Source organism: Triturus cristatus, chromosome 11, assembly GCF_964204655.1.
Source record: "Triturus cristatus chromosome 11, aTriCri1.1, whole genome shotgun sequence".
Classification (NCBI taxonomy): Eukaryota; Metazoa; Chordata; class Amphibia; order Caudata; family Salamandridae; genus Triturus; species Triturus cristatus.
The window spans coordinates 245,477,365-245,549,453 of record NC_140594.1 but is presented as its reverse complement, the minus strand read 5'-3'; positions in this window follow the sequence as shown (position 1 = coordinate 245,549,453).

Genomic DNA, 72,089 nt, shown 5'->3' with positions numbered 1-72,089 from the left:
GCACAAAAGACAGAGTAGGAGGTGTCATCGGCATCACCTGGCTACCCGTTGTACTGCCAGCCAGACAGAAGTCCTGCTGCGCATCACGCCCACGTGTGACCAGAACTTGTTGTGCATCTGCCTCCTGCCTGACATCTGAAGAAGATGGCCCCAAAGAAAGGTACCAGGTCCAGTACCAAGAAAGTTGCCGGTGAGAAGAAGGAACAGAAAAAGGAAGTGCCATTAACCACGACTGGTGGTGTGCCGGCCAATGTTTTTTTTGGCACCAAAGCGTTGTCCTGGAACCAAGCTGGGAGCAGCACAGCGGTCCAACCCCACCAACCTAGGCCCAAGGGCTTTAGTGTCGCAGAGGTAGCCAGTCTACTAACGAGCAGCGATGTTGAAGAAATGTCATTACCGCAAAGTAGTACACAATCAAGTTCAACGCAGGCGCAAACTCAGCAGATCAGTGTCAAGCCGCCGCAACCAGAACAGCAGCAGCCGCCACAACCAGAACAGCAGCAGCCGCCGCAACCAGAACAGCAGCAGCCGCCGCAACCAGAACAGCAGCAGCCGCAACCAGAACAGCAGCAGCCGCCGCAACCAGAACAGCAGCAGCCGCCGCTACCAGAACAGCAGCAGCCGCCGCAACAGCCCACCCTAGTAGTTGTTGCTCCTGACGTAGGGGCATTTCAGGAAATCGAGCTTCCTGCAGACAAAGTGGAGCGAAGTCAAACCACTGTTTCAGAAGATCAATTGTCTTCCAGACCACCAGCAAGGAAAAGGAGGCTTAATCCATCATCTTCTTCTTCAAGCCCCGCTTCTGATGATCGTGATGACACTTGGGTCCCACCAGCTCGGTCTGAGAGTGAAGTACGCCACAAGACATTGCTTCTGAAAAGGAAGGTCCCAGAAAAACTTAGAGTTATGGAGGTAGATGTAGAAGAGGGGGGTGATGATGTTGATGAAGACGAGCCAGTCATCACGCACATTACTCCCGCCCCAAAGGGATTGGAGACCGACATTCTCACCCTATCCAGAAAGGCTGCTACTGAGCGGGATGTAGCACGGATCTCACCAACACAGGTTACACCACCACTACCTCCAGCTGTCATATTTTCCAAGGCCCGGCAGGGACCTACATCCAGCTCAACCATCTCAGTAGGAAGTGGTAGTAAAAGTCACAGTGTAGGTGGACAGGGTCACATATTTTCAAGCACCCCCTCAAGTTCATCTGGTGTTGAAAGTGGCACATCCAGCAGTGCCAGAAAGTTCTCCTCCCCAGTTTGGGACTTCTTTTCTGTTAGCGCCAAGGAGGAGAACGTTGCTATATGCGCAATTTGTCGGCAAGGTGTTCGGCGTGGTAAGCTTGGTACAAACTATGGTACCGGAGGACAAGCAAGTCATCTAAAAATACACCACAATATCGTGTGGGAGGATCACCTACGCAAGTTAAAAGAAAGTAGAAAAACTAAACCCTTTGAAGTTGGTCAGGAATCAGGGAGCGATATTATTGTGGTGGCAGGTGAAGAACAGGGAGGCATTTCTAGCCCTGTCTCCAGTAGTGCAGTCACTGCAGTGGTAACGCCCACATCCTCCTCAGTAACATCAGAGTGGCACCGCAGTAAGAGCCATACTCAGAGTGTGGGTGAGACACCAAGGCGACCGGCGAGTACCTCAATGAGACAATCTGTGTCGTTGAGCCTTAGTGGGTTAATGAAAACAGCACCACTAAGGAAAGTAAGCCAGCCTACCATTGACAGCATGTTTAGGTTGGAGGGGCAGTTCCAACGCAACCACCCAACGGCACGATTGTACAATGCGAAGCTGGCTAAAATGTTAGCGCTGGACCTTCTTCCTTTTTCATTTGTGGAAGGGGTGGGTTTCCTTGAATTTGTGTCTGTCATCTGCCCGAAATGGAAAGTTCCCAGCCGGTCCTATTTCGCAAGAATTGCTGTTCCGGCACTACATCATGATGTGCTGGAATTGGTTGGTCATGGTTTGCGGCAGAGTGCTGTGCACAATATCCACCTGACAACAGACATGTGGAGCAGTTGCCAAGCCACAGATTACTTGTGCATCATTTGTACACAAGTTGGTCGCACACTGCTCGTCACACCAGCAAGTTGCCCCAAAGGACTGTGGTAAATGTAGTGGCGACGGCGGGTATGCCTATGCCACGATGTGTAAGGAGAACAGTATGTGTTGCATTTAGCCATCCCTGGACACGTGTTTCGAGGTAGTTGCCTCTCGTCAGCAGGGAGCAGGACAGTGTAAAGGGGTGCCGTGTGGACTGCCAAAATGTAATTAAAAACAGGTCAAGTACCTCCCATGGCGCGCAGGTGCAGATCCAAGGCTCGTCAGCCCGTTAGCTCAAGGGAGCCGTAATAATTTGTACACAAGTTGGTCGCACACTGCTCGTCACACCAGCAAGTTGCCCCAAAGGACTGTGGTAAATGTTGTGGCGACGGCGGGTATGCCTATGCCACGATGTGTAAGGAGAACAGTATGTGTTGCATTTAGCCATCCCTGGACACGTGTTTCGAGGTAGTTGCCTCTCGTCAGCAGGGAGCAGGACAGTGTAAAGGGGTGCCGTGTGGACTGCCAAAATGTAATTAAAAACAGGTCAAGTACCTCTCATGGCGCGCAGGTGCAGATCCAAGGCTCGTCAGCCCGTTAGCTCAAGGGAGCCGTAATAATTTGTACACAAGTTGGTCGCACACTGCTCGTCACACCAGCAAGTTGCCCCAAAGGACTGTGGTAAATGTACTGGCGACGGCGGGTATGCCTATGCCACGATGTGTAAGGAGAACAGTATGTGTTGCATTTAGCCATCCCTGGACACGTGTTTCGAGGTAGTTGCCTCTCGTCAGCAGGGAGCAGGACAGTGTAAAGGGGTGCCGTGTGGACTGCCAAAATGTAATTAAAAACAGGTCAAGTACCTCTCATGGCGCGCAGGTGCAGATCCAAGGCTCGTCAGCCCGTTAGCTCAAGGGAGCCGTAATAATTTGTACACAAGTTGGTTGCACACTGCTCGTCACACCAGCAAGTTGCCCCAAAGGACTGTGGTAAATGTAGTGGCGACGGCGGGTATGCCTATGCCACGATGTGTAAGGAGAACAGTATGTGTTGCATTTAGCCATCCCTGGACACGTGTTTCGAGGTAGTTGCCGCTCGTCAGCAGGGAGCAGGACAGTGTAAAGGGGTGCCGTGTGGACTGCCAAAATGTAATTAAAAACAGGTCAAGTACCTCTCATGGCGCGCAGGTGCAGATCCAAGGCTCGTCAGCCCGTTAGCTCAAGGGAGCCGTAATAATTTGTACACAAGTTGGTCGCACACTGCTCGTCACACCAGCAAGTTGCCCAAAAGGACTGTGGTAAATGTAGTGGCGACGGCGGGTATGCCTATGCCACGATGTGTAAGGAGAACAGTATGTGTTGCATTTAGCCATCCCTGGACACGTGTTTCGAGGTAGTTGCCTCTCGTCAGCAGGGAGCAGGACAGTGTAAAGGGGTGCCGTGTGGACTGCCAAAATGTAATTAAAAACAGGTCAAGTACCTCTCATGGCGCGCAGGTGCAGATCCAAGGCTCGTCAGCCCGTTAGCTCAAGGGAGCCGTAATAATTTGTACACAAGTTGGTCGCACACTGCTCGTCACACCAGCAAGTTGCCCCAAAGGACTGTGGTAAATGTAGTGGCGACGGCGGGTATGCCTATGCCACAATGTGTAAGGAGAACAGTATGTGTTGTATTTAGCCATCCCTGGACACGTGTTTCGAGGTAGTTGCCTCTCGTCAGCAGGGAGCAGGACAGTGTAAAGGGGTGCCGTGTGGACTGCCAAAATGTAATTAAAAACAGGTCAAGTACCTCTCATGGCGCGCAGGTGCAGATCCAAGGCTCGTCAGCCCGTTAGCTCAAGGGAGCCGTAATAATTTGTACACAAGTTGGTTGCACACTGCTCGTCACACCAGCAAGTTGCCCCAAAGGACTGTGGTAAATGTAGTGGCGACGGCGGGTATGCCTATGCCACGATGTGTAAGGAGAACAGTATGTGTTGCATTTAGCCATCCCTGCACACGTGTTTCGAGGTAGTTGCCTCTCGTCAGCAGGGAGCAGGACAGTGTAAAGGGGTGCCGTGTGGACTGCCAAAATGTAATTAAAAACAGGTCAAGTACCTCTCATGGCGCGCAGGTGCAGATCCAAGGCTCGTCAGCCCGTTAGCTCAAGGGAGCCGTAATAATTTGTACACAAGTTGGTCGCACACTGCTCGTCACACCAGCAAGCTGCCCCAAAGGACTGTGGTAAATGTAGTGGCGACGGCGGGTATGCCTATGCCACGATGTGTAAGGAGAACAGTATGTGTTGCATTTAGCCATCCCTGGACACGTGTTTCGAGGTAGTTGCCTCTCGTCAGCAGGGAGCAGGACAGTGTAAAGGGGTGCCGTGTGGACTGCCAAAATGTAATTAAAAACAGGTCAAGTACCTCTCATGGCGCGCAGGTGCAGATCCAAGGCTCGTCAGCCCGTTAGCTCAAGGGAGCCGTAATAATTTGTACACAAGTTGGTCGCACACTGCTCGTCACACCAGCAAGTTGCCCCAAAGGACTGTGGTAAATGTAGTGGCAACGGCGGGTATGCCTATGCCACGATGTGTAAGGAGAACAGTATGTGTTGCATTTAGCCATCCCTGGACACGTGTTTCGAGGTAGTTGCCTCTCGTCAGCAGGGAGCAGGACAGTGTAAAGGGGTGCCGTGTGGACTGCCAAAATGTAATTAAAAACAGGTCAAGTACCTCTCATGGTGCGCAGGTGCAGATCCAAGGCTCGTCAGCCCGTTAGCTCAAGGGAGCCGTAATAATTTGTACACAAGTTGGTTGCACACTGCTCGTCACACCAGCAAGTTGCCCCAAAGGACTGTGGTAAATGTAGTGGCGACGGCGGGTATGCCTATGCCACGATGTGTAAGGAGAACAGTATGTGTTGCATTTAGCCATCCCTGGACACGTGTTTCGAGGTAGTTGCCTCTCGTCAGCAGGGAGCAGGACAGTGTAAAGGGGTGCCGTGTGGACTGCCAAAATGTAATTAAAAACAGGTCAAGTACCTCTCATGGCGCGCAGGTGCAGATCCAAGGCTCGTCAGCCCGTTAGCTCAAGGGAGCCGTAATAATTTGTACACAAGTTGGTCGCACACTGCTCGTCACACCAGCAAGTTGCCCCAAAGGACTGTGGTAAATGTACTGGCGACGGCGGGTATGCCTATGCCACGATGTGTAAGGAGAACAGTATGTGTTGCATTTAGCCATCCCTGGACACGTGTTTCGAGGTAGTTGCCTCTCGTCAGCAGGGAGCAGGACAGTGTAAAGGGGTGCCGTGTGGACTGCCAAAATGTAATTAAAAACAGGTCAAGTACCTCTCATGGCGCGCAGGTGCAGATCCAAGGCTCGTCAGCCCGTTAGCTCAAGGGAGCCGTAATAATTTTTACACAAGTTGGTCGCACACTGCTCGTCACACCAGCAAGTTGCCCCAAAGGACTGTGGTAAATGTAGTGGCGACGGCGGGTATGCCTATGCCACGATGTGTAAGGAGAACAGTATGTGTTGCATTTAGCCATCCCTGGACACGTGTTTCGAGGTAGTTGCCTCTCGTCAGCAGGGAGCAGGACAGTGTAAAGGGGTGCCGTGTGGACTGCCAAAATGTAATTAAAAACAGGTCAAGTACCTCTCATGGCGCGCAGGTGCAGATCCAAGGCTCGTCAGCCCGTTAGCTCAAGGGAGCCGTAATAATTTGTACACAAGTTGGTCGCACACTGCTCGTCACACCAGCAAGTTGCCCAAAAGGACTGTGGTAAATGTAGTGGCGACGGCGGGTATGCCTATGCCACGATGTGTAAGGAGAACAGTATGTGTTGCATTTAGCCATCCCTGGACACGTGTTTCGAGGTAGTTGCCTCTCGTCAGCAGGGAGCAGGACAGTGTAAAGGGGTGCCGTGTGGACTGCCAAAATGTAATTAAAAACAGGTCAAGTACCTCTCATGGCGCGCAGGTGCAGATCCAAGGCTCGTCAGCCCGTTAGCTCAAGGGAGCCGTAATAATTTGTACACAAGTTGGTCGCACACTGCTCGTCACACCAGCAAGTTGCCCCAAAGGACTGTGGTAAATGTAGTGGCGACGGCGGGTATGCCTATGCCACGATGTGTAAGGAGAACAGTATGTGTTGTATTTAGCCATCCCTGGACACGTGTTTTGAGGTAGTTGCCTCTCGTCAGCAGGGAGCAGGACAGTGTAAAGGGGTGCCGTGTGGACTGCCAAAATGTAATTAAAAACAGGTCAAGTACCTCTCATGGCGCGCAGGTGCAGATCCAAGGCTCGTCAGCCCGTTAGCTCAAGGGAGCCGTAATAATTTGTACACAAGTTGGTTGCACACTGCTCGTCACACCAGCAAGTTGCCCCAAAGGACTGTGGTAAATGTAGTGGCGACGGCGGGTATGCCTATGCCACGATGTGTAAGGAGAACAGTATGTGTTGCATTTAGCCATCCCTGGACACGTGTTTCGAGGTAGTTGCCTCTCGTCAGCAGGGAGCAGGACAGTGTAAAGGGGTGCCGTGTGGACTGCCAAAATGTAATTAAAAACAGGTCAAGTACCTCTCATGGCGCGCAGGTGCAGATCCAAGGCTCGTCAGCCCGTTAGCTCAAGGGAGCCGTAATAATTTGTACACAAGTTGGTCGCACACTGCTCGTCACACCAGCAAGCTGCCCCAAAGGACTGTGGTAAATGTAGTGGCGACGGCGGGTATGCCTATGCCACGATGTGTAAGGAGAACAGTATGTGTTGCATTTAGCCATCCCTGGACACGTGTTTCGAGGTAGTTGCCTCTCGTCAGCAGGGAGCAGGACAGTGTAAAGGGGTGCCGTGTGGACTGCCAAAATGTAATTAAAAACAGGTCAAGTACCTCTCATGGCGCGCAGGTGCAGATCCAAGGCTCGTCAGCCCGTTAGCTCAAGGGAGCCGTAATAATTTGTACACAAGTTGGTCGCACACTGCTCGTCACACCAGCAAGTTGCCCCAAAGGACTGTGGTAAATGTAGTGGCAACGGCGGGTATGCCTATGCCACGATGTGTAAGGAGAACAGTATGTGTTGCATTTAGCCATCCCTGGACACGTGTTTCGAGGTAGTTGCCTCTCGTCAGCAGGGAGCAGGACAGTGTAAAGGGGTGCCGTGTGGACTGCCAAAATGTAATTAAAAACAGGTCAAGTACCTCTCATGGCGCGCAGGTGCAGATCCAAGGCTCGTCAGCCCGTTAGCTCAAGGGAGCCGTAATAATTTGTACACAAGTTGGTCGCACACTGCTCGTCACACCAGCAAGTTGCCCCAAAGGACTGTGGTAAATGTAGTGGCGACGGCGGGTATGCCTATGCCACAATGTGTAAGGAGAACAGTATGTGTTGTATTTAGCCATCCCTGGACACGTGTTTCGAGGTAGTTGCCTCTCGTCAGCAGGGAGCAGGACAGTGTAAAGGGGTGCCGTGTGGACTGCCAAAATGTAATTAAAAACAGGTCAAGTACCTCTCATGGCGCGCAGGTGCAGATCCAAGGCTCGTCAGCCCGTTAGCTCAAGGGAGCCGTAATAATTTGTACACAAGTTGGTTGCACACTGCTCGTCACACCAGCAAGTTGCCCCAAAGGACTGTGGTAAATGTAGTGGCGACGGCGGGTATGCCTATGCCACGATGTGTAAGGAGAACAGTATGTGTTGCATTTAGCCATCCCTGCACACGTGTTTCGAGGTAGTTGCCTCTCGTCAGCAGGGAGCAGGACAGTGTAAAGGGGTGCCGTGTGGACTGCCAAAATGTAATTAAAAACAGGTCAAGTACCTCTCATGGCGCGCAGGTGCAGATCCAAGGCTCGTCAGCCCGTTAGCTCAAGGGAGCCGTAATAATTTGTACACAAGTTGGTCGCACACTGCTCGTCACACCAGCAAGCTGCCCCAAAGGACTGTGGTAAATGTAGTGGCGACGGCGGGTATGCCTATGCCACGATGTGTAAGGAGAACAGTATGTGTTGCATTTAGCCATCCCTGGACACGTGTTTCGAGGTAGTTGCCTCTCGTCAGCAGGGAGCAGGACAGTGTAAAGGGGTGCCGTGTGGACTGCCAAAATGTAATTAAAAACAGGTCAAGTACCTCTCATGGCGCGCAGGTGCAGATCCAAGGCTCGTCAGCCCGTTAGCTCAAGGGAGCCGTAATAATTTGTACACAAGTTGGTCGCACACTGCTCGTCACACCAGCAAGTTGCCCCAAAGGACTCTGGTAAATGTAGTGGCAACGGCGGGTATGCCTATGCCACGATGTGTAAGGAGAACAGTATGTGTTGCATTTAGCCATCCCTGGACACGTGTTTCGAGGTAGTTGCCTCTCGTCAGCAGGGAGCAGGACAGTGTAAAGGGGTGCCGTGTGGACTGCCAAAATGTAATTAAAAACAGGTCAAGTACCTCTCATGGTGCGCAGGTGCAGATCCAAGGCTCGTCAGCCCGTTAGCTCAAGGGAGCCGTAATAATTTGTACACAAGTTGGTTGCACACTGCTCGTCACACCAGCAAGTTGCCCCAAAGGACTGTGGTAAATGTAGTGGCGACGGCGGGTATGCCTATGCCACGATGTGTAAGGAGAACAGTATGTGTTGCATTTAGCCATCCCTGGACACGTGTTTCGAGGTAGTTGCCTCTCGTCAGCAGGGAGCAGGACAGTGTAAAGGGGTGCCGTGTGGACTGCCAAAATGTAATTAAAAACAGGTCAAGTACCTCTCATGGCGCGCAGGTGCAGATCCAAGGCTCGTCAGCCCGTTAGCTCAAGGTAGCCGTAATAATTTGTACACAAGTTGGTCGCACACTGCTCGTCACACCAGCAAGTTGCCCCAAAGGACTGTGGTAAATGTACTGGCGACGGCGGGTATGCCTATGCCACGATGTGTAAGGAGAACAGTATGTGTTGCATTTAGCCATCCCTGGACACGTGTTTCGAGGTAGTTGCCTCTCGTCAGCAGGGAGCAGGACAGTGTAAAGGGGTGCCGTGTGGACTACCAAAATGTAATTAAAAACAGGTCAAGTACCTCTCATGGCGCGCAGGTGCAGATCCAAGGCTCGTCAGCCCGTTAGCTCAAGGGAGCCGTAATAATTTTTACACAAGTTGGTCGCACACTGCTCGTCACACCAGCAAGTTGCCCCAAAGGACTGTGGTAAATGTAGTGGCGACGGCGGGTATGCCTATGCCACGATGTGTAAGGAGAACAGTATGTGTTGCATTTAGCCATCCCTGGACACGTGTTTCGAGGTAGTTGCCTCTCGTCAGCAGGGAGCAGGACAGTGTAAAGGGGTGCCGTGTGGACTGCCAAAATGTAATTAAAAACAGGTCAAGTACCTCTCATGGCGCGCAGGTGCAGATCCAAGGCTCGTCAGCCCGTTAGCTCAAGGGAGCCGTAATAATTTGTACACAAGTTGGTCGCACACTGCTCGTCACACCAGCAAGTTGCCCAAAAGGACTGTGGTAAATGTAGTGGCGACGGCGGGTATGCCTATGCCACGATGTGTAAGGAGAACAGTATGTGTTGCATTTAGCCATCCCTGGACACGTGTTTCGAGGTAGTTGCCTCTCGTCAGCAGGGAGCAGGACAGTGTAAAGGGGTGCCGTGTGGACTGCCAAAATGTAATTAAAAACAGGTCAAGTACCTCTCATGGCGCGCAGGTGCAGATCCAAGGCTCGTCAGCCCGTTAGCTCAAGGGAGCCGTAATAATTTGTACACAAGTTGGTCGCACACTGCTCGTCACACCAGCAAGTTGCCCCAAAGGACTGTGGTAAATGTAGTGGCGACGGCGGGTATGCCTATGCCACGATGTGTAAGGAGAACAGTATGTGTTGTATTTAGCCATCCCTGGACACGTGTTTTGAGGTAGTTGCCTCTCGTCAGCAGGGAGCAGGACAGTGTAAAGGGGTGCCGTGTGGACTGCCAAAATGTAATTAAAAACAGGTCAAGTACCTCTCATGGCGCGCAGGTGCAGATCCAAGGCTCGTCAGCCCGTTAGCTCAAGGGAGCCGTAATAATTTGTACACAAGTTGGTTGCACACTGCTCGTCACACCAGCAAGTTGCCCCAAAGGACTGTGGTAAATGTAGTGGCGACGGCGGGTATGCCTATGCCACGATGTGTAAGGAGAACAGTATGTGTTGCATTTAGCCATCCCTGGACACGTGTTTCGAGGTAGTTGCCTCTCGTCAGCAGGGAGCAGGACAGTGTAAAGGGGTGCCGTGTGGACTGCCAAAATGTAATTAAAAACAGGTCAAGTACCTCTCATGGCGCGCAGGTGCAGATCCAAGGCTCGTCAGCCCGTTAGCTCAAGGGAGCCGTAATAATTTGTACACAAGTTGGTCGCACACTGCTCGTCACACCAGCAAGCTGCCCCAAAGGACTGTGGTAAATGTAGTGGCGACGGCGGGTATGCCTATGCCACGATGTGTAAGGAGAACAGTATGTGTTGCATTTAGCCATCCCTGGACACGTGTTTCGAGGTAGTTGCCTCTCGTCAGCAGGGAGCAGGACAGTGTAAAGGGGTGCCGTGTGGACTGCCAAAATGTAATTAAAAACAGGTCAAGTACCTCTCATGGCGCGCAGGTGCAGATCCAAGGCTCGTCAGCCCGTTAGCTCAAGGGAGCCGTAATAATTTGTACACAAGTTGGTCGCACACTGCTCGTCACACCAGCAAGTTGCCCCAAAGGACTGTGGTAAATGTAGTGGCAACGGCGGGTATGCCTATGCCACGATGTGTAAGGAGAACAGTATGTGTTGCATTTAGCCATCCCTGGACACGTGTTTCGAGGTAGTTGCCTCTCGTCAGCAGGGAGCAGGACAGTGTAAAGGGGTGCCGTGTGGACTGCCAAAATGTAATTAAAAACAGGTCAAGTACCTCTCATGGTGCGCAGGTGCAGATCCAAGGCTCGTCAGCCCGTTAGCTCAAGGGAGCCGTAATAATTTGTACACAAGTTGGTCGCACACTGCTCGTCACACCAGCAAGTTGCCCCAAAGGACTGTGGTAAATGTAGTGGCGACGGCGGGTATGCCTATGCCACGATGTGTAAGGAGAACAGTATGTGTTGCATTTAGCCATCCCTGGACACGTGTTTCGAGGTAGTTGCCTCTCGTCAGCAGGGAGCAGGACAGTGTAAAGGGGTGCCGTGTGGACTGCCAAAATGTAATTAAAAACAGGTCAAGTACCTCTCATGGCGCGCAGGTGCAGATCCAAGGCTCGTCAGCCTGTTAGCTCAAGGGAGCCGTAATAATTTGTACACAAGTTGGTCGCACACTGCTCGTCACACCAGCAAGTTGCCCAAAAGGACTGTGGTAAATGTAGTGGCGACGGCGGGTATGCCTATGCCATGATGTGTAAGGAGAACAGTATGTGTTGCATTTAGCCATCCCTGGACACGTGTTTCGAGGTAGTTGCCTCTCGTCAGCAGGGAGCAGGACAGTGTAAAGGGGTGCCGTGTGGACTGCCAAAATGTAATTAAAAACAGGTCAAGTACCTCTCATGGCGCGCAGGTGCAGATCCAAGGCTCGTCAGCCCGTTAGCTCAAGGGAGCCGTAATAATTTGTACACAAGTTGGTCGCACACTGCTCGTCACACCAGCAAGTTGCCCCAAAGGACTGTGGTAAATGTAGTGGCGACGGCGGGTATGCCTATGCCACGATGTGTAAGGAGAACAGTATGTGTTGTATTTAGCCATCCCTGGACACGTGTTTCGAGGTAGTTGCCTCTCGTCAGCAGGGAGCAGGACAGTGTAAAGGGGTGCCGTGTGGACTGCCAAAATGTAATTAAAAACAGGTCAAGTACCTCTCATGGCGCGCAGGTGCAGATCCAAGGCTCGTCAGCCCGTTAGCTCAAGGGAGCCGTAATAATTTGTACACAAGTTGGTTGCACACTGCTCGTCACACCAGGAAGTTGCCCCAAAGGACTGTGGTAAATGTAGTGGCGATGGCGGGTATGCCTATGCCACGATGTGTAAGGAGAACAGTATGTGTTGCATTTAGCCATCCCTGGACACGTGTTTCGAGGTAGTTGCCTCTCGTCAGCAGGGAGCAGGACAGTGTAAAGGGGTGCCGTGTGGACTGCCAAAATGTAATTAAAAACAGGTCAAGTACCTCTCATGGCGCGCAGGTGCAGATCCAAGGCTCGTCCGCCCGTTAGCTCAAGGGAGCCGTAATAATTTGCACACAAGTTGGTCGCACACTGCTCGTCACACCAGCAAGCTGCCCCAAAGGACTGTGGTAAATGTAGTGGCGACGGCGGGTATGCCTATGCCACGATGTGTAAGGAGAACAGTATGTGTTGCATTTAGCCATCCCTGGACACGTGTTTCGAGGTAGTTGCCTCTCGTCAGCAGGGAGCAGGACAGTGTAAAGGGGTGCCGTGTGGACTGCCAAAATGTAATTAAAAACAGGTCAAGTACCTCTCATGGCGCGCAGGTGCAGATCCAAGGCTCGTCAGCCCGTTAGCTCAAGGGAGCCGTAATAATTTGTACACAAGTTGGTCGCACACTGCTCGTCACACCAGCAAGTTGCCCCAAAGGACTGTGGTAAATGTAGTGGCAACGGCGGGTATGCCTATGCCACGATGTGTAAGGAGAACAGTATGTGTTGCATTTAGCCATCCCTGGACACGTGTTTCGAGGTAGTTGCCTCTCGTCAGCAGGGAGCAGGACAGTGTAAAGGGGTGCCGTGTGGACTGCCAAAATGTAATTAAAAACAGGTCAAGTACCTCTCATGGTGCGCAGGTGCAGATCCAAGGCTCGTCAGCCCGTTAGCTCAAGGGAGCCGTAATAATTTGTGCACAAGTTGGTCGCACACTACTCGTCACACCAGCAAGTTGCCCCCAAGGACTGTGGTAAATGTAGTGGCGACGGCGGGTATGCCTATGCCACGATGTGTAAGGAGAACAGTATGTGTTGCATTTAGCCATCCCTGGACACGTGTTTCGAGGTAGTTGCCTCTCGTCAGCAGGGAGCAGGACAGTGTAAAGGGGTGCCATGTGGACTGCCAAAATGTAATTAAAAACAGGTCAAGTACCTCTCATGGCGCGCAGGTGCAGATCCAAGGCTCGTCAGCCCGTTAGCTCAAGGGAGCCGTAATAATTTGTACACAAGTTGGTCGCACACTGCTCGTCACACCAGCAAGTTGCCCCAAAGGACTGTGGTAAATGTAGTGGCGACGGCGGGTATGCCTATGCCACGATGTGTAAGGAGAACAGTATGTGTTGCATTTAGCCATCCCTGGACACGTGTTTCGAGGTAGTTGCCTCTCGTCAGCAGGGAGCAGGACAGTGTAAAGGGGTGCCGTGTGGACTGCCAAAATGTAATTAAAAACAGGTCAAGTACCTCTCATGGCGCGCAGGTGCAGATCCAAGGCTCGTCAGCCCGTTAGCTCAAGGGAGCCGTAATAATTTGTACACAAGTTGGTCGCACACTGCTCGTCACACCAGCAAGTTGCCCCAAAGGACTGTGGTAAATGTAGTGGCGACGGCGGGTATGCCTATGCCACGATGTGTAAGGAGAACAGTATGTGTTGCATTTAGCCATCCCTGGACACGTGTTTCGAGGTAGTTGCCTCTCGTCAGCAGGGAGCAGGACGAGAGGCTCCCTTGAGCCGGTGGAGTCGACGGACTCATGGTTACGCACCTGCGCGCTAAGAGAGGTACTAGACCTGATTATGTTTTTAGCAGCTTACACAGCAACCCCACTCTCATTTTCCTACTCCCTGCTGACGAGAGGCAACTACCTCGAAACACGTGTCCAGGGATGGCACACGCCACGCATACTTGCACGCACTCTTGAGCATAGGTGTATCCGTCGACGCTGACCTTCAGGGACCATTTTCATTGGGGGAACACGACTGGTAGGTGTAGCAGTGTGCGACCAATCTGATGTAACTTTATATTCAGGCTCCCTTGAGCCGGTGGAGTCGACGGACTCATGGTTACGCACCTGCGCGCTAAGAGAGGTACTAGACCTGATTATGTTTTTAGCAGCTTACACAGCAACCCCACTCTCATTTTCCTACTCCCTGCTGACGAGAGGCAACTACCTCGAAACACGTGTCCAGGGATGGCACACGCCACGCATACTTGCACGCACTCTTGAGCATAGGTGTATCCGCGACGCTGACCTTCAGGGACCATTTTCATTGGGGGAACACGACTGGTAGGTGTAGCAGTGTGCGACCAATCTGATCTAACTTTATATTCAGGCTCCCTTGAGCCGGTGGAGTCGACGGACTCATGGTTACGCACCTGCGCGCTAAGAGAGGTACTAGACCTGATTATGTTTTTAGCAGCTTACTCTGCAACCCCACTCTCATTTTCCTACTCCCTGCTGACGAGAGGCAACTACCTCGAAACACGTGTCCAGGGATGGCACACGCCACGCATACTTGCACGCACTCTTGAGCATAGGTGTATCCGCCGACGCTGACCTTCAGGGACCATTTTCATTGGGGGAACACGACTGGTAGGTGTAGCAGTGTGCGACCAATCTGATGTAACTTTATATTCAGGCTCCCTTGAGCCGGTGGAGTCGACGGACTCATGGTTACGCACCTGCGCGCTAAGAGAGGTACTAGACCTGATTATGTTTTTAGCAGCTTACACAGCAACCCCACTCTCATTTTCCTACTCCCTGCTGACGAGAGGCAACTACCTCGAAACACGTGTCCAGGGATGGCACACGCCACGCATACTTGCACGCACTCTTGAGCATAGGTGTATCCGCCGACGCTGACCTTCAGGGACCATTTTCATTGGGGGAACACGACTGGTAGGTGTAGCAGTGTGCGACCAATCTGATGTAACTTTATATTCAGGCTCCCTTGAGCCGGTGGAGTCGACGGACTCATGGTTACGCACCTGCGCGCTAAGAGAGGTACTAGACCTGATTATGTTTTTAGCAGCTTACACAGCAACCCCACTCTCATTTTCCTACTCCCTGCTGACGAGAGGCAACTACCTCGAAACACGTGTCCAGGGATGGCACACGCCACGCATACTTGCACGCACTCTTGAGCATAGGTGTATCCGCCGACGCTGACCTTCAGGGACCATTTTCATTGGGGGAACACGACTGGTAGGTGTAGCAGTGTGCGACCAATCTGATGTAACTTTATATTCAGGCTCCCTTGAGCCGGTGGAGTCGACGGACTCATGGTTACGCACCTGTGCGCTAAGAGAGGTACTAGACCTGATTATGTTTTTAGCAGCTTACACAGCAACCCCACTCTCATTTTCCTACTCCCTGCTGACAAGAGGCAACTACCTCGAAACACGTGTCCAGGGATGTCACACGCCACGCATACTTGCACGCACTCTTGAGCATAGGTGTATCCGCCGACGCTGACCTTCAGGGACCATTTTCATTGGGGGAACACGACTGGTAGGTGTAGCAGTGTGCGACCAATCTGATGTAACTTTATATTCAGGCTCCCTTGAGCCGGTGGAGTCGACGGACTCATGGTTACGCACCTGCGCGCTAAGAGAGGTACTAGACCTGATTATGTTTTTAGCAGCTTACACAGCAACCCCACTCTCCTTTTCCTACTCCCTGCTGACGAGAGGCAACTACCTCGAAACACGTGTCCAGGGATGGCACACGCCACGCATACTTGCACGCACTCTTGAGCATAGGTGTATCCGCCGACGCTGACCTTCAGGGACCATTTTCATTGGGGGAACACGACTGGTAGGTGTAGCAGTGTGCGACCAATCTGATGTAACTTTATATTCAGGCTCCCTTGAGCCGGTGGAGTCGACGGACTCATGGTTACGCACCTGCGCGCTAAGAGAGGTACTAGACCTGATTATGTTTTTAGCAGCTTACACAGCAACCCCACTCTCATTTTCCTACTCCCTGCTGACGAGAGGCAACTACCTCGAAACACGTGTCCAGGGATGGCACACGCCACGCATACTTGCACGCACTCTTGAGCATAGGTGTATCCGCCGACGCTGACCTTCAGGGACCATTTTCATTGGGGGAACACGACTGGTAGGTGTAGCAGTGTGCGACCAATCTGATGTAACTTTATATTCAGGCTCCCTTGAGCCGGTGGAGTCGACGGACTCATGGTTACGCACCTGCGCGCTAAGAGAGGTACTAGACCTGATTATGTTTTTAGCAGCTTACACAGCAACCCCCCTCTCATTTTCCTACTCCCTGCTGACGAGAGGCAACTACCTCGAAACACGTGTCCAGGGATGGCACACGCCACGCATACTTGCACGCACTCTTGAGCATAGGTGTATCCGCCGACGCTGACCTTCAGGGACCATTTTCATTGGGGGAACACGACTGGTAGGTGTAGCAGTGTGCGACCAATCTGATGTAACATTACATGTGCATCACTGCACACTAGGCCTGGGCTAAAATTCCGTTCCACTCGCGGAAATTGCGATAATTTGATATTTTCGCGTTCTGCGGAGAGCGCGAAAATGTCAAAATTTCCGCAATCCGCATTTTACCAGAAATTTTTTGCTTGCTAGCGCTGTAAAATAATACATTCTCGCGTGCGCGCGATCTCCTTACCTGAATCCCCGCTTTCGCCGACAAGTTTTCCCGATACCGTCGCGTTCTCCACGAGATGTTGGATTGTTGGTAGCCATTTGCGCGACAGTTCGCGCCCGCAGTAACGTCATTCGTCGCGTGATCACATCTTTCTTCTCGCGATCATGCACCGCGAGACAAGTGAAAACAAGATGGCTGCGCCCGCGAGCAACCGCATGGGTAAGTTGGCGAGCCGCGACCACGCAGAAAATACCGCGAACGGGCGGGAAAAAAACTTCCGCATCTTCGCGATATTTCCGCGTGTTTGCGGAGATTTTTAACATTTTCGCGATAATTTGTGAAAGTGAATTTCGCAAATTCCGCCCACCCCTACTGCGCACTGGATCTCTTTTGTGGGGGTTAGAGATCAACTATCTGCACGAGGTGTTGTTGACACAGCTGCGATTTTTGAAGGTACTCGGAAACATGCAACTGTAGCCATGTTCGCCATGGAGAAATCTCATACGGCTGAAAACATTTTAGAAGAGTTTCGCACCAAGGTTTTGGAATGGCTGCGGCCCAGAGGGCTTGGTATTGGCTTTGTTGCCACAGACAATGGCAGTAATGTACTGAAGGCCATGGAACTTGGTTCCTATTTCAGGGTTCCGTGTTTGGCACACTGCATAAACATTATAGTGCAAGACTTTCTGAAAAAAGAACCCATAGTAAGCAATTTACTGGCCATCTGCCGAAGAATATGCACTCATTTCAGCCATTCTTTTAAAGCTCGGAAGCAGCTGAGGATCATCCAACGTGAACTTAGGATGCCAGTCAAGGCACTCATCCAAGAGGTGGCAACACGTTGGAACTCAACGTATTACATGCTTGATCGTCTGTACGAACAGCACAGGTCACTCAATGAATATGTCTGGTACAGAAGCAGTGATGCTAGTGTTAAAGGCATGACCCTTCAGAGGGAGCAATGGACCCTAATTCAATGCCTGACTGAGATGCTGTCTCCTTTTGAGGTCTTCACACGTGAAGTCAGCAAGGAGGACTGTACAATGGGCCAAGCTATCCCATTGTTGCAAATGCTAGAGCATGAGCTGAATAATGTGTCTGAATCCTACAAAGGTGTAGAGGACAGAAGGCAAGCCCATGACTTGGTGGAGAGCTTATCCAGGCGCTTATCAGAAAATGTAAGGATACAAAATAAAATTTTGTCACAAGAACATTACATTCGTGCCACAATTCTGGATCCACGTGCAAAATTAGGACTATTCCTTTCTTTTTCTGACAATGATGTTGCCCGCTACAAAAGTTGTATAGCTGAAGCAGCCATCAAGTTTGAAAACAAAGGGCTGCTAATTAAAAGCCCGCCACATCAACCCACAACAAGTACTGATACTGAAGCAGGCCATGCAGAATCAAGTGCAACTTCGTCGGCTGAGGGCAGTGCGGTTGGCTCACAATCGCAACACTCACCATCACCATCGACTACAAAAACAATACCTGGATCATTCGGCCGAGTACAATCATTATCAGATTGGTATGTAAAGATGGGCCTTAAGCACAGTGCTGATGCACAGAAAAAACAGCACAAAAGCTTACCAGCATCAACCCTGAACATTGAGCGGATGGTCCAGGCCTATCTGGACGACCCAACAGAGGTGTACGTTGATCAAAACCCAGTGCAGTATTGGTATAGGAAAAGGTCTGATTGGCCACAGCTCAGCAGGCTGGTGATAAGCTATCTGGCTTGCCCTGTCGCAAGTGTCTCTTCCGAACGTGTTTTCAGTGCTGCTGGTTCTATTGTAACCTTGAGAAGGACCAGTCTATCTCCCAAAAACGTGGAGAGGTTAACAATGATCAAAATGAATCAGCACTTCATACCACCGAATTACACAATGCATGAATCAACAGAGGAAGATGAGGACAGCGGCTCAGGTGACGGAAGTATTGTGTCAGATGATTACCTACTACTGGAAGATCCCCCAGAGTTTGAGGACGAGCTATACTTCCCTGACAATTAGGCTCGCACTTACTGTCTTCCTCCCTTTTTCCCCCCTTTGTTTGTGTCTGTCGTTCCGGTTATAAACTTGTGAATCGCAACAAATGCATTATCACCGTCTTCTACTCTTCTAATCTAAGATACAAGTTTCAGGTGTCTGCCATTTGACACTACAGTCCTCAGAATCCAGCTCCTCCGCTCGATCATACTGCATCTCCTGGTCAATTCCATTTCCCTCATGAATGATGATTGGATGATGGTAACAACAAATTCAAACTTTCCTCGTCCTTCCAAAACAAGTGGACCATGAATCTGATGACTTCTATAGCTATCCTCCTTCAGAGCCGAGAGAGACTGGCCATTAACTGAAAATAAGATGCAACAGGTAATGATTGATGCCATGCATTGGCCGCAGAATGGCAGACTGAATGATGTAGATTTTGTTGTGTGTGTTGCGCATGAATTGATGTAATTGTGCACTGCCACTAATCAACTTTCTACAGAACACACTAATTTCCCCTTCTTGCAAACAAGAAATGTGTACTTCTCCTGCATCTTGGTGATACATTGCTTTTAATTCAATACAGGAAGGCGACTCACTCAATCTGCGCAATGCAAATGACTGTGACTTAACAGCACCGTCCATCATGATGATGGCGAAAGAGACGGCCTGCAGCGTTAACGAGATGAGATGCAACAGGTAATGATTGATGCCATGCATTGGCCGCAGAATGGCAGACTGAATGATGTAGATTTTGTTGTGTGTGTTGCGCATGGATTGATGTAATTGTGCACTGCCACTAATCAACTTTCTACAGAACACACTAATTTTCCCCTTCTTGCAAACAAGAAATGTGTACTTCTCCTGCATCTTGGTGATACATTGCTTTTAATTCAATACAGGAAGGGGACTCACTCAATCTGCGCAATGCAAATGACTGTGACTTAACAGCACCGTCCATCATGATGATGGCGAAAGAGACGGCCTGCAGCGTTAACGAGATGAGATGCAACAGGTAATGATTGATGCCATGCATTGGCCGCAGAATGGCAGACTGAATGATGTAGATTTTGTTGTGTGTGTTGCGCATGAATTGATGTAATTGTGCACTGCCACTAATCAACTTTCTACAGAACACACTAATTTTCCCCTTCTTGCAAACAAGAAATGTGTACTTCTCCTGCATCTTGGTGATACATTGCTTTTAATTCAATACAGGAAGGGGACTCACTCAATCTGCGCAATGCAAATGACTGTGACTTAACAGCACCGTCCATCATGATGATGGCGAAAGAGACGGCCCGTTAACTTAAGATGAGAAGGAACAGGTAATGAATGATGACAATTAATGGCATGCATTGGACACCTGACTCTGAGCTATTGGTCTTTGTGTTTGCGTTGTTTGTTGTGCACAAAGTGATGTCAAAGTGTACTAGTAGTAATCTATCTTTCTGTACACAATAAAGAATGACTCAAGTCAGTAATATTTATATTTCTACTCTGGGTGATTCATAAAAATTATACTTATACTGCAGGCCGATCTTCAGTCAGTAAAAGTATCAGAGATGATGATGAAGTCAGGAGGAGGATGTTTCAGGAGTGGCATAAAACGGAAAAGCCTAAAGGTAAACACGTCAACAACAACCACAGCAGACCCAAATGTCTGTGTAGAAGTTGAATAGAGTGTAGCGGTGGGATGACTGCAGTGCATTGATTTTACTAACTTTATCTGTAAAATGCTATGTTTGGAATGGATAATATGCTTTGCGTTTGTCCAACTCTTTGAGAGAAAAAAAAGGACTCTAAAGTGATAACGTAGGATGTGCTAATGTTAAGCACTGTGGGCCTGATCTCTCCTGTTACTGTTGAAGGTCAATGCTGGAAACAGACTAGAGTAGAGATGATGCATATGCATACATGCCACCTCGGAAAGTGTTCTTGTTGCACTACACCATCACTTGTGCATTTGTTTTCACTTTCTTTCTCAATATCCCCTTTGGTTTTCAATCTAAAATTACAGGCCGGGCCTTGGCCAAAACTTTGTAAAACATTACAATGCATATTAATTACCTTACCAATCAATCACCTTTTTTTTCCAGCCGGGCAGTGGCGAGTGGCGAGGCGACACACCCAAGATTGATGGACGAGAGGAGCAAGAGGAATGCCGAGATGCAAAAAACCAGTCCACATTTTTGACCAGGTTAAGACAGTAACAGTATCCACTTTTAACTTCTTTTAAATAATTTGATTAATATCTTTTATACAATCTTTACAACAGTGTGTTCTTGGAGTTGTTATTATCAATCATCATTTCATTTGCTCTGTGTTTACGATTCTTCACTACCAATATTTAAAATTTCTATTTGCTATCTGTTAAAGTATTAAGGCCGGAACAGAACAAGAAATAGAAGTGTATGTAATCCGGGTCTCATCATCATGCATGCATTGCCTTTTTCTCCCTTAACGTATGGAATGGATATGGTATGGTAGTCTTCAATGATTGTCGTTTGTTTGTCTATGTATGCATACTGTTTTTCTATGTCAAACCTTTCCCAAAATCCCCCTTCCCATCCATTCAACAAACCCTAACCCTCTTCCCCGGGCTGTGTGACTTATTGTCGAGGTGTAACTAAATTAAATGTACACCAATACTTAATCACACACTTGCTGGGGCGGATGTGGTGAAAGCAACACTACCTCAATTTCAATGCAGAGCGATGATCTTCTTCTGCTTGCCCACCCATGAGTAGGATTTTTCAGAGGTTATTTTATTTAACAAAGGAACATATACCTCAGCATGAATTGCCGGCATTGATTGGATTTGTTTGTTGTCATTCCTCATATACAGCACTAACTGTTAGACTGTAGGCATAGTCAAGTGACTCGAGTCGACAAAACTATAGTTTGTAACTCTGTCTAGTAGGCTATCCTCATAATAACCACCATTCAGTTTTTTTGTCAATTATTTGAGCATATAATTGTTGCTCGGTAAATTCTGTAATGTACTTCATTCAACTACTCCTCTAACAGTCTCTCAAAGGCGATTGACTATCTCCTTTTCTTTTTTTGGAAATGCTGCCACTCTGCCAGTGTATACTACTACTACTATACTACCACCACCCCAATCATGGCATGTATGAAAAAGGAAACCATCTTCACCATGCAGCCAGTGCTGTGCCACAGTTGGACATAAACATCAAGCACCGGTAAGAGGGAAGTTTGGGGGAGGCAGAATTAATAATGGACATATTGTCAATAATTTCATTTTCAAACACCACTCCAAAGAATGCATAGACTAGAGGACAGACTGAGAGTACTAGAAGGACCAGTCAATGAGTGAGGTGTGTCGCATCTCTCTGTTTGTGTCTTATACAGTCAGCAAATTATTGAAATCAAACACAGGCTATGGGCGGCCATGCACCAGCAAGGAAACAGTGTGATGTAAAACAGTTACCCCACCTACAAAACATTAACAACATTGCATGTAACATAGAAAAATATATTTAATTTACCCTAACAAATAAACTAAACCCACAAAAGCTGACCCACCCACCTCCCTAACCCCAACCACTGTCCACAGTAGAAAAAAGTCAAACGCCAAACGAGTAAAGAACAGGAATTAAAAAAGGGGCAGTGACAGGGACTAACTGGTGGGGCGGGACTGGAGGAGGACACGCATCTGGCGCATCTCGTCCTCTAAATGGGCGACGCGGCATCTAAGGCCGCGGCAGTTGCAGCCACAGTGGGGGGGGGCAACGGAGATGACACGGTGGCGGCGGGCAGCCGCCAGGCGGTGGCGCCGTAACGCTGGAGGGCGGTGGCTAGGGCCCGGGGCACTGGAGGAGGCTTCAATAGCTGCTGCAGTCTCCTCCTCCTCCTCGGCTAGGACCACCAGCCGCCGGTATTCATGCTGGATTGCCTCCAGCTTCCGGCGCCGTGCCTTGGCGGCCAACTCCTTCCGGTTGAGTTTCTGAGTTGCTGTGTATCAAAAAGAAAAAAACAAGACAATTGTAAAATATAGTCTTAATAAAACAGTAGGACAAGGTAATTATTTATACACATAGTGGCATGGTAGAGTAGCACTATAAACTGCTAAAAAGGGTGGGGGTCCCGTGGGGACAATTAATTAGGATGATGCGCCCGGCACAGTGGCGGGCGCACCCTTTTTTTTAAAATTTAAATTCTGGTTGGCTTTGCTGAAAGCAATGCTAAAATGTTGTGCTGCTTTTCCAAGCACAACATGACAGGCCCCGCACGGAGCCTGTCACGTTTTGCTTTGAAAGTCGGGGGGGTACCATAGCATCGGTAGGTACCCTCCATGGGGGCCCCCAAGCATACTCTGCAATGTGTGCATGCCTTTCCGTGGCGGACGGCAATGCCGCCACGCAAAGGCATTCCAAAATGCAGATTATATGGCTGGCGGTGTGGTGAGAGAGACACCACCGCCATATTGAACCCTATTCCGCCTGGACATGTCTGAATATTTTCTACAGGGATGGCGGGAGGTTTGCCCCTGCGGTGACGGCAGTGAATTCCAGCCGGCCCGGCGGGGGCAATACGCCCACCATCCTAATGGGGGCCCTAAGTCACAACTGTACAGTATACATATACATACAGTACACCCTTGCAGTGAGTGTGCTGTCAAGTTCAACAATAGTTAAAGATTATGAATCTAACTTACCACCGCCTGCCACTGGTGCTGCCACTCCCCCTACCGCTCCGTTGCTATCTGCAACTGCCGCATCCTCGCCCTCGGCGTCGCCTTCGCTGGCCCCAGCAATGGTGGTCGGTAGTGCGCCTAGAAAACATTACACATTTATTAGGCGTCATATACACCTCCCCCCTATTGATCAGTAGCAAGGTTGAAAAATGAGTTAATACTAACATACATCACTAGTACAAATCAGGTAGTAGTAGAGTAGACACTAATAGTTATATGATCATTGTAGCCTTTGCTTGATTAGCCCTAGCCATGCACATGTGACGTTACCTTTACCTTGCAGCTTCTTAAGACACCTTTGAGCCCACATGACCTGCCTCACACTGCTACTGTCTAGTCTACGCGCTGCGTACAAGCGGTCAACAAACATTAACAAGCCACTTTTTTAGGAAGAACTGGTGTACTACTGTTACTGTTAGTCCATATTGCTTATCCATAGATGCTACACTTTTTGGCACGGCTGAGAAATGTTTGCAAGTTGCAATATACTAACGCACACCATTTATTTTTTCGCATTACAGACGCAAGATTCCCTTCTACGAACCAGAGCTTCTGAACGATGCACCAATTACCAGTACTAGGTTCTTTTGAGGTGAGGGGTCCATTCACTCACATCTTCATTTATAAATGTATATAAACTAAATTGTTATGGGATGGTGGTGCTGCCTTCCACCACTGTTCAGTTATCATGATTTAATTCCCAACTGTATAAGTGTAACAATGTATATTGTTTTAATGTTATTGATTTGCCGGTTGGTGCTGCTAAGAAAACAGTGTACAGACCTTCTCAAATTGAAATAAACATTTTAAACTTACATAGAATTTGTGGTATTTGGTGTGGAGTGGACTAAGTTACACGAGTGAGCAAATTAAAGTAAGGGTGTGCATGTGAATTGCTTCCACGACAGAGGTTGGGTGTGTTATGTTCTGGGTTGTCTACTTGTTGGGTATCTTGGGGGGAGGGTTCCGAGACCTAATAGGTATGACAAGACAGTACTATAGTCAAGCAGTGGAATTGTGGTGGGTGCGGAATTTCTGATTGAGGTGTGCAAGGAAGGTCCAACCTACCATCACCAACATCCTATTTTCTGGTGCAAATGTATGTGCAAGATCCCTACAACAGTGGAATGTCCTATAGGGTATCATATCAAAATATTAAGAAATCTGGTAGGGCTGTTGCTGTGAATTTTCAAAGCCTCAACATCAATAAGAGTAAAAGTAGTACAAGACAACGACCCAACGGATTGTACGAGCTACTGGTGAATATGAGTTTTATATTACAACCTTTCACAAAGAGTGGCACTGGCCAACTGGGCAAGACTAGCTACTACAGTACAGACAGATTGATAGGATGTAGTAGTACTCAGAGTCATCATAGCGGAGGCAGGGATAAGATTTTTGAAACCGTACAGATCGAAGGATAATTGGTGGTAAAAAAATAGCATTTGGAAACACACTATAGTTCGGGAGAAATGGGTCAGTAAAAGTTATGGAATAAGAAATATTATTAAAAACAAGAAGACTTACTGGGGCCAGCAGAGGAGCCCTCAGCGGTGTCCTCCTGGTGGTGTTCCTGTCCCGCCGACTGCCCAGTCCCTGTCGGTCTGCCCCTGGGTGCTGATGGACAGGAAAGATATAAGAAAGAGACAAACATTGATGGATGGTGTCAAACAAATGCAATATTTTTCAATAACGGTCAAAAAACACTTATGTAAACAACAATTGCAATAACTACATTGACCGATCTCATCTGGTCAACATGTAATATCGGGGGATTCGCAGTTCGACTACTTAACTTACTATTTATCAACAGTAATCCAGTCTTCCATTGTGATTAAAGAAAACTAAGTTACAACTAAGCCTAAGTAGTAGTACAACGTACCACCCAACCTAGCCCACCTATTCCAGGCATGCCAATTGTACATTAAGTATGCATTTCCACTGTATTCCTCAACAATGCGTATGGTCCAATCATGGAGGACACATGAACATGACTACATTTTTTGTATACACCAAATTTTGGTTTGATTGATGCTGATCTGCTACTGCTAAGTAACTGCTAAGCCTACCTCCACTCATTGAACAAACTAGAAAAGGTTCTAAAGACTGCCGTACTAGCAGCACGTCACGTAACTGAGTGAGGGGGGGCATCACGCATACCACTAACCAATTAGAAGGTCCTTATAAAGTACCTAAACCTAAGTATCAATCCGCCCCTATCTATTAGTGACAGGACAAAGTAAGGAGTGGACGTGAGTCACTGTAGCATTACGTAACTTAATTTCTCTAAAATAAACTCGTAAAGAATCACGCTAAGCAAGCGCAAACGCAAAGCTGCAAACAAGTAAGATTAGTAGTAGCGCAGAAGAGCACCTGTGTCATAATCACAGAAGACTTTTAAACGTTTTTAACCTGGAATGTATTGTAAGCAGCAACATTCTAGCTGGTTGGCAGGAAAAAAAGATATTCGCAATATATAACATAGAGCAGAAGAACAGACACAAAGTTGTAATAATTAAATAGGTACTCACCAAGCCCCGGGACCTCCACTCCTAGCAGGTCCAGCGGGTCCTGCTCACGGTCCAGGATGTCGGACCACCAGTGCGTCAGCTGTGCCTGGGTGCGCCGGACCCCAGAGATGCGCGACACTGCCCGGCGCACCTTCCCCCACAGCTGCCGACGCTCCCGGAGGCCGTACCCGGACCCAGGCCTGCCACCTGCTGCCAGGGTTGAGGGGAGGTGGCGCTGCACAAAGAAAATGAGTGCAGCCAACTCCACCTCCCCAAATAAGGCCCGTGCCTGCACCCCTTGTGGGCGCCGCCTTCCACATGGAAGGCGGTCGCGGCTCTGGCTGCGGCGAGCCCTACCCTTTGACATGGTTCTGGGGATGAGAGACGGGGTGGGAAAGAAAAGGTAATAAAATTAAAAAAGTAAGTAAAGGAAATAAATAGGCAATAGAAAGAGTGAAAAAGTAGCTAAAAAACAAAAAAAAAGTAGACAAAAACCAAAAATATAGAAGCAGGAAAATAGTTAGAGAAATAATAAGTAATAAAGATCCAAAAAAAGTGGCTATAAACAAAGGATTGAAAAGATTTAGGGAGGATTGAAAATCAGGCCCCAGAACCATGCAATAGAGTGAAAAACAAGATGGCCGCGCCCATTGCGACCACGTGCGCAAGTTCGCGCGATATTTTCTCCCCGAGCAAGCAAAAAGCAACGCGATCAAGTAAAAGCGGTCGCGAACAGGAAATATCGACTGCGAACAGGCGCGAACATGCATTGCGCGACCCGGAACAGGAAGTAAGCATCGCGAGAGGGCGTGACAAGTGAAAACAAGATGGCCGCGCCCGTGAGCAACCGCATGGGTAAGTTGGCGACCCGCGATCACGCAAAAAATACCGCGAACAGGCGGCAAAAAACTTCCGCGTCTTCGCGATATTTCCGGCGTGTTTGCGGAGATTTTCTGCATTTTCGCGATAATTTGCGGAAGTTAATTTCGCAAATTCCGCCCACCCCTATTCCAAACAAACTTCAGTATGCAGCTCTTTATGTGGGGACAGGCATATCCCTATTCAGTTGCAAGTGTCAGCTCCTCCCACCACTCTAGCTCAGGAAGACCCATCAGCCTGGTGATATTCCATCAGGATATGCAGGGCACACCTCAGCTCCCTTTGTGTGTGACTGTCTAGAGTGAATTCACAAAGTGCAACTGTCATTCAATCCAGATGTGTATTCTAGAGACCGGTACAGAATGGTCAAAGTAAGGAAATTCCAACTTTCTAAAAGTGGCATTTTCAGACTTGCAATTTAAAACTAACTTCACTAAAAGATGTGTATTTAAATTGTGGATCCAGAGACACCAAAATACAATTTTCTATCTGCTCCCAATTGGAAGATACACTTGTAAAGTTTTACAATGCAGCTCTAATGCTAACCTATGGGAGAGATAGGCCTTGTTGTAGTGAAATACGAATTTAGCAGTTTTTTACTACCAGGACATGCAGAACTTAAAAGCCTTTCAAAAACACTGCACCCTGCCGGTGCAGCTCATTAGGGCCTACCTTAGGGGTGCCTCACATGTACCAAGAGGGAAGGTTTGGGCCTGGCACGTAGATGAACTTGCCAGGTTGAAATGGCAGTTTAAAACTGCACATACAGGATCTACAGTGGCAGGCCTGAGACATGTTTGAAGGGCTATTCATGTGAGTGGCACAATCAGTGCTGCAGGCCCACTAGTAGCATTTGATTTACAGGTCCTCGGTACATGTAGTACACTGTACTAGGGACTTATCAGTAAAGCAAATATGTCAATCATGGAGAAACCAAATCTCATTATATTTTAGACACAGAGCATATGCACTTTAGTACTGGTCGGCATGGCAAAGTGCCCAGAGTCCTAAAACCAGCAAAAGCAAAGTTCAAACAAAGGAGGAAGAAAGCAAAAAGTCTGGGGGTAACCCCGCAAAAAGGGCCATTTCCAACAAATGATAAATTAAATGCTCATCTGTGTAATGTTTCATATCTATTGTTAGTGTGTAAAATCTAATACTTGATGGTATAGACAGGTGGACTGATGTCTCTTTCTCTATTTCACCCTTTCTATTAAGTGGGATAAGAGACAAAGAGCCAGAGCTTGGGACATGGGGCTGACAATGAAGATGTCAGCTGCTGGGTGGGCATGAAAGCACAACCATTAGTACTATGGAGGATGAGGAAGTAGAAGGAGGGGAAGGAGTAGGAGGAGTTTTAGAAATGGAATTTCTGGTTGCCTAGGGCATGCGCCTAAACCAGGCAGAAACCACCACTCTAGTCAGGGCAAGGGAGTTGCACACTGAAGATAACCCCTGCTCACCCCCTTGTAGCTTGGCAGAGCAGTCAGGCTTATCCCAGAGACAATGTGTAAAGTGTTTGTGCAACACAATCACACAGCAGCAACACACTAGTCACACCACAAAAGAAACTCCATGCGAGGTTATTTAAAAATAGCCTTTGTGTTATCCATAAAACACATTAGAACATAGTTGCATATACACACTGAGCCACCTGGCACTTGGTATGGCTTTACAGGGATTATATACACTGCAGGGCCAAATCGGGCCACTGCCATAACCATCATCATTCGCAGTTAGTGAAGACAACCAGTAACTACTGGTAAGGGTACACTTAGCATAAACATATTAGGCATGCACATCATAGGATTGCCTAGTATAGCATATTATGCAAAACATAATCACCAGTAGAGCAGTGCATCATTTCCACCACACATCATGCCCCTCTTAGGCATAACCATAACTCAGAATATGCCACCCTATCCCTGGGAGCTCACTGGCCTTCAACACATTTACGGCACTGAAGCACTGGCCCCTTCTGTCCCAATCGGCAGTCCCAGCGCTTCTGCGCTTACCACCTGGACTGCGTGGTAATGTTGTGGAGGTTCCTTCCCACTTGGGGACTACTAAAACTCTTCTTCTTCCTTAGGGAGGAGTGGGGGCCTCTGTCGAGGTTACCCTGAGCTATCAAGGCCCACAACAAGGCCTCTGCCCCAAAAGTAGGGCTGTGGGGCCAAAGGTCACTCCGGCAGCAGCCCACTACCACCCGGGGCTGCTGCGACCCTGTATGGTGACACCGACTTGGCTCCTCACCTAGCTTCTCCTTTCCTTACAGGCCAGGAGAGGGGGAGCGCTGCTTCCCCCAAGTACCGAGCATTCAAGAGGTTCCTGAATCGGAAGAACCGGATGCTGCTACCAGCAACCATACGGCGCTGCTGCGTCGTTGGAGAAGAATATGCCTAGGGTGCCTCGCTTCCTCACTGACAGGGAGTCCCCTTTCTCCATGATCCTAGGAGCCCGTGAGGCTCCGACGGGATCTCCTTTGTGGGACTCCGCCCACAACCAGGCACAGCTTCTTCCTGGCTTTCTCTCTGGGGGAAGTGCCGCACACATAGTCAGGCTGGTTTTGCCTGTCTTCCGGTGACCACGGAGCAAAATCTGCGTCAATTTCGGCTCCGCACTGCCACAACTTTCTGCCTCAAAAAGGGGAGAATGCCCACCACACTTGTCGGGGGGGGCATCGGCACACACACCGGCTGCGCCCCCTTCTCCAAGCACCTTGATGCTCCTCATTCGCTCAAGGCCATAAGGACAGAGCGCTACGCCTGTCTCCAGCAGGGAGACCGAGAGAGGCGACGTGAAGTGCTCCCAAGCACTGAGGAGTCCCCAGGAGCTAAAATATAGGCACAGGCAGGCCAGCACGCAGGGCACCATTGCAGAGGGCACTTCTTCAGTTACCGAGCAGGCAGCAGGTATTTCCCAGCAGCGGTTCAACCTGGCAGTCCAGCAGTCCACCGGCCACAAGTTCCAAGTAAGCTCCATGAAGAAGAGGTCACAGCCCCAAATACTTATAGTGTCCCAAGTCTTTGTTCTGCCCTGGCACAGGGCTCTGAACACAGTCCAAACCAATTCTGGGGGACACTTGACAAGTGCACAACACTCCCCATTGTCCGTGTAGGCTCTGGCCCCAGACACACCACAGAGGGTGGAGCTGGCATTGTGGAAGGCAGACACAGCTCTATTAAGGTTCAGGTGCTACTCATCCCCCTACTTCAAATGCAGATTGGGCCTATTCAGCCTAGCGCTGGCTCGCCCAGACCCTCTGGAGCCACTGCACCTCCCCAGCTCCTGTCACTCCAAGGCCTGACAGTCAATGCACAACAGGCAGGCACAAAGACACATAGCACACAGAAATACCTCCTTCTAAAAGTGGCATTTCTAAAATAGTTATATTAAATCTGTGCAGCATTTATCACCACTATACCAAACATACCAAACTTGATCACGCTACTCCTCTCATGTAAGAAATTACCACTGAAGCACATATCATGGTATCCCCATTGCATTCCTATGAGAGGGCAGCCTCACAGCAGTGAGAAACCAAATAGGCTGTTTGTCACTACCAGGACATGCCACACAGTTAAGGCACAGTGGCGGTCCGTGGAGGGAGTTCGGCGGGGCGGTGAGGCGGGGCGGGGGAGGGGCAGGGTGGGTAAATGTAAACACTGGAATATGGATGAACGGAGGTAAGTACACATTTAAATAAATAAAACGGATTTCGTTGCGCGCGCTGCATCGCATTTAGCGATGCAGCGCGCACAAAGGAATTCATTTTATTTATTTAAATGTGTACTTACCTCCGTTCATCCATATTTCGGTGTTTACATTTCCCCACCCTGCCCCTCCCCCAGCCTGCCTCACTGCTGCACCGAACTCCCTCCATGGACTGCTACTGTTAAGGCACATGTCCTTCCTTTTACCTACACCGCACCCTGCCCAGAAGGCTTGCTAGGGCCTTCCTTAGGGGTGATTGATATGTAGTAAAAGGGGAGTCACAGATGTGGCAACCACTTTATGTGCCACATCACAGCGGCAGTAAAACTGTGCGTGCAGGCCTTGCAATGGCAGTGGCCTGAGACACGTTTGAAAGGCTACATTGGTGGGTGGTGTAAGTAGCCTTGCAAGTCCACCAGTAGCATTTAATGTACTGCCCCGGGTGTATGAGATACCTCTGTACAAGGGACTGATAGGTAAATTAAATACGCCAAACAGGTGTAGACCAATCTTACCAAGTTAACCATAGAGAGCACATGCACTTTAACACTGAACAGCAGTGATAAAGTGCCCAGGGTCCAAACCACCAACAACAGGTCAGAAAAAATTAGAGGAAGGCAAAAGGTTCTGGGTTGACCCTGCAAAAAGGGCTGAGTCCAACATGGAGGAATACTGCTCTGAAGAGGATAAGGAGGAGACCCAGATGTGCTCCCATTCATCCACAAAGCCTCTCAAGGTTAAGGATACACGGGAGAGAGAAGCAGTGGGCCCAGACACCAATACATGCCAGGATACCAGTGAAGAAGGGGGCATCTGAGAACAGCCTCTGGGGTCTGAAATTCAGGCTTTCCTACCATCACAGCCTGACACACCTTTCCCATTCCTCTTCTGTTGCAGCAAGAGTCTGCCCAATTCCCTATAAACAGTGGAGGATACATTTTGCCACAGATATGAATGAACTCTCACATGTTTCATCTCTTCTTCCCAATCCATCATGTACCAGGAGCCATTCCAGGAGATGATGAGACAGGTGGTGTATGGCAAGATTCCTTGTTTAAGGCTGTGGAGAAAAGGCTTAAATGATCAAGAAAGGGTTCAGGGCCATGATACACAGGCTTCTTACCTTTGGGAGATGATCTGTCCAAACTTGGTCCTACACCTGTGTCTGTTACCCCTAAAGAGGGGTCCAATGCTTTAGAATTGCCAGCACCCGGGTTGGTGATATCTTTCAATCAGGAGTTAAACAAATTAAATAATGATTTGGATTTCCAGGAATTTCTTCCCACAACCCAGCACATCCAAAACAGCACATTATCTGACTTGGAGTATTGCCTTTAGTTTTCCTTTGGATGTCTGTTGAATTTGGATCTCTTTTTAATGTTTGGACATTCATCACTTGAGCTTTCTTTTGATCATTTGTGTTTAGATATTTCTGACATTAAATTGTGCACTTTTTTGTGGTTGAGAGGTTTTACTGGATTTCCCATATCACTCCAAGATGATGATCAATCCCTTGAGTCAGGTAGATTTTTTAATGAATATTTTTTGGACTCCCCATAGACCTCCTATACCCCACATCCAAACTTCCTTGTCCTAATCTCCTCCCATCTCTCGTAGATGTTTTTAGATGAATCTTAAATTTTGACTCATTTAAACTTTGCATTAAGTCTTCTCTGTGTGTATCCTGTGAGGCAATGAATGCTGATGTTGTTGTGGCAGTTGTGTTGTCAGTTCTTTTGATATATTGCCCACATGGTACTGAGGCTGTGGAATGCCATCCCACTCAACATCAGATCACCGCTCAATGGAATCTCCTTCAGGTAAAACCTAACGATCTGGCTATTTCCCTGTTAATTTACATATGGTTGTAGCTCTCAGCACATCACTCAACAGTGCAAAGAAGCATTCAAGCAGTCAGGCACTTTACGAAAAGTAAACAAAAACACATATATGCTCATATATTTGCCTCACATTTCAAATCTCACTACACATAGTTCCATGCAGACAAGCAAGTGCAGATACATTTATTGTGAGAGGGAATAAATGTAGGTAATGATGTATTTATATCCCTGTGAAAGTTCTAAATAAATGAAGTTTTGTGGAATAAGTAAGAGATATAGTTACTGTGGGTGACAATGTGTTTGCATTACTGTGCTTGTCATCCACATCCTTGGGGGTGTTCTTGAGCACACAATAAGTGGTGCAGGGTGGATGTCTTTAACTTATTGTAGTGTAATAGCAAGTGAGTGTGATGGGATGGGATATGCAGCATGAAAATGCTCAACACCAGATGGACCAGTGTTAATATTAGGTTCTGCAGGACCTGGTGATTTGTAATCAGTAAATGTGTCATCTTTGCAAACTAAGCACAACGTTAATAAACAACAAAGTAGTGATTTAAAAAAAAAAACTATTTTACTAATCACTAGAGTAAATTAAGCACATTTAACTCTTACACTGGGGATTGGGATGATGATTACTATTACTTAATAATGTACAGACAAGCAACAGACAAGGACTGATGCCAAGCAACGTCATGTCATGTTACTTATGTTATTTATTTTTATAAAAGCAGATGTAGTAGCTGCTTTTGTGGACATTCATCTTGTGCCAGTTACCATCTACCAAAATCCTAATGGCATAGTTAAATGCCTTTCCTTCAGACACTTTCACTAATCATCGATGGCCCTGCTTCCAAAACTGAGCAATTAGGACATTTTTTAGGTTTAATTGAGGATGTAAGAAATCAGGTATTTGGTTGAACCAGTCCAAACAACCCATATGGTGATTTCAGAGGTCAAAGATAACCTTAGAAACCTATCCAAGTGGTAGCTGTGGAGAGCAGTCTTCAGGCTTAGTCTTGAAGGAATGTTAAGCAGCTTGTTTTACCAGAATGCAGCCTTATAGTATTGATTAAATGAAAGGAGAACCACACAGTAGTTATTAAAATATGTATGTATTAGTATAACACACTAAAAGCATGACACAGTATCTTCTTCACAAAGATACTCATAAAGCACACAATACTGTAGCACAGAAACAATCTCAAGTAGCACTACTACACAGTGGGCTCCAGGGGGAGACCAAAACATATACTAAAATAGTGGTATAACAACCACGACTCAAGTCAAGACAGTGTCTAGAGGATGTAGAATTGCTGAGATCCCAAGGTGAGTAAGTCGGGACCCCACGGAGGACGGGTGCATTGTTTTACAATTTGAGGACCCTTCTGAGTGGACTTTGAGAGCCACCCCACCTGTGGATACTGTAGTACCAGAGTTACCTATCATAGGGAAGCAGGGTGCATAAGGCTGAAGTGCAGTCGAAAACTGCCGTCGAACTCAATGGAGGACTTCAAAGAAGAGCCACTGCTGAAAGGAAGAAAAGTGTCCATTGGAATCCAAAGGTGGATTCTTGTTGAAGAGTACCTGAAAGCAGAGGGGACAGCGTCTGGGTCACTGAGGAGTGACCATGGGCTCGGTAGACGAATGTCCACCGATGTCAGGTGCTTCAGGTGCATTGAGGGGGTTCTTGACTCTGCAGCCACCAGAACGAGGAGAGGTTGATTATGACTAGGAGCCAGATATGAGCTGTCCCACAAAGGATGTCGAGTGCTGAGGGGGCGGTGTCCGGCTGCAGCACCTACAAGCCTTGGCAGCAGCAACCCACGAAGATGGTCAAGAAAGGTTACAGTTCAGACTCACCGAATGCAGAGGAGTCAGGGCAAGCCTGGAGCAACCCCCTCGCAACCCAAGAAAAGCAAAGATGATCCTCAAGAGGACCCACAGGCCGAAGGCACAGGATGGATGGATGACGTTACAACGCATGCTGTTACAACGCATGCTGTTACAACGAAAGTTTTACAACGCGAGTGCATTGACAATGCAGGACATTACAACGCAAGTCTTTACATCGACTTGCACTAGATGGCGTGCTAACATTAAAAAAGTGTAATTTACTATTCCAACTCCAGTCCACGTAACAGTAGGGAAGGTGTTGGGATAGTAAACTACACTATTTTTAATGTTAGCACGTAGTCAATGCACTCGCGTTGTAACAGTTTCGTTGTAATGGTAGTGCGTTGTAAAAGTTGCGTTGTAAAGGTTGTTCCCCCACAGGATTCGCGAGGGGACCTCAAGCAGTTTCACAAAGCAACAGTCCACGGAGCACTGCGAGGAGGCCAAAGTTCTTTGGTGGAAAGGGTGCCAGAGTTTGGGGCTACTCAGAGCCTGGTGAACTTGTTTTGGAAATGCCAACAAGCATATGCACTTGCAAAGGTATGTGGTGCACAGGGGTACTGGTATTGCAGTCCTCACAAGGGATTCTGACCTCAAGCTTGGTGAGAGACCAGTTTGGACCTGGAGGAACTTGAAAACCCACCTCCTGTGTTGCTGGAGCCTTTAGAGTCTGTAGGAGCTCAGGAGCAGCAGACCATTCAATTGTGATGTGGTGCCTGCAGTTGCAGGGGAGTGACTCCTTCAATCCAAGGGAGATGTCTTTGGTTGTCCTTGATGCATCACAGGTCAATCAATCAATCAATCAATCATAGTATTTATAAAGCGCACTAAATTCCCGTGAGGGTCTCAAGGCACTGGTGGGGGGGACGCTGCTACTGTTCGAAGAGCCAGGTCTTGAGAAGTCTCCTGAAGGTTAGGAGGTCTTCGGTCTGCCACAGGCGGATGGGGAGGGTGTTCCATGTCTTGGCGGCGAGGTAGGAGAATGATCTGCCACCGGTGGTCACTCTTCGAATGCGGGGGACGGTGGTGAGGGTGCGGTCTGCAGAGCAGAGCTGGCAGGTGGGGGTGTAGAGGCTGAGTCGGCTGTTGAGGCATGCTGGTCCGATGTTGTGGAGTGCCTTGTGTGCGTGGTTGAGGAGCTTGAAGGTTATCCTCTTGTTGATGGGGAGCCAGTGCAGGTCTCTCAGGTGGGGTGTGATGTGGCTGCAGCGAGGGATGTCGAGGATAAGGCGTGTGGAGGCGTTCTGGATGCGTTGGAGCCGTTTCAGGAGTTTGGCCGGATCTCCTACGTAGAGTGCGTTGCTGTAGTCCAGTCTACTGCTGACAAGGGCCTGGGTGACCGTCCTTCTCGTTTCGGTGGGGATCCATTTGAAGATCCTGCGAAGAATGCGGAGGGTGTTGAAGCAGGAGGAGGAGACGGCGTTGACCTGCTTCGTCATGGAGAGGGTGGAGTCGAGGATGACCCCTAGGTCGCGTGCGTGGTCGGTGGGTGTAGGGGGTGCTCCTAGTGCAGTCGGCCACCGGGAGTCGTCCCAGGCCGAGAGGGTGGGTCCGAGGATGAGGACCTCTGTCTTGTCTGAGTTCAGCTTCAGTCGGCTGTTTCTCATCCAGCCAGCGATAGCCTGCATTCCTTCGTGGAGGTTGGTTTTGGTGATGTGGGGGTCTTTGGTGAGGGAGAGGATCAGTTGGGTGTCGTCAGTGAAGGAGCTGATGTTGAGGTTGTGTCATCGTGCTACGTGGGTGAGCGGTGCCATGTAGACGTTGAACAACATTGGGCTGAGGGATGAGCCTTGGAGGACACCGCAGATGATCTCGGTGGCTTCGTAGCGGAAGGCGGATGCTCTGAGTTCTGCCGGAGAGGAAGGAGGTGGTCCAGTCCAAGGCCTTCTCTTGGATTCTGGCGTCGTGGAGGCGTGTTCTTAGTGTGCGGTGGCAGAGCGTGTCGAATGCGGCTGACAGGTCCAGGAGGATGAGGGCTGTGGTTTCTCCATTGTAAAGCAGGATCCTGATGTTGTCGGTGGCGACGATGAGGGCAGTTTCGGTGCTGTGGTTGCTGCGGAACCCAGACTGGGACGGCTCCAGGATGTTGTTTTCTTTGAGGAAGCTGGTCAGTTGTTTGTTGACAGCCTTTTCGATGACCTTCGCCGGGAACGGGAGCAGGGAGATGGGTCGGAAGTTCTTGAGGTCCTTGGGGTCCGCCTTGGGTTTCTTGAGTAAGCCGTTGATCTCTGTGTGCTTCCAACTCTCCGGGAAAGTCACTGTCTCGAAGGAGATGTTGATGGTTTTCCGGAGGTGGGGTGCGATGGTGCTGCTGGCTTGGTTGAAGATGTGGTGTGGGCAGGGGTCTTCCGGGGATCCGGACTGGACGGTGTTCATGATCTTGATGGTGTCGTCGTCGTTGATGTCGGTCCAGGCCAGCAGGCGGTTGGTGCGGGTGGTGGTCGTGGGAGCGGGGGTCTCAGCAGTTGCCGGGGTGGTGACGGCGTTGAAGCTGTCGTGGATGTCTGTGATCTTGCGATGGAAGAAGGTGGCCAGCGAGCCGCACAGGTCTTGTGACGGTGGGATGTCGTTGGTGTTGGAACTGGGATTGGAGAGTTTCTTCACGATGCTGAAGAGCTCTTTGCTGTTGTCCTGCACAGAGCCTGTATGGTGCACAGGCACAAACAATACTTTGGACAGAGTGGGGGACGGAGTTGGACCCAAACGAAGTCCAGCGAAGTCCTGAGTGTCCAGACTGTCAAAGTTACTCCCATGTCCTTTGTCCAGTTTCACACCAGAGCAGGAGCCAATGGCTCCCAGGACTGGTTTGAACTGTACTATGCAAAGGGACACCAAATGTGCACCTCATGCAGACTTTCGGTCATTGGCAAGCGCACCCACCAAGGCCTAATACACTAAATCCTGTCTGGAAGGTGGTCACACCTCCCTGTGACAGGATGCCTATTGTTCTGCCTTCCCCTGCTCGAGCATGGCTCTGCAGCAGGAGGGCAGAAATGTGGCTCTGGTCAGCAGCAAATATTTTGGGCTGCCTGGGACTAGAAGGCTGGTACCGGGAAGCTCCACCAAGCTCGTTTCTGAGGGGTGGAATTATACGTGGGGGCATGATTCCACAATGTTTGATACCAAACTTGATAGGGTTACATTCAGCCGTTTTAGAGTTGGTCATAATGTGGTCGCATAATGCCACTCTATATGTCGTAAATGGCTGCAGCACTAACAAAGCGGGAGAATGGACTCCGTAGGCTGGAAGGGTGTCCTGCTCATGCAGTGGCACCCTCTCACTTAGAACCAAGCACACTGCCTTCAGGATTGTCAAGGCTTGCTATAGGGGCAACTTATAGGTTTTAAGTGTAGTGAGTAGTGACCCTTAGATATAGTAAGCATATATCTTCAGTAAGTGGTGCATGCACCAACTTACACAGGCCTGTAGATCCATGTTGCATGGCCTCTCATGGGTGGCATAATACATACTTCAGCCCATGGGAGGCCTCTGGGGTACCTATGCCCTGGGCACATGGGTACCATATACTAGAGACTGACAAGGGTACTCCAGTATCCAATCTGGCATATACCTAAGTACATGACATAGCAGTTTAGGGAGAAACAGGATAGACTGTGGTCCTGATTAACAGTCAGACTAGTCAAAACAGTGTAACATTAAGCAAAAAGTGGGGATAATCATAAGAAGCAGATCCTACTTTCCTACAACCCCCCCACAACGTAAGGAGATGAGACTAACCTTTCCCAGTTGAGTCTTCATTTTCTAAGTGGAAAAATCTGGAGAGTCCATCTGCATTGGCATGGTTACTCCCAGGTCTATGTTCCACTTTACAGTCCATCCCCTGTAGAGAAATGGACCACCTCAAAAGTTTGGGGGTTTCACCCTTCATCTGTTTTAACCATAGGAGGGGCTTATGGTCTGTATGAACATGAAGTGAGTGCCAAACAAGTATGGCCTCAGTTTCTTCAGGGCCCAGACCACAGCAAATGCATCCCTCTCTATAACTGACCAACATTTCTCTCTGGGGGTCAACCTTCTGCTGATAAAAGCTACTGGTTGATCCTGACCCTCTGCATTAAGCCGTGACAACACAGCCCCTACCCCCAACTCAGATGCATATGTTTGTAAAACTAATTGCTTGGAGTAGTCAGGACTTTGCAGAATGAGAGCAGTGCACATGGCCTGCTTGAGATCATCAAATGCCTTCTGACAGCTAACTGTCCACTGAACCTTCTTGGGCATTCTTTTTGATGTGAGATTATTTAAGGGAGTCACTATAGACCCATATCATTTAACAAATCTCCTGTAATACCCAGTCAGGCTCAAGAAAGCTCTGACCTGAGTCTGGTTAGTTGGAGCAACCCAGTCCATGATGGTCTGGATTTTGCTCTGTAATGATTGAACCTGGCTTCCACCCACAAGGTAGCCCAGGTACACAACCTTGATCTGCCCTCTCTGGCACTTAGCGGCCTTGATAGTGAGGCCAGCTTTCTGCAGATCCTCCAAAAAATTCTTCAGGTGGACCAGGTGATCCTCCCAGGTGGAGCTAAAGACAGCTGTATCATCAATATATGCTGCACTATAAGCTTCCAGGCCTGTATGGAAATTGTTCACCAACCTTTGGAATGTGGCAGGTCAATTCTTCAAACCAAAGGGCATTCCAATAAGTTGATAATGCCCACTAGGGGTTGAAAATGTTGTTTTTGGCTTAGCATCCTGAGCTAGTCTGATTTGCCAATAGCCAGCAGTAAGGTCAAATGTGCTCAAAACTTTGGCTGAGGCCAAAGTATCAATAAGATCATCTGCCCTAGAAAGTTGATGATTATCAGCCCTAGTGACTGCAGTGAGTCCTCTGTAGTCAACACAAAACCTGTGAGGTTTTGGCCTAGCCCAAGGGCTATCTGAGGGCTCTATTACTCCCAACTCTAGCATCTTTTGGACCTTAGTCCTGATACTGTCTCTGACATGGTCAGGCTGCCTGTAAATCCTATTTTTAACAGGTAGACTTTCACCTGTCTCCACTTCATGGGTACACCAGGTTGTTGGACTAGGAGTCAGAGAGAACATGTGTCTGTATTTATTGAGGACAATCCTACATTCATGTTGTTGTTGGTCAGTGAGTCTGCCTGCCAAAGCTACACCAACAACTGACCCATTATCAGGGTTTTGTGAGAGGAGGTCAAGGAGTGGGTCACTCTGTTCCACCTGTCCCTCATCAGTTGTCATGAACAAGCCCATTTCAACCCTGTCAATGTATGAGTTGAGCCTGTTCACATGGAGCACCCTGTGTGGGCTCCTGGGAGTACCAAGGTCCACCAGGGAGGTGACCTCTCCCTTATGCTCAAGTATGGTATGGGGTCCACTCCATTTGTCTTAGAGGGCTGCTGGGGCCACAGGCTCCAACACCCAAACTGTCTGCCTTGGCTGGTAAACAGTCAGTACAGCATTTTGATCATGCCAAGCTTTTTGCAATTCTTGACTGCCTCAAGGTTTTTACTTGCCTTCTTCGTGTACTCAGCCATCCTGGAGCAGAGACCAAGTACATAGTCCACTATGTCTTGTTTGGGAGGTTTGAGAGGTAACTCCTATCCCCCTTCACCAAACACAAGGGACCCCTAACTGGATGCCCAGACAAAAGTTCAAAAGGTCTGTAGCCAACCCCCTTTTGTGGGACCTCTCCGTAGGTAAGGAGAAGGCAGGGTAACAGGACATCCCATTTTTGCCTAAGTTTTTCTGGAAGGCCCATGGTCATGCCCTCGAGAGTTTTGTTGAACCTTTCAACTAACCCACTGCATTGTGAATGATAGGATGTGGTGAAATTGTAGTTCACTCCACACTCCTTCCACATAGCAGTAATGTAACTTGAAATTAAGTTTGACCTGTCAGTTAAGACCTCTTTAGGGAAACCCACTATGGAAACAAATCCCAGGAGGTCCCTGGCCACCATAGGAGCTGTGGTGGTTCTAAAGGGCATAGCCTCTGGATACCTAGTGGCATGGTCCACCACCACTAGAATATAACTGTGAAGATGGAGGGTTTATGGGACCAATGATATCAATCCTACCCTCTCAAAGGGAACCCCCGCCACAGGTAGTGGTATGAGGGGAGCCTTGTGGTACCACCTGAGTTACCACTGGCTTGACAGCTGGCACAGGAGCGACACAATTTCTTTGTGTCCTCTGACAAGTGAGGCCAGTGAAAGTGAGGAACAAGCCTGTCCCAAGTCATAATTTGGCCTAGGTGTCCTGCTAAGGGAATGTCATGTGCCAGGGTGGATAGGAAGACCCTAAACTTCAGAGGTACAACCAACCTTCTAGTGGCACCAGACTTGGGGTCTCTACCCTCTGAGTATAGGAGTCCCTCATCCCAATAGATCTTGTGAGATACACTGACACTCCCATCAGCTTCAGCAGCAGCTTGGTGTCTGAGGGGATCAATTTGCTGCTCCAAACTCAAATCTGCCCTGGAAGGGCCCCCTGTCCCCAAGAACTTAACCTGATTAGGTTAAAGTTCCTCTGAGACAGTTCCTTCACAGGGACTGAGATCATCTCCCTCAAGAGATTGATCCTCACACTGAGTCTGGGGGGAAGACACAGCCTTACCCCTCCTGCTCCTACTCTTGGAAGGCCCTTGGTCCATTGTTCCAGGATCCTGTTCTTGGCCAGTGGTCACAGCAACCACATCTGCAGTGATGCTCAGCATTGCTGCATGAGTCCTTAACTCTACCTCAGCCCAGGCTGAAGTTTCCAAATCATGAGTTAACCACAGGGCCAGTTACCCCTCCCCAGCTGAAGTTAACAACTGCAAGGAATGATCAGTCCTGACATTGTTAGCATTGGTCACTTGGTACATTTCTCCAGGTATGATTTGGTCAGGGCCCACAAGATTCTCTGTCACCATAGTGACACTTGCACCTGTGTCCCTGTATGCCATGGCCTCCTTACCATTGATCAAAGGCTGTTGTATGTATTTGCCCAGGCTACTGGGATTGACAAATAAGGTGGCAAGATACATGCCACCATCACAGGCTAGTACAGCCTGAGCTGGAGTTCTGACTAGGCCAGAACCCATCTCAGAGCCCAAGTTTAACCCTACTAATTCCTTGTTCCCTGTACCATCACCTGTACTTGTGCCAGGGGGCGCAATTGCCTTAGGGGCAGTGGTGGTAGGAGGATGCTCCTTGGCTTTTGGACAATCAGCATTACTTGTCCAATGTGGTTATAGAGATAACACCAACGTTTCATTTTGCCTTTAACTTTGTTGGATTGGGACTCCCCCCCAGATGCAAGTTTTTGAGGCCCTGATGAAGACTTCTGGTCTTTACCCTTGTCCCCAACCTTATCTGGAGTTTTAGCATCTTGCTTCTTTTGGTCAACACCATTGTTCTGGTTGTTCTGCTTCACCCTGGTACTGACCCACCTATCTGCCTTTTTTCCTAATTCTTGGGGAGAAGTCAGATCAGAGTCAACCAGGCACTGATGCAACAACTGATTTTGGCAATTAGTAAGGATCTGCACCTACATAACCTAGTGGGAACTAAACTCTGTGAGTTTGGTGAAAGTGTGTGCCAGACCCTTGACTTACGCACTCCTAAGTTCAGTAGAACTTACTTATTCTAAGCTAGTATTTTATGTACCTAGCACTTAGTGGTTTTCAGTTAATCAATACAAAGATTTATCTGGTAAAACAATGCAGGCTTGAATCTCAACTGCTGCACACCAATGTGAGAAGTTGGACTGGTATATGCTATCCACTAACTAAAGTGGGCTGCCTGTACCAGTCCAATTAACCCTTAAGGTGATTTGAGAGGTCAAAGATAACCTTAGAAAGCTATCCAAGTGTTTTACCAGAATGCAACCTTATAGTATTGATTAAATGAAAGGAGAACCACACAGTAGTTATAAAAATATGTATTTATTGGTATAACACACTAAAAGTATGACACAGTATCTTCTACAGGAAGATACTCATAAAGCACACAATACTGTAGCACAGAAACAATAGTAAGAAGCACTACTACCCAGTGGGCTCCAGGGGGAGACCAAAACATATACTAAAATAGTGGTATAAGAACAACAACTCGAGTCAAGATAGACTCTAGAGGATGTAGAATCACTGGGACACCAAGGAACCACCCAAGGTGAGTACGTGGGGACCCCAAGGAGAACGGGTGCAGTATGCAAACTTGACCGCGTGCGCTGTACAATTCTAAGGGAGAGTCACGGTTGCAGTTTTGCAGTTTGAAGACCCTTCTGAGTGGACTTTGAAGAACCCATGTGGATCTTAGGAGGTTGGAGAGCCACCCCACCCGTGTATACTGTTGTACCAGAGTTACCTATCCCAGGGAAGCAGGGTGCATAGGGCTGAAGTGGCATCAGAAACCGCCGTCAAACTCAATAGAGGACTTCGAAGAAGAGCCACTGCTGGAAGGAAAAAAAGTGTCTGTTGGAATCCAAACGTACATTCTTGTTGAAGAGTACCTGAAAGCAGAGGGGACAGAGTCTGGGTCACTCGGGAGTGACCAGGGGCTTGGTAGAGAAATACCCACCGATTTTGAATGCTTCAGGTGCGTTGAGGGGGTTCTTGACTCTGCAGCCACCGGGACCAGGAAAAATCAAGGATGACCAGGAGCCGGATACAATCTGTCCCACAAAGGATGTTGAGTGCTGAGGGGTCAGTGTCCGGCTGGAGCACCAACAAGCCTTGGCGTTGGCAACCCACGAAGATGGTCAAGAAAGGTTACGGTTTGGACCTGCAAGGTCCAGGAGACTCACCAATCACTGGGGAGTCAGGGCAATCCAGGAGCAACCAGGGTAGCCTAAGAAAAGCAAAGATGATCCTCAAGAGGACCCACAGGCTGGAGGCACAAGAGTCGCAAGGGGACGTCAAGCAATTTCACAAATCAAAAGCCCATGGAGCACTCAGTGTGAAGAGGCCAAAGTTCTTTGGTGGAAAGGGTGCCAGAGATTGCACTTATTTTGGAAACACCAACAAGCATATCCACTTGCAAAAGTACACGGTGCACAGGGGTATTTCTTCATTTGTCCTTGATGCTCCACAGGTCCTGCAAAGAGCCTGTATGGTGCACTGCACAGACAATGCTTTGAACTTAGTGGGGGACAAAGTTGGGCCCAAACAAAGTGTTGCGAAGTCCATACGGTCGAAGTTCAGTGGTTTCTGGTTCAGAATCTTGTCCACATCGAATCTAGGGTCCTACAGCCTTAGTACAGTCCTACAACCCCTTTTGTACCCACGGGAGAGGGTTAGACAGTTTCAGGGGACCCTCCAGGGTAGGGTCTGTACAGTGGAGAGGTTACTCCCATGTCCTTTGTTAAGTTTCGCACCAGAGCAGAAGCCAATGGCTCCCAGGACTGGTTTGAACTGGACTATGCACTGGGACACCAAATGTGCTCCTCATGCAAACTTTCGGTCACTAGCAAGCGCACCCACCCAGCCCTAAAACACTAAATCCTGTCTGGGGATTGTGCACACCTCCCTTTGACAGGATGTCTATTGTTCTGCCTACCCCTGTTCGAGCTTGGCTAGCAGCAGGATGGCAGAAATGTGTCTCTGATCGGCAGCAACCATTTTGAGCTGCCCGAGTCTAGAAGGCTGGTACCGGGAACTCCAGGGACCTCACTGAGCTTGTTTCTGAGGGGTGGAATCATACCTCCCACACCAGTTACCAGTGTGGGGTTATGATTCCAGAATATTTGGTACCAAACACAAATGGGTTACTTTCAGCCATTATAGAGTTGATCATCACACCGTCGTATAATGCCACTCTATATGTCGTAAATGGATGCGGCACTAACAACCCAGGAGAATGAACTCCGTCGGCTGCAGGGGTGTACTGCTGATACACTGGCACCCTCTCACTTAGAACCAAGCACCCTGCCTTCAGGATTGTTGACGGACGGGGCCCTCTAGGGCCACGTGGGTTACTTACAACCACCTGCTATGCCTTCCCAAAATGAAGTGTTTGTCAGACAGTACAGAATACAAACTTACATTTATTCAGCATATACTCTGCAGAGGAGTCCAATCAGACCTGCACCCTAAGATGTCTGCCGAGGGGACTGACACCCCAGCGTTTGGTAATACTAGCTAAACCTTTCTGGGATCCTTCAACCACGCCCCCAATGGAAATGTACCGGCTCGGGCCAGGCATGAACAAAGGAGGTACAGAAGTATGAACTAACACCCGCCAGATGGGCATATGCTCTCAGTGGTCCAAGGCCACTGCGCCGAGCCTTAGCGTCTCCTAATGTGGGAGCAGAGTTACACATTGAGGTTGGTATGCAGAGAAAAATAACAGTTCATTAGAGAGTCAAGTTGCAGCCTTGAGAAGAGAAGATAATAACGGAGTTCAGTGTTCTGTTGAGGTAAGCGCTACTGAATAATGAGGCCTAGTACAAACACAGCTCAAACAGTCTAATAAAGATTACGAAATACTAAATGGAGTCAAACTGGCTAACGTAAGCTTACATGCTGGGGGATAACTCGTTAGGTTGCATAACGCGAATACGAAATGGCATCTATTTAGCCACATATTGCTAACCTAATATAGCATTAACAAGTGCATTGCAGGAAGGGGGATTTCAAACCTAACAGACCCTCCTTTTATCATATGTGGCTAAAAGCTTTATTGCTGTCAGGCAGGGTCTTCACAATTCTAAGGGGGAAGAGAGGAATTGCATAATCATTCATTGTTCAAGCCAAAACAAAGCAAAATACGAGCATCAAAGAATATTCAGCTAGTACTCAAAGATGCCTTCATCTATGAGCATGATGGACTGAATTTCTTGCAACATCAGGGGAGAGATATTGTTTTCCTGCTTAAGCAATGCAATGTTAGGGGTGGGTTATCCAACACAATAGGTGCAACAGGCTGGGAGACAATAGATGCATAAACAACAGGTAAAAATGACCCCTGCGGTGGCTACTAGGACAAGAAATATCTTCCAGCCCCACGATGCCAACAGACCCCAGAGCCACCCTGTGAGAGACCATGAACCGTTGTCCTGATGGATGTCTGAAGCAAGTTTGTGTAAGTTCTGTATTGCAGAATATACAATTGGAGCACTATCAGGTATGTAAACACAACAACTGCTGCCGATAATGTGGCAAGCTCCACCACTTTCAGCTAGAATGACATCTAAAACCATCAGATTTTGAAGCAAAATGAGCCTCATAGCTTGAAGCTCAACTGTAATATTAATCAGTATACCAGCAGTAATATTAATAACTCCCTCAACCACTCTGGCAAGGCAATGAATGTCACGGCTATTGAACATGGGACCCCAGAACGGCACAATACCCTTCATCATATCAGTGAATTGCTATAGGGAGGTATCTGTTTAACCAATATTGTCTGTATTGACAACCCTCTTAGCTCAGTGCACATGGAGACCTCAACGCTGTAATTTATGATCCTTGTGGTAATTGGAAGGGGCAATGTAAATGGGGGGTGAGAGGAAGGAGAGATAACACCAGCCAGACCACCCCCAGGAAGCCAAGTGTAAGGCTGTTCCCCACAGATGAAATATACGTTCAGAGGTATCAGCAAGGGTGGACAACTAGTAGTGTTTAGTCGATATATGTAGTTACAATGGCTCTGTCCGACTGAAACATTCCTTGACACTTGAACACAGAAACTAGATGTTGCATTTAGCACAGGAACGGGCATAGCTTTATCTTCAGTGATATTAACCCATTAATACAAACACTAACCAATCTTCTCCACAACAACAATTTATACCAACACTGCTCAGTGGAAACACACAATAAAGGAGCACCTTGGATGCCATTATCGCTCAACCAGACACAATTACGATCGACCACATACTCCCCGTGGACTGGTCGGACCATCACATTATCTTACTCCACATTAAGCATAAAGTGCTTTCCCAGCCACCTGCGCAAGACCCCCCAAATGGGCTAGAAATCTCACCCAGATTCCCCATGTCGCCCTAGAAGAAAGGATAAGCTCGCTCCACCCCAGCACCAACGACCACCTCACCACAACTGAACTCACCTTGCTCTACAATTCAAATATGGTGGCCATGCTTGATCAACTAGCCCCCCTGAAACTAAAAAAAAAGCCAGATCATGGTTCAACACTGACATCAACTCTGAAAGGAGACAACTAAGAGTCACAGAAAGGTGATGGAGGAACAATCCTACTATTCTCCTCCACGAACAACTCAGATCAGCTTGCAGAAAGTACAACAGTCACATCAAGAACAAAAAATCCAAGTGTTTCGCTTTGTGCTGGACAGCGCACAAAATATACCCAAGGAGCTCTATAACATCATCAGGCAACAAACCTCCAAGCCCGCTACGTCCTCAATACAGGTGTCCAAAGATCTATGCAACAACTTCGCCAACTTCCTTAACGACAAGATCACCAAGATCGAGCTCTCACTGGACATCAACAGCACCGCCCTCACAAATAGCAGCACGTCTGGGGTGCATGATATCGCTCCCACACCCTCTACCAAATCCTGGCTAATCTTCCACTCCATTCAGGAAGCTGAGATAGTCAAACTGATCTCCACCTCCAAACCCTCATCTCACGTCCTAGACCCTTTACCCCTCAACTGACCAAAAAGCTGAAACTCTCCCTTGCACCGCTATGGTGCACGATCATAAACAGCTCCATGAAAAACGGAATTGTTCCAGAATGCCTTAAAGTGGGACAAGTCACGCCACTGCTAAAAAACCTGGGCTTGACATAAAGGTTTTGAATAACTTTAGACCCGTCTCCAACCTTCCTCTTCTATCCAAAATCCTAGAAAGATGTGTACTCCAACAACTAACCCAACACTTGGACAACAGCAACCTCCTTGACTCCCATCAGTCTGACTACAGAAAAGGCTGCAGCACAGAAATCGTGATCCTCAACATCATCAACAATATTCACAAATCACTTGACTCAGACCAATGCTGCCTCCTCATTCTCCTAGATCTTCTGGCAGCATTCGACACGGTAGACCACAAACTTCTCATTAGGGCTTTCCAAGAAAGGGCTGGACTTGGCGAGGTGGTCCTCTAATGGTTCTCATCCTTCCTACACAACCGCACCCAAAGAATCAAAATCAAAAACTTTGCGTCCGACCTTCACCCAGTCAGCAAGAGAGTCCCCTAAGGTTCAATGCTCTCCCCGAAACTTTTCAACATCTACCCCTCACCAAACTACTCAAAAAAGCCAACATCCGCTTCCATCTATATGCAGATGATACTCAGATCTACTTGGAAACGTCCTCCATCAAGGACATTCAAAGCCTCAATGATATACTGAGAGATGTCCAACACTGGCTGTCAGGTAACCACCTTAAACTAAATCCTGATAAAACCGAAATATTCCTCATCTCGAACAAAGAGACGAACCCCCAAATTGCTGAATGGCTTAAAGCTATTGATGCGCTCAACGGGAACCTCACCCTGGCTGACTAAGTCAAATCACTAGGTATCACACTAGACCCGAACCTGGACATGACCTTACACATCAAGAACTCAGCTAAGAGCGCCTTCCTGAACCTAAAGCCACTGAACAAAATAAACCCTTTCATCCCGCCCAATGATCTCAAACAGGCTACCCAAGCTTTGGTGCTGTCTAGACTAGGCTATGGCAATGCAGTCCTCTCAGGAATAGCAAAATCACATCTTGCTATAACAACGCTCAACATGGCAGCCAGAATGGTCACCGGCATCAAGAAATTTGATCACATTCGAAATGCGGGCTAGCTTCAGAACAGCCTGCCTCACACACAAAGCCTTGCACACCGGCAAACTCGAATATTTGACTGCCAAACTCAAAAAAGCCGGTCATACCAGGACCCTCAGAAGTTCGAACTCTCTTCTTCTCATCCCACTGAAAACAAAAAAACAAAAAACTGTGGCCAGATCCTTCGCCGGGAACACGCCCAAAATCTGGAACTCTATTCCCCCTCACATCAGAACTATTCCCTCTTTTGTAAAATTCAAAAGTCAGCGCAAAGTCCTTTTCCTAAACCGTTCCCTAGGGAATCGATAGGTTCAGTCGGAGCACCGAAGCAGACACCTCTCACCGCTTTGACTCTATGTCCGCAAGGCTTCGAATCAGAACTCGCTACCAACGACCTACACTATTATTGTATTATGTGATTCTATGCACTGTATCTGATGTAAAGCGCTCCAAAACCCTCGAGTCAGGCCAGAGCTATATAAAACTTCTTAAATAAAAAAAAATTAAAAAAATATTGCGCTCCTGGAAACATTTAAAATATTCAGTGACATTGAATCCTTGAAAGTCTAGTACTTAATTTCTTGTAACCAAGTGACATTTTCATGAATTGTAGATACATTCATACATGCATCAGGGTGTAGGGTACCCTCCTTTCCATCAGCCCCAGGTGTATATCCCTGATGTACCACTATATAATCTAAAACCGCCTCATAATCAGCCTGTACCATCTTCATCTCATCAGCATAGTAATGCATGTATACCATAGAGAGCAATTGAAACCAGACTTCACAGCTACCTAAATATGACAAGGGCAACGATAACAGTAGATCATTTTTATGCGTAACTGAGGGGAGTAGCCCGCACACCCAACACTTCCTGGCATTAGTAGCGCTGTGTATTTGGTGAAGCATCTGAATGAATGCATTCTGGGTGTAAGTTTGCCTATGTCTCTCTTTATGCGGGGCCGGTGTAAAGAACGAATGCTCAACTGGATCAAAGTATGCACTGGGTGCTGTTCCTCAAAGTACCAGACTACCCCAAATAGGGTTATCGTTACCAGGAGAATGAACACAACCACCACTACCCTACTCCCAGTGGAACAACTAGACCACCATGGACCATTCTGCTTGCTTGGAGGAGCCACTAGAGGCTGCTCCTCCCTCATGACTGCACGACGAAATGGGTACATAGAAAATAATTTTAGAAATTGGGGCCACAATAATTCAACCGACCAGAGGGGTACTCTTCCCAGTGTCCGTCAGAGCCTCACTGGCAGGCTCCTATTGTTCATCAACAACGCTCCCACGGAGGGGAGGAGCGGCACGATCGCAACCCATGCTGGAAAACATTTGTGGCCCTTGCTGAGAAACAAATCCTCTTCTTTCAGGATAAGGCACCCTCCCTCCCTGACAAATACCCTCAACGATCCCGTCCAGTGTCCAGGGCAGTGCACCAGTGTAGTTCACTCTAATCTAAGGCAGGCGCCTGAGACATAGCACCTACACCCTGAGCTCAAGTACGTCCTTAACTCCTTTACTGTCCTACTGGCGCACTGTTCTTCCGTCGGGGCCGCAGATTGTACCTGACATGCACAGGCACTTCTTTCATCAACAAAAAGAGGCAAGAATTCAGGCTCAGTTGGGCATCGACACTCAGATGTCTGTACACAAGAAGTGGGAGCATCCGGGGCGGCCCTTATCTCAGGGGGGATCGCCTCGAATAAGGCCTCGTCACTTTCCTCATCCTTCTGCGCCCCCTTAACTGGGCATCAGAGAAAGGAATGAAGCGGGGTACTAGCTCCCCTTCCTGATCGGCGATGCCTTCATGCACCCAGGCATCATACGGAAGTGGTAGAGGGACCTTTTTCATGTTGGAAGCATGCACCCAGTTCTTCCCGCCTTCTAGCTTGACAGCTGTACGGGTGGCAAGCAGCACTTGGGTGGGTCCCTTCCACCTCGGCTCCAAACTGTTCTGTCGCTGAAAGTTCTTTATCATCACCCAGCATCTGGGCTGCAGCTGGTGCCCGGTAGGGGTGGGCGGAATTTGCGTAACCGCAGTACGCAAATCTCCGCAAAACGGTCAAAAATCTCCGCGAACACGCAGAAATACCGCGAACACGCGGAATTGCTTGTTCGCGATACTTTTTTCCTGTTCGCGATCGCTGTTTGCGTGCTCGGGGTGAAATATCTCGCGAACACGCATATTGAGAACGCGAACAAGCAAAAAATTACGCGAAGTCGCGGAACGCATATTTTTGGGCAATTTCGCGTTCTCCGCGGAACGGGAAATTACCAAAATTCCGCAAATTCCGCGAACGGAGCGAAATTTGCCGCCCAGGCCTAGTGCCCGGGGCCCCTGGTACTGGTTGCAAAGTGGTTTGGATCTGTTGGTGGACAGAACAGAGATCTTTAGACAACTCATACAAGTAATCAATCAACAAGGGGTACTCTATCTCGGAGAAGCGCGTGGGTCTTGGGACACCCCAGACATTGGCAAGGCGACAAAAGACCACCTCATAGGGGGATAATCCTGTTCTAGAATGTGCCGTCACTCTCGTGGACAATAATGCCAAAGGTAATGCATCTGGCCATCGCAACCCTGCTCTTTCTTGGATTTTCGCTAGCTTCAATTTGAGAATACCATTGTACTTCTCCACTAGGCCTGCTGACTGGGGGTGGTTCGCTGCATGAAACTTCTGCTTAATTTGTAAGCCCTTGCACACCAGATCAATGACTTTTGCGTTAAAGTGACTTCCATTGTCACTCCAGATCACACGTGGCAATCCATAGCCTGGGAAGTACTCTTTTAAGAGTGCCTTCACCATGGCCGTATTCTCTTTAGTGGGATAAGCCTCAATCCATTTACTAAATGCACAAACTACCACTAGTACATATTTCAGGTTATTAACTCATTCTATTTTGATGAAATCCATCTGGAGAGCCTCAAAAGGGAAAGAAGGGTGCCCCTAGCAGGATTATGTTTCAGACAGATAATACAGTGTTTTTTAAATGTGTGGCTACCTTAGAGATATTGTCATTCTGCCATACTGGGTCCAGTAGCTTACATATTCCTTTGGCATTAATATGAGCGGGCCGTGGGCCATAGCAACAACAGGGAGAACATAGGCATTAAGCAGCAACCATCTCTGTTTTCCCGACAAGTCAGTCCAACACCCATCCACGTCCAGACGTCCCGTCCTCTCCACCCATATTTCCAGTTCATCTACAGTCGCCTCTCTCTGAATCTCCCTAAGGTTTTCAATGTGTCCTCAAACATTCCATTGTCTGGAGCCCATCTACCGGTACCTGCCACGAACATCTTTTTCATCTTCGATAGAGCTGTCTCCGTAGCTCTCTGGTTTGAGAAAGCATTTCCCCTCCCAACATCATTTGAAATGGCTTTATTAGCGCTGCATTTTACTATTGCTAACTTAGTGGGAAGTGTCAATGCAGACTACAATCTATGTATCAATAGGCTGTTCTGTATTCGCTGTCCATGCGAGGTCAAGAACCCTCTCTCTGCCTAACGGGGCCAAAATTATGGGCCACCCCAAAGGCATACTGGCTGTTGGCGTAGATATAACAGCCAGTCCCTCACTCAACTCGCAAGCCCTAAGAAGGGCAACCAACTTTGCAGCCTGGGCCGATTGGTGTGGGTTACAGGATGTCTCAACTACAGAGTGTAACGTTGTGATTACATAGGCTGCAGTGGTGGTGCCGTCTGGTAATTTGAAACAAGAGCCATCGACATATAGTTACCCTTGGGGCTCAGATAAGGGAACATAAGTCAGGTCTACCCATTCCTTTGTTTCTTCCTCAGTTCGAAATAAACAATCATGGACGTCGCTGTCCTTTTCTTCCAAAGGGAGGGGTAGTAACGCGGCTGGGTTCAAAGTAGCGCATCGTTTGATAGTAATGTGCGAAGCAAATAATGTTAACTGATATCCAGTGAGACGCACACTAATAAGGCGCTGCATCTTCGTCTTGTTCAAAAGCATGTCCACAGCATGAGGTACCATCACTGTGAGGTCAGTATCAACGACGGGCCCTACCGATTGTCTCAGGCAGCTCGGAAGAGCTCTGGCGTCATTGTCCAGAATAGCAGAGAAGGAAGCGCAGGGTCTCTGCTTACCACCAATATGCTGTGTTAGAACAGAAAGCGCGCAACCGTCCGCCTCATGTACATAGAGTACAAAAGGCTTCTGGTAGTCAGGAGTACGAAGCACAGGAGCAGAGCAAAGCGCAACCTTTAATTGCTCAAAAGCTTGCTGGCATGCAGGTGTCCAAGGCAAAGGTTCATGCACGTCCTTGGTGGTCAGATAAAGAAGGGGTTTTGTTAGTAGGGAGTAGTTTGGGATCCAGTGCCGACAATACGAAGTTATCCCAATGACCGTGCGTACCTCGCGTTGGGTTTTAGGAACAGGCATATTAGTAATAGCAGCTATACTTTCAGGTGTTAGTCTGCGACCCTCCTTCGACAGTAGGTGACCTAATTAGGTGACCTCCTGTTGACAATATTGAACTTTTGATAGGGACACCTTGTGTCCATGATGTGGAAAATGCAACAGTAGTTTAGCCATGGCTTCTTTACAACCTTTTTCAGTGTCCGAAGCCACAAGGAGATCATCAACGTATTGCAGCAACACATTACCAAGGGGAAGTTCTAAAGAATCCAATTGTGTGGGGACGCGCAAAGGAGTTTCCAGGCATACCGTGAGGGGAACGGTTCTTTCCTGTGCTGCTGCCCTTGCTCTTGGTTTGTTCGTGCTGGTGCCTCAGGGGTCACGAAGGCAACAGCAGTGGCCGGCTGTTCTACCCAGACCACAACCCCCAGAAGGCCTAGCGCACGCAGCGCGATCGTGATCAGCTGAGGGGAATCCCTCTTAAACCCAGGACGCTCACCGCAGCGCGGGACGCGCGAAGGAGTTTCCAGGCATACCGTGAGGGGAACGGTTCTTTCCTGTGCTGCTGCCCTTGCTCTTGGTTTGTTCGTGCTGGTGCCTCAGGGGTCATGAAGGCAACAGCAGTGGCCGGCTGTTCTACCTAGACTACAACCCCCAGAAGGCCTAGCGCACGCAGCGCGATCGTGATCAGCTGAGGGGAATCCCTCTTAAACCCAGGACGCTCACCGCAGCGCGGGACGCGCGAAGGAGTTTCCAGGCATACCGTGAGGGGAACGGTTCTTTCCTGTGCTGCTGCCCTTGCTCTAGGTTTGTTCGTGCTGGTGCCTCAGGGGTCACGAAGGCAACAGCAGTGGCCGGCTGTTCTACCCAGACTACAACCCCCAGAAGGCCTAGCGCACGCAGCGCGATCGTGATCAGCTGAGGAGAATCCCTCTTAAACCCAGGACGCTCACCGCAGCGCGGGACGCGCAAAGGAGTTTCCAGGCATACCGTGAGGGGAACGGTTCTTTCCTGTGCTGCTGCCCTTGCTCTTGGTTTGTTCGTGCTGGTGCCTCAGGGGTCACGAAGGCAACAGCAGTGGCCGGCTGTTCTACCCAGACTACAACCCCCAGAAGGCCTAGCGCACGCAGCGCGATCGTGATCAGCTGAGGGGAATCCCTCTTAAACCCAGGACGCTCACCGCAGCGCGGGACGCGCGCGGGCAGCGCCCGGGCGAAGCCCGGGCCAAGGGCGGGCCCGTCCTTGCCCGTCAAAGCCCGGATAAGGCTGGGCTGGGCCTACCCTCTATCATTTGTGGTGGGACCTTGCTCAGCCACAGTGCCTTTCGACGTTGCTGTGAGGGGCTTGGCGTCCGAGTGGCCCAATTCAAGAACTGTGAGTTGCTAGAGAGACTTGTTACCATTTGTTAGTTGTGTACTGTACTAAGCTGCTGTGTTATTCCAAGGGAAGGCGGGGTGTTCACAAAGAGGCTCTGCCCTATTCGTCCCAACAGCATGTCTAAAAGGAGGGCTGGCGATAAGCCGGGGGGGGACACTTGACGATTATTTAATAAGAGCAGAGTCAGCATTGAACTTAGAGATTCTAGCGGTGGAACGTAGACTCTCCCTAGATCCTACTAACTCTTCCCTTCCATGTGCCCAGTTACAAACTGACTCGCCTACCTCTGTTCATTCCAGCCCAATAGATGTTAACATTTCCCCCCTCGCACACACTCCCCCTGTGCAGGAGTCTCTGGTTCCTGTTCAGGGTTGTGTCTCCATCCAGAGCCCCTCCAGGGTTATAACAAGAGGGAGGTTAGCCCACAAAGTTAAAGGCAATAAAAAAGAATCTACGAACAAATCACAGAGAGGCCAAGGGAAGAGTAAACCTACTGTAGAGCCGCTTCCCTCCAAGCCTAGTGGGCCCATTGTGGAAGGGCGCCACTTGGACCATATTATTATTCCCTCCAGCCAGGCCCAGTTACAACCTCTTCTGGATTTACTTCTTGTTGGCCTCAAAGAACATCTAACTAGTCTCCTTGTCCCTGTTCATCAAAAATTAGACCTTGTAGCCAACAGGTTGGACCAATTGGAAGCTAGATTCCCAGGCAACAAGCTTTTAGTCCCAGGGCCCCCTATATCGTTGAACGGATTGACGCCAGTGGAGGTGCCTAATGTGGCCGGTTGTACTAGATTACCAAGGCCTGTAGGGGCTGTGCCCTCGCTACCATCTATAGGGGAAGAGAATGACACCGTCTTAGGTCATGAAGTTGTTACAGATAGGGGTATTAATACTCATCATGTCCGACAAAGACGCCCTACTCTAGTTAACAGGGATGGCACTGAGGGGGAGGGTGCAGGACTTTCTCCACAGCCCACTAGCCTACATCTCCCCCCCCCAAGCCACCCCTTATACGATTATCTTGGCAAACGCTCCACCCCTCTTGGAAGGATCTTATGAACACTGGTCCAATCTTAAGAACAAATCCCTTCATTATCTAAGCTCCAAAATTGGAAATAGCAAGGCCCTATTTGATGATTTTAATATGGTCAGGCGCATTAAATGGATTGGACAGTCCCACAAGTCTTTTCCAGGGGATTGTGTTGTGTTAAGTTTTAAGTCTCCTGCTCTAGTTAAATACATACTGGAAGTAGCCCATCACCCCCCCCCCAGCTCCTAACTCAATTAAGATCCTCCCACTGTTTTTTTTTTATAGGCCAGGCTTTATACAACCCTTACGGGATAACTGTAATTTTCCAATAATTCCCGTTAGGTTGGATAAGCCGATTGTGCCCTTTAATCGTTTCGAAATTCTTTCTACATTGGAGGATAATGATTGACATATGGATGGTTCCTTACACATCTCAGTGCCTGCTCCAGGGTTGAGGGGTCCGATTTGTCATCTGAGCCAGGATATTATCATTATGACACCCTCCCCTAACGATCGCTCCTGTTTGATTAATTCATCTGGTCTTAACTTGCTACCATCTGTTGAAACGATCGTCCCCCAGTCTGTCCCAGGTCAATCAGCTGGAACCAGGGCTGAAAAGTCTTTACTAAAAATGGGCTCCTGGAACATAGCAGGGCTGGGGTCAAGGCTTGATATTCCTGATTGGGCTGACTTTGTTGATGAGTTTGGAATATGGGCATTTCAGGAGACCTGGGCACTGTCTCCCCACTTTCGTACAGGGTTCCTGAACTTCTACAAACCTGCTATTAAGAGTCACAGAGGCAGACCCATGGGGGGCTTAACCACCTGGGTCCGTCAATGCGAAGGTGTCACCGTGACAGAGGTTCCAATTGATAGTTCTGATATTCTGATTATTAGGGTTAAATCCCGTAGCGGCCTCAACCTCCTTATTATTAATATCTATGTAAGAGGTCTTCCGGGAGGCAAATGCTCTCCCACATGCCATCTATTGGAGAATTATTTAGAGACCGCTCCTATGTTCACTAATAAGATTGTGGCTGGAGATTAAATGTTTGTTTCGAGCCTTTGGGGGTCGACTATGGGGACTTCACCGAGGAAGAAGACTCAACTTGGGGTGTTCCCATGTTGGAGTTGGAACCAGTAAGCAAATGGTCTCATGCTGCCCTTTTCATGAAGGGCTTATGTTTAAATCAGGGCATGAGAGCAGTCAATGGTCGAACCAAATCCGATAGGATGGGGAAGATGACTTTTGACAATGGGAGATCAGGGAGCCGAATTGACTACATATTAGTCGGTTTGGATTTGTGGCCGCTCATAGACGACATGGAGGCAGTAAGCAGAGTCGAGAGCGACCACAACCCCCTTGTACTGTGTATCAAGGATAACAGCTTTGCAGCCTCCCCCACATCCTCGGATGGTTGTTCCCCTATAGATGTCATCCTTACCAATGATCTCAGAAGGGTGAGATGGCCGAAAATCGCCACTTGTGAAATTTCACGAGCGGCCATTAGAAAATTAATTAATAGTACCCTGGCCTCACTTAATCAAATGGAATCTCAAAATCTGATCAAGGATAATATCCGGGACACCCATAACAAACTCTTTGCTGAGCTTAAATCCTTTTTTGTGAAAAGTCTTCCCGCCACTGGCAGGGGTAAATAGTTGAGGCCATGTACGTGGTACAACAAGGATTGTAGATTGGCCCAATGTGCTCTGAAAGAGGCCATTAAATCTGGCTCTCTTTCTACCATCCAAAAATGTAGACTTGCTTACAAAACCGCCCAATCCAAGGCCAAGCAAAACTGGGATGAAGATCGTTGGAGGGATTTATATCAAGCATGCCACGACCGCAACATGGTCCAATTTTGGCACCTCCTTAAATGGGGTAATTCCCCCTCAGATATTCGCCCCTCTAATCAAGTAGAACCACAACAGTGGGTAGCGTATTTTGAGGAACAGTTTAAGGTTGGTACTCCGTCGGACAAGCAGATCTTCTGTCCTCCAGGTGTTGAAAACACATTAAAATTCTCCCCTGGTGAAGTTAAGCTAGTCTTACGATCAATCAAGAGCGCCAAAGCCCCAGGACCAGACTGTATCCCTGCCGATTTATTTATTCAGGAGCAAGATGCATGGATCCCATATCTGACCCTGCTGGCTAATGCCCTTGCGGGTGGTGCTGCTGTCCCTGATTCGTGGCTCGGGGCAGAGATACTGCCGATCTATAAGAAAGGCGATCGCTCTGCCCCGGGCAATTATAGACCTATTAGTTTAATAGACGCAGTACAAAAAATTATAGCCCGACTTGTTCTGGGTCGTATCCAAATCTGGATGTCCGATTCGGATGTGTTGCCTCCTCTTCAGGCAGGTTTTCGATCACACACTGGGACCCTGGACCAAGTATTCAGGGTAGTACTTCTGTACTGGAAGGTTGTTTTTCTGGGGGGAGGCAAGCTGTATGCGGCTTTCATAGACCTAAGGTCTGCGTTTGACCTTGTGCCGAGGGACAAGTTATGGAAAGTACTCTTGGATATGGGCATGCCAAAAGAACTGGTTTCTTTTCTGGTCACCATTCATAAAAATACGTATGCCCGTGTCCGTTGGGGTAAACCCGGGGAGCTGACTGACAGATTCAAAGTATCCAAAGGTGTCCGACAAGGGTGTGTACTCGCTCCCACCTTGTTTTCATTATTTATCAATGGGGTTGTAGATTACTTCTTAAATAGCCCTACTGATGCACCTACCTTGGCAGGAATGAAGGTTCCCCTGCTCATGTTCGCGGATGACACCCTTTTGGTCTCGAAGACGAGACAGGGTCTGCAGCTTGCCCTGTCTTGCTTCAAGACCTTTTGCCGCGAGCATGAGCTGGAGATAAACGTTGGGAAGACCAAGTTTATGGTGTTTCGCGGCCCCCGGCGGGTTAAGGCGGAGGTGTGTCTGGGTGATGTCAACTTATCCCAAACAGCAGTGTTTACTTATCTTGGGGTCACTTTTAGCGAGACATGCAGCTGGTCCCACCAGCTGCATCTCCTCGCTCTCAAGCATGCTCAATTGGGAGGAGCTTTGCTGAAAGAGCACAAACACTCATTAACAAAACCAATAGCTCCTCTCATGAAGATTTATGGCTCGAAGATTTTACCTGCAATTTTATATGGAGCCGAGATTTGGGGTTTCAATAACTTGTCTAAGCTGATGACCGCCCAGAATAAATTCCTCCGGTCAGCTATCGGGCTTCCCCAATCTACCCCGCGCATCCCCCTATTATATGATCTGGGAATTCAACCTATAGAGGACTGGGCAGGGTATAGACCCCTGGCGTTTTGGCGTCGTCTGTGGACGACATCAGAACTAACTAACTATGCAAAAGCCCTCCTGGAGATCAAAGGGTTGGAGGGGTCGCATAGGATTCCCTGGTTGTCTAGCATCAAAACCCTGTTGTTTGATCTCGGGATGCGTGACCTATGGGCTAACCCCGATACAGAAGTCTTCCCGGCAAAAAAGGTCCTTAAGGATGCGTACTGGAATTATATTAAGAACAGGAGATGTGCTTCCCCTATAGGTTCCACGATGACTGTTACTTTCCTAGTTTTTAAGGACGAGTCTGTCTACGAAAGCTACTGGGATACTATCCTGAAGTTTCTCGATCGTAAACTGTATCACCAGTTCAGAGTGGGTGCCCTACCACTGCGAGGACTCACCAAAAGCTGGAGTCCTCTTGGTAGTGACAAATGCCCCTTTTGTCCAGACATGACGGAAACTATGGATCACTTCCTTTTTTGTTGCCCAATTTACCATCACCCCAGACGTATCTGGCTTCAACCTGTCTGCAGATTAATGAGTACCCGTTCTGCACAGGTTGCTAGTAGAATCTTGAAAACAGATACTTCAAAACCTATAGTAATTGGTGTTGCCAAATTTATCAGTTGGGCATGGATCCTTAGGGCCAGGAAACTTAAATCGTGAACTGCGTTGTTAGCTGTCATAAATTAGCATTCTCTTTGGTCCTTGGGCTAAAAGGCGCGTCCCTATTTGCATTTTATTGTATTTTTTAACTTGCAGTGATTATTTTTAGTGTATTATTTTATGTAACATTTTAAAGGTTTTATAGTCTGTTTTGTATTGTATATGAATTGTATTGTAGTTGACATTTTTTAATATGTGTAGAATGTCTTTTATGATGTGAATCGAATAAAGACTATTTTGACTGACTGACTGACTGTTTTCAAAGCTTGGCTATAAATACTGGGGCTTTCGTGGAGCACAAAAGAATCTAAAGCTCCTACCAGCTATTGCAAATCCAAACAGATATCTGCTATCTGGATGGATAGGGATGCTAAAGAAGGCATTCTTCAAATCTATAACGGAAAAGAATTTGGCTGACAGGGTGGTGGTAATGTCAGGGACCACAGGATACTGGGGAACCACTATTTTATTGACCTCTCTAAGGTCAATGACAAAACAATAAACATCAGGGTGGGCATCAGGAGAATCCAAGGATGCCTTTTTAAGGATAGGAAGAATAGGGCTATTATACACATTTGCTTCTGTCTCCTCAACTATGCCAGACTTAATCAACTCCTGTATTATTTGCAATAAGGCCCTTTCTCCTGCCTGGGATATCTTATACTGGGGAATTCATGGCAATTTAGCGTTATCCTTGATCTGTAGAGAGACTGGTGGGATCTGGAGCAATTCCACGTCTGTGTCTCCTGTAGCCCATAATGCACGTGGCACCTCTTGGAACAGTGGAAAGGTGGCATCTTTTGCGAAGCATTGTTTGGCATGGGCCACTTGTGGACCAACAGTCATGTAAACACCGTCTGGAGAACAAATAATTGTCGCATGCAATTTCAACCGTTTTAACAGATCCAGTCCCAGTAAGTTCTCTCCGCAATTCGATGTCAGTAAAAATGGTGAGTCAACTAAAGTGGCCAATAGTCAAAGCAAGAAGCTTGGAAATGGAGCTAACAACTGGCATGCCTGAGAATCCCACCAAAATGTTATTTTTGCCAGACAGAGCTGCCCCCCGGGACCAGTGAACGGGAAACAGAGCTATTAATAGCCCCTTCTTACAGTACACACAATGATTGGGTCCCACAGGCGCACTTGAAGCACCATCCTTGTTACATCGTGGTGGCTGTGAGTCTGAACCCGAACAGCATCCTCTTCCACCTCCCCTCGCAACTTGCTGCATCAACACCCTCGTCTTCAAATTTTTCAACTTCTTCTCTTCCTTTTCCTTGTCCTCATTCTCTCTATGCTCATAGTACTGTGCCATACTTAATATGACCGACGGAGAGGAGGTCGTCCAGGTACTTTCCGAGACCTGCAACCTAGTTAGTGACAAATCTGTTCATGAACAAATGAACACAACCCTCCTGTGACAAATCCTGACCACTTAAATCTAGAAACACCCCTTAAAATCTGGTAATGAAATCCTACACACTCTCATCCTTCTTCTGATGACACGCCGTCAACTTATCCCAGTTCACTCGCTTCGGTGGGATAATGGAGTGCATGTAGGTGATAATACACCCCGGCAAAGCCAATAGCACTGCCGTCGGCTTCTCTCCGGGTTCGCGCTCCTTATCCCATGCTTTGATCTTGTCCCATGTGCCACTCAACTCCAATGCATGGTCCTGCATATGGACCTGCCTCCATGTATCTACCAGCACCAGCAAACCGAAAAGTAACTCTATGTCAGCTAATGTCATCACCGTGGAGGAGGCCACCTCTGTCAATTCCTTATAATATGCAGTGGGTTTTTTTCAGGTGTCCGGCAACTGGCTCTTTAGGGAAAGAATCTCACTCCTTTTCCAAGGAGTGTAGATCCATTGTTCTTGAAATCGAGTGTCGACTCGAGGTCTGATTCCAGTATTCGAGGAGTCGAGCAATTCTGGTATTTCAGGATGGTAAATGGGGTGGACTTCCCTCATGGGCTGCTGTGTCCCTAGCATCGGAACCTTCTGGAGTAACCTATTTCGGTAACCCACCAATGTAGATACATTGCTGGAAACCTAATTCGGGACCATATTTGCAGCATACACTCTGTCTCGTATGTCATAGATAATCTGTGGTGAAACACCCTGGAAGCACTGCTCCCACAATTCTATCAGCGTGGCTGACATATGCTTAAGGGCATGTTGCTGTATAAAGGGCTCATAATCTTTCATCACACTCCACACATCCTCCACACTATAGATAGAGTGTCGGGCCCATTGAGCCGCCTGATTTGTCACCATCTGTTTCTCCTACGTACTCACAGAGGAGCGCACTAACACTTTCTCCATGTGGTCTCGTGCTGCTGCACAGTTTGCTCCATGTGTCCCACGTGCAGGTGTTTCGACATTCAACAGCGTTTGAAGTGTCACACTCACAGGGAAAAGAGCAGATGCAGAAACAGGTACCATCATGTAGCGAGACAGAGTTGTAGGGGTGAAAGGGGGCGTAGCGGTGGAGACGGAATCAAGAGACAGGACAGGGGAGGTAATGGCTCCCGCCCGTGTGACTGGCAACAGTAAAGGAGAAGCAAGTGGGGTGGGGCAGAAGCAACAGTACTAGAAGCAACAACACCCAAGAGAGCATCACTAGAGGCCGAAGACTGGGGCATCAGGACTGTAGGGTATATCCGTTCAGGGGCATAGCCTGGTGGGTGGCGAGAATCCAAGAGCTCTTCAACAAGCTCATCACCCTCCTCCATAGCAACATAACATTTGTCTGTCTGTAATCAGAACTTCCTATCTGCACACTCTATGTCTTTCTCCGTCTTTTCTCTTTCGTAGGCTACTGCTTTCTGTGTAATAGTTTGCGTCTGTCTCTTTCGAGCCTCTTTCTCTGCTCTCATACGCCGCTGCTTTGCTTCCTTCTGGCACAATCTTAAAGAATCAAACAAGGACTGCCTGCTCCTTTGAGCGAACATTTGTCTTGCAGGAAATTCAATTTCTGTTCATCAAATGAGCCAGTAAATGGCCATTGCAGCTCAGCATTGTCCCACGTATATTTATTCCACAATGTGCTAAACATAATAGGGCCAATACCATACTTAACATATATGTCGAAATTTGGGGTACCCTCCTGAGGTGCAGGCTGGCTCTTTTCCAACCAAGCATCAGTAGGACAACATTGACATCCAAAACATCCTAACTTACTTCAACAAGGCATCTTAATATAAGACACATGCACTATCCCTAACGGACAAATATAACACCACCAACTGTAATAAAAGGAAAGAAAGAATAACAAAAATTACTCAAGAATCAAAACCAACTGTCCGGAGAGCACAGTCGCTACCCATTAAAACAAACATTTCACAAGCACCACCACCCACGTCGGTCCATAAACCTCCTAATACCCAAACACAACAATCAAACCAGAAGTCAGCCCGGAGACTGCATCAAAACAAAACAGTCAAAAGACTGCACCAATACAAGAAGTCAGTCAGGAGACTGTACCAAGTTCAAGAAGACAGTCTGAAGACAGTACCATGTTTAAGAAGACAGGCTCTAGCCCCATGCCTTTTCGAGTGTATGCCAATTTCCAGCTGGCCTGACAGATGGTTCGCGAACAGTCTCTGACCTTTCATAAAAACTGTTCATAAACACTCTGTGTCTTTTCCAGGGTCCACCGACCCACCAAGTTCAAACCAAAACAGCTCAAAAGACTGTATCAAGACACAGCCCGTCGGCTTTTGCCATTCAAGCAATGTAGTCTGAAAACTGCACCAAGACAGTCAGGAGACTGCATCAAGACACAGCCCGCAGACTCGTGTCATTCAAGAATGGCGCCATTTTTCCAAGAATCAAATCCCTCACCTGTTGCACACAGGTCGAGTCAAATTATTCTCCACTGTCGACTATTCTGACCCATAGGTCAACTCCAAGGTTTTGCCTTCTCAGGACAACAGCCGGTGACCACTACCCGAGGAGTCGCCTGATCAGAAACGTGGGGCAGCTGTGAGAATAAAGCTGGTCTTTTGTGTGTGGGACCCCGATCCGCTCAAACGACCGGACACCACCCTGACCCTGCAACCCGATTACGGGTGAGGGAATCACCTTGCTGGGTCCCTTTTTGGTTGCCAACTGAAGGACGGGACCCTCTACGGCCTCGCGGGTTACTTACAACCACCTGCTATGCCTTCATAAAATGAAGAGTCGGTCAGACAGTAGAGAATACAAACTTACATTTATTCAGCATATACTCTGCAGAGGAGTCCAATCAGACCAGCACCCTAAGATGTCTGCTGAGGGGACTGACACCCCAGCGTTTGGTAATACTAGATAAACTTTTCTGTGAGCCTTCGACCACGCCCCCAATGGAAATGTACCGGCTCGGGACGGGCATGAACAAAGGAGGTACAGAAGTATGAACTAACACCTGCCAGATGGGCACATACTATCAGTGGTCCAAGGCCACTACGCTGAGTCTCAGCGTCTCCTAATGTGGGAGCAGAGTTACACATTGAGGTTGGTATGCAGAGAAAAATAACAGTTCATTACTGACCCGAGTTGCAGCCTTGAGCAGAGAAGATAATAACGGAGTTCAGTGTTCTGCTGAGGTAAGCGCTACTGAATAATGTGGCCTAGTACTAACACAGATCAAGCAGTCTAATAAGGATTACAAAATACAAAATGGAGTCACACTGTCTAACGAAAGCTTACATGCTGCAGGGATAACTCGGTAAGTTGCATAACGAATACAAATAGCGTCTATTTAGCCACATATTGCTAACCTAATGTAGCATAAACAAGTGCATTGCGGGAAGGGGGATTTCAAACCTACCATTGTAAAGGCTTGCTATAGGGGTGACTAATAGGTTTTAAGTATAGTGACTCTTAGATATAGTAAACCTATATCTTTTGTAAGTGGTGCATGCACCAACTTACACTGGCTGCAATGGCAAGTCTGTAGATCCATTTTCCATGGCCTCTCACCGGTGGCATAATACAGGCTTCAGCCCATGGGAGGCCTCTGGGGTACTTATGCCCTGGGTACATGGGTACCATATACTGGGGACTGACAAGGGTACCCCAGTATCCAATTTGGAGTGTACCTAAGTAAATGACATAACAGTTTTTGGAGAAAGCAGATAGACTGGGGTCCTGATTCTGTCATACTAGTCAAAAACAGTGTAGCATGAAGCAAAAAGTGTGGGTAACCAAAAGAAGCAGATCCTACTTTCCTACAGTAGTGTTCTTGGGTACCAATTAATTTAATTGTTTCTGTGGTAAGGTTAGGAGGGCAAATGATGCACTGTAGTTAGTTAGGCTTGGACCCATAGGTACTGAGGTGGTTTGGTGACTCAGTCCCTACATACTGATGTTCTATGCTGATGTTCTATGGTTCTAAGCATAGTTCTGTACTAAGAGCAGAATCCCTGCAACATGGCCTCTCCAAACTTTGGTCTGGTACTTACTTGTGGGAGCCCTGAGTAGTGCTTGTGCTTGTCCACAATACCCTCGTATATTTGCCCAGAGACATATGTGGTGCTAGGGATTTTCTACCACAGTTATTAGGCAGCACCTAGTTCTGTTGGGTTTTCATCCTTTAATATCAAAAGATTTATATACCCTGATTGTGCTACAATTTGATTCCTTTGTCACTTAGCGATGGCTCAACCCTTAGTTATTGCTGTTAATTGCCGCCCAGCAGTAACTCAGTATTTAATTCAACATGGAGTTCCGAATGCAGGGGCTGCTGTGATTTTTGTCATTGAGCAAGACGTTGCATTATGTTTTGAAGTATTTTATTCTTGGGTCACTTTCCCTCTGTCTACGCTAATGATAATACTTTCTGTGAATATCAGGTAGCACCAGCTTCTACTGCAAATCGACCGTATGCTCTTACTGAAATTCCACTTATGGTCTGGAGCATCAGACTTAATGGCACCCTTTTCCATGTGCTTGGTCCTGTCTGGTTGGGACACTTTTTTATTGAAGGGGCCACCTGGCCAGGGGCTTAACCCTGTATCTGGATTTAGGTAATATTATTTTAGTGCAGACTCAAGCTTTATGTTATGTTTTGATATGTTAATTAGATTTCTTAAGCGCAACAGTTACTCGAAGTTGTCCTGGAGCTGACTACTGCCTTCCGAACAGAGAAGTACATGATGACCTATGCACTAAAAAGCCAGGTTTTCAATCATTTCCTAAATCTCATTAGCTCAGTGGCATTCCTATTATGGAAAGGAAGCTTTATCCATGCCCTTGCAGCACAAGTGATAAAACCTCTTCCACCCCGGTTGGCTTTTTTAAAGGAGGGTATTAGCACAACTTTAGCTCCTGAAGAGCAAAGGGCTCTTCTGGGGACGTACCATTGAAAGAGCCATTTCAGGTAATCTGGTCCTATACCTTGAAGGGCTTTAAAAACAGTATGCAGTGATTTAAATTGCATCTGTTGTTTGACTGGAATGCAGTGCAGCCTTTTTATTTCCTTCGCGACAGAAACAAACTTTGGTGTACCGGTCAGCAGTCTGGCTGCTGCATTTTGCAGGAGTTGGAGTTTGTTTAAATTTTGCTTTTGAATGTTTAGGTTAAGGTTGTTGCAGTATTCCACATGCAAGAGAATGAGTGATGTTATCACTACACGTTGGCTGTGTTTCGGAAACAATGGCATTATTTTCTTGATCATTCTAAGGCGGTGGAAGCTAAGAGCAGAAGGAACCACTTTTATCTGGTCCCCAAAGGTAAGTTTACTACTGATTATGACCCCCAAATTTTTAGACTTCCTAGTTGGTTTAGGGAGAGTGCCTAGTTCTTCCGGCCACCAATCTTCGGTCCAGAAATTGGCATTGTTTCAGAAAATAAGGATCTCCGTTTTTCCGGAGATTAAGTTAAGGCAGTTCAAGGTCATCCACATCTTGACCGCTTTCAAGCAGACATGAAACCTTTTCCCTTTCTCTGACTCGTGCCCTTGTTGCAAAGACACCATGATTTGCGTGTTATCCGCATAAGATGTTAGCTGTAATCCAAAAGATCTAATCAGAACCCTCAAAGGCGACACGGACACATTAAAAGTCTGGAACAAATGGAGGAGCTCTTTGGTACTCCATAGGGTAGGGAAAAAGGTTTGGAGCTGGCTTTGTCTAAATCCACAGTTTGATTCTCCTTAACACTCTATTCCTATAAGGTCTACACCTCAAGAACAACTACAGTATCCAATAAAACGGTTTCCAAAAGCAACTGTTAAGTAAATGTGTTCCCAACTAAAGTACCAGGGGGTAATTGAACCCTCTGTATCTCAAATGAATAATCCTCTTTCCTGTTCTGAAACCATATCATTCATATCGCATTGTCTTGGACATTTCCAATGGTTTCTTCAGTCACAATTTGGCTCCAGAGAGCTGTGACTGGTCCACGTTTAGTGCCCTCGGTTTTTAGAGGCGCTACTAGAAGAGCCCAGAAGTTTTTGCGGCACGTAATATGTCGATTCTTCATGACAACGACCCTGATGAGCTGTCCTATGTTGATGCTATCTGCCTAACTGATGATGAAGTAAACCCCCATTTAGCAAAAGTGGATTGCATTATATTGTGATTTGTTGAACTTGGTTTCAAGTTTAATTTCAAGAAATCATACATTACTTTTCTCAGTGTCCTTTTCTTAGGATATGAACTGACAATTGAGGGCAAAAGCCTTGCCTCTCCTTTTCTGGAAAAGTGTGCTTAGTTGCAACTTCCAAGTACTCTTAAAAGTGTGCAGTCTCTGCTGAGATTTTTAAATTTTGGCATAGCATATATACCTGACTATGCCCAACGTATTAAACCGCCCCATGCCTTAAAACAAACTGATTTTTCCACTTCCTGCTGTACGTCAAAACTAACTGAAAATCTCAGATTTTTACAGTCTGACTTACTTCAAACACGCCATTTACATATGCATGTCAATACTACAGATTTGGTCAACTGTGTCTTGCAGGGTACGATTGGATTTACTTGTCACCTTTAATGAGGGTGAAACAGTACCCATTGGACATAAATTGCATTTTTATTCTTCTGCAGAGCTGCATTTTGTTTCTACTGAACAAAATCTCCCCGTTGTACAAATAGCCATACTGAAGAATTGGCCACTTCCTCAAGGTAAACACATTATTGGCCATTTCTCCAGTACCTGACCTAGTGACCCTCACGAAAGCCAGCCACCCTATTGCAAAAGCCCTCCACCCTTGTTGGATACAATAGGCTACATCCGTAACAGCCCTGGAAGTCAATTTTGTCTTTGACCCTTCTTTGCAAATGCACACCTTTTTGCAATATGACCATGTTTTTTCTTTGCCTTCTTCAATTCAGCCCCATGACCAATATAAGTCCATCATTTATACTGATGGATCTGCACAACTGGCAATAGTTTCTAAGCAGCAATAGTCTGCCACATGCACCATTGTTCTAAGCACTATTTCCGATGGCGTTTTTCATCCTCAGACTACTCGCATGAAGTCTCTAGGAGACTGGATTGTGCGCTGTTGGCTGAATGAAGGCTTTACTTCTGGCCCTTGAAAATTCCGGTCCTAGATGCCCCACACCCACATCGTGTGATTCACATTACTGTGTACAATCTTTTAATGATAATTTACATTCTTGGAAACAAAATGATGTTTTTGATTCCAAAGGTAGCACAGTCAAGCACAAGTTGCTTTGGGTTAAAGTGGCAGACTTTACAGATAGATTGGCACAAACTCATGTTATACATTCATTGAGTCATCAGTGTGTGGGAACGCACGTTGTAGGGAATTCTCTGGCTGATGAAGCTGCCAAATCTGCACTAGCCACAGCTAAAATTAGAGTGGTAACCCTCTCTAAAACCCATATCAACAGTGATATTTTGGCTGTCGTGAGAGGTTTAAAAAATGACACGGGTTTTCCTTCTAAATATGCCTATCATTTATATGCTCACAAAGTTCCTTATGTAACTATTCCTAGTGTTGGTGGTCATAGGATTACCAACTCAGACTGCAGGTATGATTTAATTGTGGCTGCACATGAAGGTGTCACTTCTGTGCATGCCAATGTGGCTGCTACCATTTCACTCTTACAGCAAAGGTATTGGTGACAGGGCTTATACCAACAAACTAGAAAACATGTCTTAACCTGAGAAATTTGTCAACAGATCAAAGGTTCCACTGTGTCTCATCCACCACAGACACATCTGTTTATTTCCAACCAGCCTCTTGGTTGCATTTATTTAGATCACTGGGGTCCTCTGATTTCTGATATTGTGTTCAAATATACTTTGGTTGCAGTTGATTCTTGCTCTAGATTCCTCTGGGTTTGGCCACTGGGCTCGGCTGATGCTCGAAACATTATTAAAGATTTGCAAGTCTTTTTCAGGACCTATGCCTGTTGGGCATTCCACTTGGGCCAAAGTCAGCTTCCGAGACTAAAGCGTGCTGTGATTCAGTGAAGTCCATAGGTGTGCAGGTGTATGTTTCTTCTCCGCATAGACCCGAGGAGAATTCAGTTGTGGAGAGAATGAACCATGACTTAAAGCAATCCTTCACAGCTAGAGTATTAGTTACAGGGTGTGGTTGGTTGAGCAATCTATATGGGGTTCAACAAGCTTTAAATAACCTCCCTAAAAGATCTTTGGGTGGGCGGACCCCTTGCGAAGCAGTTTTTGGCATCAAGATTCTATGTGTCAGACTTTGATGGTCCAGACATTGTGGCGGCCGCCCCAACCTTTGACATAGATAACCACTGAGTTGTCTTGCAGGACCTACATGAGTTCCATGATGCTAACTCACAAACATCTGCCTGCAACCCAACTGTCTAGTTCTGCAGTTGTTCTTCCAGTTTCCAACTGGTTTCCAAAAATTGGGGGTCTGGTTTGTGAAAAGGTGGCCATCAAAAAGGGATTCGGCCCAACGTACCGTGCTCTGGTACCAGTCCATGGCCTTCGAGGTACCCACACTGTGATTTTGCCACCTCTCCCTGGATACAAAGACAATTGTTTTGTCTCCATGGAACATGTCAAGCTACTCCATGTGGCCGATACTTCATAGTATTCCACTGAACAGCAGTTCTCTCCCGCGCGACTTTTCATTGCAGATTGTGAGCATCACTGATGCGGATACTCCCCAGCTGAGGGAGGGGGATGCTAAGTCCTCCGCTGACAAATTACCTGACACAATACCTGCTTCTAATATCACGTCTTCTATAACAGATGTAATTTATAATGATCCACTGTTAGCGAGTACATCCGAGTTGGCATTTTCAAATCCTACTGCTGAATCCCATCCTCCTGTTTTCCAGCTGAGTGCCTCCGGGTACAATATGGATCAAGATAATTTTTCCTCTGACAGTTCTTCTGTTTAGTACAAGCCCCGGCCCAGATAAGTGTTTTTATTTCTTGAAGAAAACACACTTATCTAGTCCCTCTTTGGATGTATGTTTGGTTCATGCTCTCCTTGGTTTTCGTGTTCTTGTGGATTGGATATCTGACCATTTTTTTTACTGATTAATTGTCACACTACTACAGAACTGGTAAATGGGGTGTTGGCACCTCCATTCTTCATCACATAAAATGAAAAGAGATTTGTTCCTCGTTAACATTTCAGCCATTCCACTCACTGATGGAATTGTTTGGGATAAAGTTCCTTTCAGCATATTCGGTCTGACGGAGATCCTGCAGATACCATATGTCTTTCTATGGGTGAGGTAATAGTACCTGCGTATCTACAAGATCTCTGTCAGACCGAATATTATACTGTTTTTGAATCAGAAGATCTATACCGTAATTTCGGTAACTATGAGGATATGCTCTGCTACCATCATTATGGACACCATTTCCTACCTAAAACTGGTAGCCAACGTCCCCCATTTAACTATATCTAATAGAAACATTGTCCAACTATACCTACAGAAAGTTCTAAAAAGCAAAAAGAGAAGTATACTTATTTCATGGAAAATGATGTTTCAGACCCCACTTCATATTATTTTAAATGCACTCCAATACCACCAAAGAAATATATGCTTACATAACCTATGCTTATAAATACAACTATGTTTGTCACTCAGTTGACACTTAAAGGTTATGATTATTGGAAGGACACCATTGATTTGAAAGCGATTTGGGGTACGAAGTCCTGGCAGGTTCAAGGCACAGAAATATTATTTCAAGCCTGTTTAATTCCCACACAAATGATTTACCTGAATGAAACAGTCCAACAAACTACTGGTTTGGGATTGGCTAGAATTAAAGAAATTAATGCCCCGACCATTCCCTCTGTTTCTCATTTTGATAATTGGCAGAATCTTACAAATTACACAGAAGAACAATTAAATAGCTTGGTGCACAACGGTTCATTTAATTCTTTGTTTATGAGTCCTGGTGGGTGGTTAGTGTGGCCAGTGGACATAAATGGTTATCATGCTCGTTTTCTCAATTCCACACCTCAGTTTATACCAAGTAGACCTGATCCCCAATACCCTCAGTTAACACATTCTGGTACTGTTACCACCAATTCAGTTGGAAAGTTATGTCAACAATGGTTGGAACATTCCACACTGTTTGCAGTAAAACAACATATGTCTCTCCTGTCTGAGGACATGAATTTATCAGATTTAATTTTTGGGTTCGAAATCCCTACGTTCTAAAATATTTTTAAATGCTATTTGTAATTAAATTTAGACATTTTCCCAAATGGAAGCTGCTGCACTTTTGAGACAAATAGACCAAGATAATTTAGACAAAGTGCTAGCTGTTGTTCATAATAGTATTAATGAGCTGGCATCTTATATTTACAACTGAAATAACATTGAGTTCTCTGTTATTCATATTATACAGAGTGGCATGTCTACATCTGTATCATGGGTAAAGTCAGCTTAGATCTATTATCCAGTTTAGTTGGATTTTTCAAACACTTGGGCATGTTCCATGGCATTACTTGAATTGTACTGATTTATTTTCATCTTTTAATTCAACATGTAAGCAACAATTGATGGCCATGAAGGACGAGACCTGTACAATGCTGGCATTTAGAAACATTAGAACAGCTCCCAGTCAACATGGCTGAAAACACCTTCGGTGGTGTGGTTAATACACTGAGTTATTTTACTACCTATTTCAACATTCCAGTTCACATCTTGCATGAAACATTTTCCCAGGTAGATAGAAACTCCTAGGTAGCAGTTACATACATGAAGTATGGTCACTCCCTTTTGCTTATCGTTGTGAAAGTAGTGACAAGGCAGTTTTTATCACTGGCGAAGAATATGACTCTATTGTTGGACATTCACTTCTTTGTCAGCATGTAAAAATCCATGGCACATGTAACAATGTGGCACCAAATTAAGCTTTCTATTTAAAAGGAATTTCGGTTCCTGCCCTTCTCCCTTTCATTGTAGTACTCTTTAAAGGTGGTTATCACATGCTTAGTGATCAAGACTTTTGCAAAATGTGGGCCGGAGTCCTCTATAGACTGTCCATTTTTAGGTCTTCCATAGGCAGCGCATGCTGCCTCTACGAGGCATCAAGTAATCTCTATATGTTGGCAAGCAGCCGGTAGTTTCTCCGGCCGCTTGCCATTTGGTGAATGTTGGCACAGCTCCTGTTAGCTGGCTTTTTACTGGCTGTTGATGACAAACTGACTTCCGTGTAGGCCGGAAGCAGCAGTCACTAACTACCATTTTCGTCCGGCAGATCTCACTTTTATTTTGTTGCGCATCTCTGCCTGATGTAAACATGGCAGCTGTGCATGCGCGAGAGGTGGGCAGCGCATGCTGCTTGTTCTATTTTGGTACAGTGCTTACGGCATGTGCTTCAGCTGATAGAACTTGTTTATCCTTGTACATTTCTCATACAGTGCAGCCCACCATGTTTATCCTTGTACGTTTCTAATACAGTGCAGCCCACGCTGAGTGTGGGACCCGTGGGCCCCCCCTGCCACAAAGAGCGTTCCCTCGTTGTGTTGGCTAAATCTGTAATGCCTAAAGAACACCCCCATAACTTTCTTTTAACTGTAGGGGGCGTTCACTTGTGATGTGCACTTGCTCACAGAAGAGGGGTGCTGTCTTCTGTGACAGCCTCACTTCGTCTTTTAAAAGGGGCAGTGCATACTCGCGTGGATCTTGACGATTAAATCAGGGGAACCGTGGAACCCCAGAACCAATTCAGGCAGGCATGGGGGGTGGGGTGAAAAAGTCGGAAATTTGCTCCTCCAAGCTCCGCATCCTTCTTGCAAAGATTGGAACCAGCTGTTGAACCTTAGGCCCTTCCCCAGACCCCAGCACAACCATCACCGTTTTCTGCTGTGAAGAAAATTGCCACAGAGGATCCTGTAGCGTTGTGTCCTCTACGGGTCTTAACGGGGATTACTAGCTAGCCCAAGAGACCAGGAAATGACGTAATTTTAGTAAAAATTCCACTGAAAACCGCTCATCGCCTTTTAATAATTTGTTAGTGCATAAACAGCCGCGAGCCTCTCGGAAAAGATATCCTCTT